The sequence below is a fragment of the Sorex fumeus genome, unplaced genomic scaffold (genome assembly GCF_029834395.1).
Source record: "Sorex fumeus unplaced genomic scaffold, SorFum_2.1 ptg000078l, whole genome shotgun sequence".
Lineage (NCBI taxonomy): Eukaryota > Metazoa > Chordata > Mammalia > Eulipotyphla > Soricidae > Sorex > Sorex fumeus.
Window position 1 is genome coordinate 969,885 of NW_026606135.1, and position 72,089 is coordinate 1,041,973.

Here is a 72,089-nt window from a genome sequence, read left to right on the forward strand (position 1 = left end):
TTGATGTTGAGATCATTTATTTGCTCCCTACCATGAGTCTCATGTCTGTTACAGCCATGGTGGTTTCCTTTCTTCAAATTTGTGATGAGGAGCTTTCATCCCTCTTATATCTCAAACTCAAGTACTGTCATATATCACCACCTTCCCTACAAGACAATGGGCTTAGGACTCTAGAACCCTCAGCACTCTTCTTTGAAGACAGTGTGGTGCAGTGATGTGCAGTTTGAGCATCTAGCTGATCTGGGCCCTGATCCTATCTTTGCTCTCATGAACAACATGATTGTTAACAAGTGACCAGAATACTCCTTGCTGTTCCAGCCTCAACTCTCTCATCTTTAAAATGGGGGAAATAAGTAGCTACCTTGTGCAGTCTTTAGGGACACTTTTATTTGTGTCTGGCAAACCGAAACACCTTCCCTTTCTGCACATTTATATTTAAATGCTGCTATTTGCTGTGAAATCAACAACTAACTGACCTTGAAATCCCCATTCACGTATTTTCTTTCTATATTGGTCAGTGACCTAAAAATATGGGGAAGCTCAAAGAAGAAAATCATCTAGAAACTCTGAATCCACAGAGGAAAATAATACAAATATCTATGCCCCATGTATGCAATATATATTCATAAGGCATATTGCACATTTTAAAAATATATTACCCCACTATATGTTTTAAAGGTCACATAATAGGCTCAATTTTCTGATTTCTCAAATGTATCTTGAAGATTGTCAGGTATATTTTGAAAATGGGTATCTTTTTAATGGCCCATCAGGGATTTCCTTAGCAGAATAGGAGAAAATTCATTACTTTTCCTGGTGGTTAGTGACTTATATATCTAGACATGTTCAGGGAGAGTGAAAAGGAATTTCTTTTCAGTTTCATGCTTAGGAGGGGTTTTGGGAGGTAAGCTGAGCTCCTGGGGCACTATATAAATGGCCTGGATAAAGGAGAAAAAACATGATAAATAATGGGAGGGAAGATGTGGGAGGTTAGGGAGCCTCTATTGAGCCAGATAAATAACTTGAGCAATGAAATACTAACTGGCATGAGCCTGAGATGCTGCTTAAAATTATGAGACTGAGGTACTCTATGGCACCTTCTAGGAAGGAAAGGGAAGGATTTGTTGGCAATGTGGTAGAGATGGGAAGGGAGGACAAAGATGAGAGAGAATCTACATTGGGTATCAACTGTAGGATAGACTCTTTAACTTATCTTATTTAATCCTTCTCAGGTTCCTTTGTGGTGGTGGTGGTGCTAGTGTTGGTGGCATTTTTTTTTAAATCTCTGTCTTGCTGACAAAAAGGTAGGTTCAAATCCAAGTAATAATCTCAAGATCACAAAGCTTGGACTGGAATTCATGTCTGTAGACTCCAAATCTCATCCTACTGGTGATAGCCAGAAGTTGCCTTCGGACAAATTTTCCTGTCCAGGAGCTAGTGCGAGGATGTTCATTAAGGGCTCCTGTGTCTCTCAGTCATTAATCACCAGCTACTGCCACAGCAGAAGCATCTCAGTCAAGTCAGATTTTGCTGTACATAACCAGAGAGAAATGAAAACAGCCACCTCTGTAACTTTTTCTCTTTGGTCAGCTCAATTCTATACATTAGAGTCTAGAATTGTCCATCAGGAAGAAGGGACTAAAAGATAAATGACCTAGACCTCAATAGGGATTCTGCCTGGATGAGACTTTTACCCAACCGCATCCCAAATGGACAGTGTAATACCATCCTGGAAAGAAAGTGGTCAGCTCTGACTCTGTCGGCAGGTGGACACCAAGATAATTCAGCCAGGAAGGGCAGAAACAGTGCCAAGTAGAGTTTGAAGTGTTTTCAAAGCAGGAATCCTTGTGGCAAGCAGTTTCTCAGCAGCTCTTTTCACTGCAAACATTTTTTATTACACAACTGATTGACTGCAAGGAAAAATTTCCCTTAAAGTCCCTTAAAAGAGAAAAGAATGAAAAAGTAAAGAGGGACGTTAAAGACCAGTATGGATTATGATGACTCTCCCACCCCAATCTATGTGTGGATTTATAACCTTACTGCACAGGAACTTCTTTTGTGGCACAAGAAAAAGGAAGAAAAATAAAAGAGTGACGTTTCAAAAGTACATCATGGAATGCCAATAAACTTAGTAAAGAGATAAAATAAGACATACCCTAATATGATTGTGTTGAAAAGCATACAAATGGCTTTAAACTTGTGTGCCCATTTATTTCAGTACTGCACAGAGAACTGATCTCCTTTTGTGGCTTATGCCTAATTCTATTTCTTTCGAGTTTATCAACTGTTTCACAGTATTATGTATATTTTGTATTTTTTGGTGATCCAATTTACTAGGAGTGTGAAATCAAAGAATGTAAAATCAGATCACATACCACTATGCTAGAAAATAACATCTCAATTTGCAAAGAGTTGGTTTCTTATTTTGTCAATGGAGAAAACTGTCAACCAGTTAGTTCTTTTCTCTTTTACAGTGAAATTGCCTTTCGGCCAATTTTGTGTCAAAATATTTGTGGTGAAACTGCTTGTGGAAAAGCTGCTTAAAGCAAAACTACTGGAATTTGGGGGCTTATCCTTGAGCCTCATCTGATGTGGTTCCTAGGTCCAGACCTGCCCAGGACTCTGCTCAGGGTCCTTTTTTTCTGAGCCTCTGTCTTTTCCTTGTTAAAGGTCTTTTATGCTCAAGATATCTCCCTGTTTCTGGTCTTGCCTCCTGCACTGCAGATGTCTCCAAAAAAAAGCCAGAAACCTTTGTGAAACATCTTTCCCAACCTCTCTGTCCAGTTCTTCTCTACAGCTTCTCTCCTTAATCCCAGGTCAGGTCTGTGACTTCAGTATTTATTTTCAGGCTATTAGCAACCGTTAACTTGCTCGAAGTATTTCTCTTCAGAGTTCTCTCCTCCTGTCCTGGACCAGTCAAAAAGTATTTGTAATATTAACTGTCATTCACACTGTTCTGAACCAATCCATTTTTTAAAACAACTCCCATTGTTGAATAATATTATGGGATTCTAGGGGTACAGCTTCATGTGTGTAAAAACCTCTATAGGTGCATAAAACTCACTGTACCCACCACCAAAGTTTTAGTGCCACTCTACCACCTAATTGACCTGCTATCTCCTGTTTTCATCCCCTTCTTCCCTTGTAAGCACCCACAGTGTTACCCAGTTGAGGAGTTAGCTTTGTGTGTCTCTGTGTATTTTTTGTTTGTTTGTTTTCTTTAGTTATTTATATTCCACATATGAATGGGCTGGAGCATAGCGCAGCAAGTAGGGTGTTTCCCTTGCATGTGGCCGACCTGGGTTCGATTCCCAGCATCCCATATGGTCCCCTGAGCACCACCAGAAGTAATTCCTGTGTGCAGAGCCAGCAGTAATCCCTGTGCATTGCCAGCTGTGACCCCAAAAGCAAAAAAAAATTGTCTTTCACTTCTGAAAGGTATGTTTTCATCCTTTCTTTTCTTTTGATGGGGAGGCCACACCAGTATTGGTCAGGGTTGCTCGGGGCCACTCCTGGCAGTGCCCAGATTGGGTGGTGCAATGGACATCACGAGGGTATCACAGCAGTACTGAGGGATATATCATGCTGGGGGTGAGGGTAATTTTTGTCTATGTTGAGTGTGTTCTTTACTATACTGGAGCTGTCTCCCTGGCTCTGATTTCATCGTGTGTGTGTGTGTGTGTGTGTGTGTGTGTGTGTGTAAAGTAAGAAAGTTTTTATTGAAACTTATTTAGAAAGATATGAGAGGAGAGCAAAGAAGACATATATGTTTGAAAAAGAACACGGGCTTCTCCAAGGTGGAAATAGGCAAGTAATGAAATACAGAGATAAGCAAGTGAGATATGTGTTAAAGGGAGAACACAGGTTTGATTTTATCTTTTATATAATAGAATAGTATTCCATTGAGTAGATATCTCTATATAGTCACTAGCTGAGTGAGAGAGATATCATTATATAATCTCTAATTGAGTGACATTCAGGTTTATTTCATGGTTTTACTATTGTGAATAATAAATAATGCCTCTATGAAAATGTGGTGCAAATGTCCTTTTAAACCAGTATTTTTACATCTTTTCAATGAATGCCAAGCTGTAGTATTGCTGGAACATATGGAACTTTTATTAATTTATTTGGGGGGCCTGTGAGACACTAGTTTATGCAAATTCTCCTCTCAATGAGTTCGGACTGAGTTCCTGCTCCTGACTTCCCCATATCCAGAGGAGGGTGACAAGGGCAGGAGTCAGGACTGTGACTGCTCACCTATCTACTTCCCCAAATAGGATGTCCTAGTGACCACGCCGGCCAGCATGTGTCCCTGAGACATCTGTCCAAGACCACCAGGTGTACAAAGCCAGGAGCCCTGGTCTTGTGGCGGTGAGGGCAGCTGCTGCCATCATACAGCTTGAACTGATGTATCAGTGACTCCATCTTTGCTGGCTATGGAGGTGACAGTTGGTACAGTTGACCTTGATCTTCCCAGATAGCATCTTGTTCAGACACTGCTCCATCATCCACAGGGATCAGTGCATCTTCCCCAGCTAGCGCAGGTACTAGTTGTAGCAGTCCCCGTGTGAGCCGACAGACATGTGGAACTGCATGTTTTTCCACATCTCAGGGTTGCTGCAGCTTCCATAGGTTCGACTGGACACGGGAGCATCAGCATTGTACGTCATCCCACGGACCAGAGCTGAGCTGGTCTTCAGTCGTGGTTACTACCCTGATGCCCAGTGCCTTGTTCTGCCATATCCTATTGGAGGTCAGCATCTTCACCACCTTCATGGATGGGAGAAACATTTTTAGGAAACTCTTTGATGCTGTCCAGGAGCCTGAGGAGCAGGTCCTGGTGCACGACTTCCTTACTTCCTTCAGGCCGCAAGAACGCAGTGTGCTTCCATCCACGCCTCCGAAAACCCGCTGGTAGAACTCAACCTCTCCTCCCTCTGCTCAAACACCTGGCAGAAGGGAGTGAGCACGACCCCAGGGCCAAGAGGTCCAGGATCCGGGGGATTGGGGCGGGATGTTGAACTGTGTCTCCATGCCTGACTCCTCGCACACGGTGGACTCCTGGCTCCGCTGGCCAAAGTGCCTGCAGGTAGGTTTTGTATTCACTCAGGAGATTTTCAGGGTGCAGTAGCCCCCAAATGAGGCTCATACTTGAGCACCATCAACCCCCCACATCATCCCTCACATCCATCACCGGCCGCCAGAGCCCCATGTTTCCTTCCATGAGGTGTGGGGGTCATGTTCCTCACCAGCGTGGCCTTCCAGGGTCGACATTGGTCCAAGGTGGGAGATTCCTGTGGGGTGTCTCCCCGGCGGGGAACATAACAGCCCTCCTACTCCTCCCCAAATATGCTGCCTACCGGTTAGGCTGCTGTCGCTGGCCACCTCTGCCAGGACGTGTCTGCAGTCTGAGCCCTGGTGAGCCTGCACAGAGCCATCAGCGCAGCCAGCTGGCCACCACCAAGGAATTTTTATTCTTTTTTAAAAAAAAATATTGAATCACCATGAGATAGTTACAAGCTTTCATGTTTGGGTTACAATCACACAATGATCAAACACCCATCCCTCCACCAGCACACATTCCCCACCACCAATATCTCCAGTATAACCCCCCCCCCCCCCACTTCCCACCCTCCTCCTGCCTCCATGGCAGACATGATTCCCCATAATCTCTCTCTACTTTTGGGCATTATGGTTTGCAATACAGACCCTGAGAGGTTATCATGTTTGGTCTTTTACTTTCTGTGCACATCTCCCATCCCGACCGGTTCCTCCAGCCATCTTTATCTTGATCCCTTCTCTATTCCAGCTGCCTTCCCCCCGTTGCTCGTGAGGCAGTCTTCCAGCCGTGGAGCAATCTATCTGTCCTGTGTATCTATTATCCTTAGGTGTCAGCCTCATGTTATATTGTTTTATACTCCACAAATGGGTGCAGTCCTATGTCTGTCCCTCTCTTTCTGACTCATTTCACTTAGCATGACACTTTTTTTTTTTCCCCTTTATTTTATTTTATTTTTTTTAAAGTTGTAGATTTACAATTTTTTGTGCTTTGGTTTCAATTATACAATGATCAGATACCCATCCCTCCACCAGTGCCCATTTTCCACCACCATGGATAATATCCCTCCCACCCCCATCCCCCCATCCCCCCCGTCTCTGTGGCAGGGCAATCCCCTGTGTTCTCTCTCTCCTTTTGGGTGTTGTGGTCTGCAAAAGAGGCATTGAGTGGCAAACATGTTCAGTCCATAGTCTACTTTCGACATGCATCTCCCCTCCTGGGAGGATCCTCCAAACATCCTTTATTTGGTGCTCCCTTCTCTATCTGAATAGCCCTTTCCTCTAGGATACCCGGCTGGCCTCTAAGTTATGGAGTAATCCTCCTGGTGCTGATCTCAGCTATTCTTGAGTATTAATCTCATACTTTGTTACTTTATATCCCCCAGATGAATGCAATCTTTCTATGTCTATCCCTCTCTTTCTGACTCATTTCGCTTAGCATGATACTTTCCATATTGTACCACTTGTATGTAAATTTCATGACTTCATCTTTTCTAAGAGCTACATAGTACTCCATTGTGTAGATGTACCAAAGTTTCTTTAACCAGTCATCTGTTCTTGGGCATTCAGGTTTCTTCCAGTTTCTGGCTATTGTAAAGAGGGCTGCAATGAACAAACAAGTGCAGATGTCACTTCGACTATACATTTTTGCCTCTCTGGGATATATTCCCAGGAGTGGTATTGCTGGGTCAAATGGGAGCTCAATTTCTAATTTTTTGAGAATCGTCCATACTGTTTTCCAGAAGGGCTGAACCAGTGGACATTCCCACCAACAGTGAAGGAGTGTCCCTTTCTCGCCACATCCACGCCAGCATCGGTTGCTTTTGTTCTTTTGAATGTGGGCCAGTCTCTGAGGTGTGAGATGGTATCTCATTGTGGTTTTGATCTGCATCTCCCTGATGATTAATGATGTAGAGCATTTTCTCATGTGCTTTTTTGCCATTCGGATTTCTTCTTTGAGAAAGTTTCTGTTCATTTCATTGCCCCATTTTTGGATGGGGTTGGATGTTTTCTTCTTGTGGAGTTTAACCAGTATTTTGTATATCCTGGATATCAACCCCTTGTCAGATGTGTATTCGGTGAATATCCTTTCCCATTCTGTAGACTGTCTTTGTACTTTGGTCACTGTTTCTTTGGAGGTGCAGAAGCTTCTTAGTTTAAGATAGTCCCATTTATCTATCTCTGTTTTCACTTGCTCGGCCAGTGGCGTGGCATCTTTGAAGATACCATTAGCTTCAATGAGCATGACACTTTTCATGTCTATCCATTTATAAGCAAACTTCATGACTTCATCTCTCCTGAAAGCTGTGTAGTATTCCATTGTGTAGATGTACCAAGTTTCCTTTAACCAGTCATTTGTTCTAGGACACTTGGGATGTTTCCAGATTTTGGCTATTGTGAACAGTGCTGCAATGAACATATAGGTGCAGATGTCATTTCTACTGTGCTTTTTTGCATCCTCGGGATATATTCCCAAAAGTGGTATTGCGGGGCTTCTGCACTTCAAAAGACCAAAATACAGAACGAGCCCACAGAATGAGAAATAATATTTACCTAATACCCATCTGATAAGGGATTAATATCCAGGATATACAAGACACTAGTAAAATTGTACAAGAAAAAAACCTCCAACCCCATAAAAAAATGGGGAGAAGAAATGAACAGAAGTTTCCTCAAAAAAGAAATGCAAATGACCAAAAGGCACATGAAAAAAATGCTCCACTTTGCTAACCATCAGGGAGATGCAAATCAAAACAACAATGAGATATCATCTCACACCATAGAGACTGGCACACATTCAAAAGAACAAAAGCAACCAGTGCTGGTGTGGATGTGAGGAAAAAGGGACACTCTTTTACTGTTGGTGGGAATGCCCAGTAGTCCAGCCTTTCTGGAAAACAATATGGACAGTCCTTCAAAAACTAGAAATTGAGCTTCTATTAGTTTTTCAAAGGAACCTCTTTACCGATCCACACACAGGGCTGCACCAATTTCCATTCTTGGGTTTTCTTTATGTTCTTGCTGACACTGATGGTTTCCAATTGCCTATACTTGCTGGCATGAGGTGCTAGCTTGTTGTGGTTGGATTTGCACTTCCGTAATGATAAGTCATACTGAGAATTTTTTCACACACTTATGGGTCACCCATATGCCTTTTTTTTTTGTAGACATGACTGTACATTTAGGTATTTTGTCACATTTTTTAAAATTGGGCGGCCGATTTTGTGTTGTTGAGCTATGTGATTTCTTTGTATTTGGGATATGAACTACTTGTTAACTCCTTGTATATAATGTCAGAGAATTCACGCATATATAGACATTTGTACATTGCTCCCAATTTCTAGGTTGTTTTCTGTTTGTTTTGATAATAGTCCAAATCACAGTGTATAATCCTCTCAATTTGATGTAGTTCCATTTCTTTTATATTTGTATTTGTTTCTCTTGACATTGGAGATGAGTCTCTAAGTAAAATCTGAAGTCAATATCCAGTATATCGACTATGTTTTTTATATATCATAAAGGTAAAGGCCCTTCCATTGTTCATCGATTTGTTCAAGCAGGCCCAGTAATGTCTCCATTGGAGATTTTGTTGTTACCGTGTTTGTCATATCGAATACATCACGGGTGGCTTGCCAGGCTCTGCCGTGTGGGCGAGATACTCTCGGTAGCTTGCTGGGCTCTCTGAGAGGGGCGGAGGAATCGAACTTGGGTCAGCCATGTTGGCTGCGTGCAAGGCAAACGCCCTACCACTGTGCTATCACTCCATATCATATTGGGCTGGAGCGATAGCACAGCAGGTTGGGCATTTGCCTTGCACATGACCGACCTGGGTTTGATTCCTCCGTCCCTCTCAGAGAAACTGGCAAGCTACCAAGAGTACCCCGCCTACATGGCAGAGCCTGGCAAGCTCCCTGTGGCGTATTCCATATGCCAAAAACAGTAACAACAAGCCTCACAATGGAGACCTTACTGGTGCCCACTGGAGCAAATCGATGAGCACATACCCAGCTGTGCGTAAGGTTACTCCTGACTCTGTGCTGAGAAATCATTCCTGGTGTGGGGCTTAGGGAACCATATAGAGTGCAGAGAACAGGTGCCTTATCTTATTTTTTTCTTTCTGGCCCCTATTTATGTTTTTTTTCCATGTAGCTATCCAGTTTTCCCAGCACCATTTATGAAGAGACTTCTATTTCTCTGTTGTACGCTTTTGGTTTGCCATGCACATATAGACATGCACATATGTGTGAATTTATATCTGGATTCTCTCTTCCATTTGTCTTTTTTTTGTTCCTATATTTGTGCCTATTTTGGGTCCAACACCATATTGTCTTAAGTTATTGAGTTGTAATGTAGTAAATCTCTCCTGGTAGTAGGTGCTTGAGGGAACCATATGGAATGCTCAGGATTGAACCCAGGTCATCAGTATGCAAGACAAGGGACAGTATTTCTTTTCTTTTCTTATTATTTTTTTTAATTGAATCACTGTGAGATAGACCCTTACAAGGCTGTTCATGATTAGATTTAAGTCATACAATATTCCAAGTGACAGCGTTTCATCTTTTTAGATGTATCTTTTAATGGGAGAATTTATTTGCATTCCCTTCCCTTTACGAGATTGTGTGTGAAACAGACATATTTGTGTTTAATGATTTTAAATCCCAAAAAATATAGATTACACTGCTTACTCTGTAGTCTCTCTTGCCTTGGAAACCTGTTGTTATTCCAACTTCCATTTGTGTAAGGTAATAGTTAAAACTTGAGTTCTACCATTCTCTTCAAATGCTTATTTATCAGTGTATATATGATCTCTGGTATGATTCTTTCCATTTTATTTAGAAATCAAATATAAGAATTATTTTAAGTTATGGTAAGTTGCAGTTTCACTTAATGTATATCCTTTTAAAATTCAGTTCTTAGGTAGAATTTCTTAATTAGGAGGAGTTCCTAAAACTAATCTCTAACTTACTTTTTTCTGCAGAGGAATTCCGTAATGAGTCTCTGGTTAATGTTTCCTGGTATATCGGCTGTCACATAAGGGACTGTTTTTATCTTCTGGAACATTGTTAGAAGACCTGTATTCCCCCACTTTTTGTGTGTGTGAGTGAGATTTTGTTAGTGGGATAATTGAGAACGATCATTTTATTTTTCAAAAAATCCTTCCTATACTCCTTCCCTCTTTATACATATAGCTTTTGAAGTATCAAATAGTTTATGAGAAATTTTGTTTGCCAAAAAGAACCTTATGGCTATTCTGGTTTAATTTTAAATTCATATATATATATGTACTGATCCTGGGCTGGAGCGATGGCACAGTGAGTAAGGCATTTGCCTTGCATGTGGCCAACCCGGGTTCGATTCCTCTGCCCCTCTCGGAGAACCCGGCAAGCTACTGAGAGTATCTTGCCTACATGGCAAAGCCTGGCAAGCTCCCTGCTACATATTTGAAATGCCAAAAACAGTAACAACAAGTCTCACAATTTGTTGTAAGACGTTACTGGTGCCCCCTCGAGCAAATCGATGAACAACAGGAGGACAGTGCTACAGTGCTATAATTTCTAGTAGTTTTTTTTTTTGTGAAGTTTTTAGGGTCTTCTATATGTGTTATGTCACTTTCAAATAGCAATAGTTCTTCCTCTTTTCCAATTTGTATATTTTAAAAATATTTTTTCCTAATTGTTCTGGCCAGTAATTTCAAAGCCATGTTAATAAATAGTGGTAATAACAATCATCATTATCTTTTTCCAGAAAAACTAAAACCTTTTAATTTTTCTCCTTTAGGTATGATCTTGTATATAGGCATGTCATATATTATATTTATTATATTGAATGATGCTTCTTCTATTCCTGATTTATTAATAGTATCATTTGACTTTTATCTTTTTGCTGATATATTAATTGACTTTCATATATTGAGCCTTCTGTGCATCCCTGAAATGAATTCCACTTGTTTGTGATGAGTTATTTTCTTGGTGTGCTATTAAATTTGATTTGCCAAGATTTTGTTGAAGATTTTCTGTAGCAGCAATTTTACTCTGGATCTTTCTATGTCTGTCTATGACCTTGGATTAGATACAATTCTTTTTTCCTTTAGAGAACAGGATGAGTTAGCCAATAAGAATATAACCCTTAATATTTAATAGGTTCTTATTTTTTACAAGTACGTTTTTCTAAGCCCAATCTGTCTTCTAAGTTATTTAAATCCCCAAACAACTTGAGGTAGGATATGCTTTTACGATTATCCTTTTTTTTACAGATGAGAAATAATCAAAATACAGACAGAATTCAAATCATGGCAATCTTAGTCCAAACCCAACATTTTCAATTATATTTTCAATTATACCATTAACCCCTGAACATCATCAGTTCCATATGTAGGCAGGGTATGGGTTGAAATGTCCATTGCTCCTGTGATTTGGGTTGAACCCAGACCCAGAGCAGTCTTTCAGAGGCAAAGAGGTGTTCAATATAAGTTTTGGAGAGTGACACTGAGCATCAGTATGGTAGCATCAGTCCTATACTTTAGGGTTGGTGTACTTTGAACCTTAATTTACCAATATATACATGTGATGAAGAAATGTTATTCTTCAGAGTTGAGTTTGTATATGCTTAAATGAAATAACAGACACTAATTATTGACACTTGGAACATTATCCTGGAAGCCCAGTGAACTATGTTAAGAAAGCCTTGGCAAACATTTGATGAGCCAGGTTTTGTTGCAAATTGTTGGCTTGAGTTGTTTGTGCTCTGATTAGGCCACCCTCGGAAAATACCATGAGGATGTCTTGCCTTGTTAATCATAATAATTACCAATAGCTGTGACAGAGGATCCAGGAAGGTGTTCGTATTTCTTTCCTTTTCTTTTTTTTATCTTTTCTTTCCTTTTATCCTTTTTCTTTTCTTTTCTTCTTTCTTTTCTTTTTCTTTCCTTCTCTCCCAACACCCCACCCCCCACTATTTTGTAGAGGGGAACAGCGGGCAGTGCTCAGGGTTTAAACCAGGCTATGTGCTCAGGGGTCATTCCTTGTGGGGCTCTGGATACCATATGGGATGCTGGGGATCAAATCTTGGTTAGCTGTGTGCAAGGCCAAACATCCTACAGACTGTATTCTACAGACCCCAAAAGACATGATTTCTGAGAGCTTATGTGCAGTCCCTTGGATAGAACTCTGGTTTCTTGCTGTAGCTTAGAAATGTCCCCAGCCACTTAGCTTAGGCATGTCCCCAGCTAAGTGGGGACATGCCTAAGCTAGAAGTTAAGTGTTTGGGGGATAAAAAGGATAAGGCTTGTCCAAAGGGTCATGGGAGAAATAAAATCATGCAATTTCTGATCTGCTGTGGCTTATTCTTGAACCATACCTTTCTGTATCTGTGCACTTCCATACTGACTCTGGACTATGTCACTATCTTGTTTTCCTCAGTGGGGTAAAGATGCATTGTGAATATAGGTTTGATCAGTACCTGTGCAAAGAGGACTTGCTCTCATTGTACCCAGCTTGCAAAGGAGATGAGTCTAGCAACATGGAAGAATATGTGGAGGAGAACTTTAGAGAGTACTTGATAGCCCAGACACATAAGTGATGTAAATCACTACCCAGCTGACCTTCTATGATCACAGATGTATGGTGCTATCCTTCATAAAATTAGAAATGTATGGGGATTTCCCTCAGTGTTCTTTGCAAAGGTCTCGATGTTGAATATTCTTTCATCATTACTTATTTCTTAGAGACAGGAGTACTTTTATTCTACATTTTATATAATGTCTTTGTCATGCATTCTTTGAGAGATTTGAAAACTGGCCACATATATCTATTTATCTTCCCATTTATTTTATCTCTCTCTGTGCAATCGTCTGCTATATTGGATGTGTTACTCTTACAGTGTGTCATCAGATGGTTCTGTATGCCTTCCATTTCCTTGCCCCATTACACATGAAGGTCACATCTACTTGGTCATTATTGCCTCAATACATGAACTAAGTTCTGTGGTTTTACACATACTTTAAAAATATGCACATAAGGTCTTGCCCAGCTCTGCCCTAGCTCATTTTCTATGTACGTCATGGACAGTACTTGCACTTGAAATTCAGTATCCCATTCATTCCTGGTCTGCACACAGGTATACCAATTAAAAATGTGCCAGCTTGACATTCCTTTCTGCAAGGGATATTAAATATTCACAAACTATCACTTCACCAAAATTCAGGGATAAATATGGCATGCATGAAATGGGCCCAAATTACTTTTGATGGCTCTATTCGATAATGTTGGTCTTTTCCTAACAGTGCTATATAACAATAGTCATTTTTTAAATGGGGTGCTGTAGTTGTTTTTAAGGAAGAATTGACAATTTTGACCCGTGGAGTAGTAATTTGCAAAATGTTCTTTTCTTCATTCCATTCCCTGGGAAATGCAGGAAACCCACAAGTGCCAGACTCCGAGGTGAAAACGGCTGTAACTAATGATAGCCCTAAGTATGGGGAGAGAGCATGGCTGTGGTGGTGATGTTCCGGAGTCAGATCTGGGGCCAGCAAGAGGCAGAAATGAAAGCTTCATTACAGACAATTGGGCTCCAAGTCCCTGAATAAACCTTTTTTACTTCACTTTGCTGGAACATTTTACATTGTTGGCTCTGCACTTTACAGCTCCAAAATGGGATTTCACCCAGGGAAGTAACTACATTAGACAAAGGGACCAGTGGCTTCTGGAACCACTTATCAGAGGTACTTGTTAAATGCTCTGAATCCACCAGGACATCTGCTGAGCACTTAGATTCTTAACAAAAATTCACAAGAAACAGCCCAAGTAATTCTGCTTAGATTTGATTGCGGTTGAAAATTATAGGTGCAGATGATCTGTTCTTTTTTTTCTCAGATGCTTGTTTATGTGGCTCCATGAGCTTTATAGATATGAACATTGTGTTTCTGTACTTATATTAGGCATTTCTACCTTGTTTTTCTCTCTTCACTTCAGAGATATTAACATCTGACTTTGTTCTTGTATTTTTCCGTGAAGGTAGGAAGAATGTCTTATTTCTGGTATGATTGGTAGACATTGCAGCAGGGGAGACAGTATCACAGGGTCCAACATGGAAGTGACTTCTAAGGTTCGATCATTTGGGAGACTTGATTTTTCTGAAATGTGAAACATTAAAAAAAACTTTAAAAATTATGTAACATTAAAAATGTGTAACCATTTGGATTAGGCTCACTCAATGTTTTCAATAACTATTTTAAAATAATAATAGCAGAAGGCATATTGTTGCTAACAAAATATGTTTTTTGTTAGAAAACAAAAAAAACCCTCCCCAAACTATGTTTTTGTTATGTGACTTTGGTCTGGCTGATAGTTTTGTGTCCAGTGATGCCTGTTTCCTGTCTATCAATCAGGGTAAATTAACTCTGATAACAACTCAAGGTAAAGGTTGGGGCTGGAGCGATAGCACAGCGGGTAGGGCATTTGCCTTGCACGCGGCCAACATGGCCGACCCGAGTTCGATTCCTCCGCCCCTCTCGGAGAGCCCTGCAAGCTACCGAGAGTATTCGATATGCCAGACACAGTAACAACAAAGTCTCCAATGGAGACGTTACTGGGCCCGCTCGAGCAAATCGACGATCAACGGGAGGGCCTTTACCTTTACCTTTAACAACTCAAATCTCAGTGATAAAAACTCAGATCTCAGCATTTCAAGGTAAAAGCACGTACTTTTCTCTCACATTATATCATTATTGCTGGCTTATTGCTAGGAGGATAGTGCTATGCTCAGTTTTATCCTGATTGAGGTAGGGTGGGAGACTTTTCTATATGTCTCTTTCCAGGGCCCCATGCTTGCCTTGAAATTGTTCTGTCTCATTCTGTGATCATCTCAGGCTAATAGTGCAGCCTAAGTCCATACCTGTCACTGTCAGTGTCACTGTCCTCCCGTTGTTTATCTATTTGCTTGAGCGGGCCCAGTAATGTCTTCATTGTGACACTTCTTCAATTCCTCCACCTCTCTTCAAGAGCCCAGCAAGATACTGAGAGTATCTCACCCGCATGGCAAAGCCTGGCAAGCGACCTGTGATGTATTCGATATGCCAAACACAGTGACAAGTGTCAGTAACAAGTCCATACCTAGTACTCCAAAATCTAGATGCTGGTCTGTAAACTTTAAGCAGTGATTTCCCTGTAAATGGCCTTTCCAAGAAGTGTCCAGGGTCCCCAGGGGCCACTTACTGTGATTTTTTGACAGCAGTGCATATAGTTGAATGCTAAGGTCAAAGGATATGCTACTGTTTGAGTCCTATGAAGTTAGCAGTGATTAGGGCACATTTATGGTGTTTGGGGGTCTCCAGGGATTTGTTTACCAATGATGCTCAGGGAACCATGTTGTGCCAGTGATTGAGTTGGAGTTAAGCACATGTTTGCATATGTATTGACCTCTGAACTATTTTGAAACTTGACATTTGTTTTATTGGATTGTGTAGGACTTGGAGGTGCCAATAATCTGATTTTTGGTGACTCTCATTCATGTTAGTAAGAGTGAAATCATGACTCTGGATGAATAACACATGTGCTTAGACTGTGTGTAAATCTATATGTCATGCTTGTTCCAACTTCAATGCTGTCCCTGAGTACAACTGTGGGGAACAGATGATGACAGAGGTCTCTTATATGACATTTCTCCTCACCCTTGGCTACAAAGTAGTCATTCTGCCACTTTTCAGGATTTATGATAAATGTCTGCTAATACTTGGAGCTGTCTGTGCATATATTTGCTGAAAATTATTACTTTTCATTGCATACAAACCTCTTTATTCATGCTCTTCCTTGATTTTTCTATATAGGGTGATGTTGTGTTTTCCCTGGTGATTGTGCATCGTGTAGAAAAAAGGGTCCAAATTTCTTGTGTATGTAGAATGACTCTTCTATTTTCTCAGGGGGCATTTATGTAAATTCCACTGAAGATAGTGCATGGGAAGGAGGCATATGCTCAACATAGATGGAGAGACTGTTTTAGTAATACAGTGCTCTTGGTTGCAGGAGTTGAAGAGAAGACATGGGAATTCCCTACTTTCATACTATAAAACACTAAATGGGAAATTTAATATAACTAGAGAATAAACTATTGCTAATTTTTTAATGTTCAGACTTGCATTAGTGGTTATATAAAAATTAGGGGCAATTTTGGGTAAAATATGTGATTTCAACAAATCAAATTTCAAAGAGCTGTAATAAAAGGGTTTTTTTTTTGCTTAATAAGAGAACTGCTGATTTTTTTGTGGGTATGTATGTTGTATGTCAGAATATGTGTAGCGCTGTAGCATTGTCCTCCCATTGTTCGTTGATTTGCTTGAGCGGGCACCAGTAACGTCTCCATTTTGATGTTGTCACTGTTTCACTGTTTTTGGCATATCGAATACTCCATGGGGAGCTTGCCAGTCTCTTCCATGCAGGCGGGATACTTTGCCCATAAAGATCATGAAGAAATACTTTCTAGATTTTAAAAAGAAGAGACAGCATACAAATTGTACAATACATTTCAATTGAATTTAACTTTATAAACTACTTACTGTGTTATTTAAAACAATTTTAAATTAGTATCTTTTTATACAGTGTTCTGTTATAGTATGTCTTAACCATAAATATCAAAACTATTGTAAACCATGATACTTGGATAATAATAACAAAATATTTAAATTATAATAAATAGAATTTCCGTTTGTTAGTGACATCAGGTCATTGAAGACTCCTTTGAATAGATTCTATGATTCCTAGCTGCTGAAGGTCTGGGAGTGTGGATTCTTGGATATCTCAAGCTATATGTTTTTAACTTTAATTTTTTTAATTAAAATTTTTTATAAACAAAAGCACACAAAAAAACCCTCCTCTATATTGCGAAGGGAGTTCTGTCTATGTTGCTGCAAAGAAAGGTAAAATTATGCACCAAAGCAATAACTGTCAATTAGCCCATAATTTGTGAGAGGGTCAAAGAGAAAGAATATTGAACTAGAGGGATAGATTGGGGGCGGGTGGTTTTTAAGTATTTTGGTGGTGGGAGTATGCAGTATCTTTGTACGTTGATGCATTAAACTTTAACATTATTATAACCCTATGACCTAAAATCACTTAATCACTTAAGCACTTAACTTCCCATTAGTCGTCGATTTGCTCGAGCGGGCGCCAGTAACGTCTCCATTTGTCCCTGTCGCGTGCTAGTGTAACCCAATGGCATCTGTTCGCTCTGGGAACATGAAGAGCCTCAAAATGATCGTTCATGATCTTGACGAAGAAGTCTGACCATCTGGTAGGTGGGCGGCCACGCGGTCTTTTGACATCCTGTGGAATCCAGTCAGTAACAGCTCTAGTCCAGCGGTCATCTTTAAATCTCATTACGTGACCAGCCCATCTGATTTTTGACACCTTGGCAAATGAGACAGCGTCCCTGATTCTTGATCGTCGACGGATGTCAGAACTCCGGATTCTTTCTCTCATTTGAGTGAAACGTGATATTCCAAGCATAGCTCTTTCTATTCTTCTTTGGGAGACCTGAATAGCGTTCTCATCTTGTTTGCGTAGGGCCCAGGTCTCTGAGGCATATGTTAATGCAGGAAGAACAGTGGAATCAAAGAGATGTGCCCGGAGCCGGAGGTTCTTTGTCCTCTTAACTATTTCTTCGGCGTTCTTGAAGGCGTTCCAAGCCGCTCTCTTCCTCCTGTGCAGCTCGGGTGCCAGGTCATTTGTCATGTTGACTTCTCGACCTAGGTACACATAGCTGTTGCATTCGGAGATGGTCGTTCCATTGAGGGCAAATGGGGCGTCAGGAATGAGGCTGTTATTCATAAACATTGTCTTCGTAAGATTCAGCTGTAGTCCTACCTTTCCACACTCACGGTCAAAGTCAGCCAGCATTTGTGCCGCTTGGCTGATGTTTGGTGTTATTAAAACAATGTCATCAGCAAAGCGGAGGTGGTGTAGTTGCCGACCATCTATCTTCACTCCCATTCCTTCCCATTCCAGTCGTCGCATGATGTTCTCGAGGATGGCACTGAAGAGTTTCGGTGAAATGGTATCACCCTGCCGCACCCTTCTCTTGACATCAACGATCACTTCTTTGTAGAATGGTGAGATCCTGGTAGTGAATCCGCAGTACAGCTCACGGAGGATCCTGATGTATTGGGCTTGAATGCCCTGATTGGCTAGGGCTTTAATTACCACTTCCGTCTCAACAGAATCAAAGGCCTTCTTTAAATCAATGAACGTTAAACAGAGCGGCATCTTGAACTCCCGAGAAACCTCAATGAGCTTGGTTATCGTGTGGATATGGTCGATGGTGCTGAATCCTTTGCAGAACCCGGCTTGCTTGCATGGTTGTCCTTCATCTAGTGTTCTGCCAATCCTATTCAGGATGACTCGAGTGAACAACTTGTAGATGACAGACAATAGGCAGATCGGGCGATAGTTGCCAATGTCATGGATGTCTCCCTTCTTGAACAGTAGTACGGTCCTGCTGGTTTTCCATTGGGACGGAACCTTGCATACAGACAGGTAGCGAGTGAAGAGCCGAGCCAGTATATTGATGAGTACTGACGGCAGGTTCTTCAGGTGTTCAGGTCTGACCTTGTCTGGGCCAGGTGCTGTTTGTTTCTTTACTGATGAAATGGCGTGTCGGATTTTGGAAGGGAGAACGTTGGGAACGACATACCCATCCTGTGGAATTTGGTATGTCGGCAAGTGGACATGGCTATCGAAGAGATTTGAGTAGAAGTCATGGATAATCTTCTCCATTGCCGTTCTGGAGGATGTGATGGATCCATCAGGATGTCGGAGGGCAGTCATCTTGGTCTTGTAGTTGGCGAAGGACAGGCGGGCGTTACGAATACTTTCCCCAGCTTCTGCTGCATCTACCAGTACTTCTGCTCTTCTCTCTTTGAGGTCTTCCTTGATCGCATCTCTGCACTGCTTGTGAGCTCGGATGTTAGCTTGCGGTTGCCTGAGGCATGCGCCAAACCACGCTGGCGAATTAGCTCAAGAGTTTTCGAAGATAGGCGTTTTTTTGTGGCTATCTCTCTCTTGGCGTTCCTCGCACATTCATGGAGGTGCTGAACCAGTCAATCGTATTCTTCGTCAATGTTGTCAACAATGGCATCTTCCCATGTTGCCGCAATAGTGCCAAAGAGTTCCCAGTTGGTGGTCGTTCTGCGAGTTCTCTTTTTGAACTTTGCAGCCCTTTCTCCCCACTCTGTGAAGTAGAATTTTGCACGAAGGAGACGGTGGTCCGATCCCGTTCGAAATTTTGGGACAACAGCGACATCGGTCAGGCAAAACCGTCGATTGAATATGATGTGGTCTATTTCATTGTGGAATCGTCCACCGGGAGACTCCCATGTCCAACGTTTAGATTCTGCCTTCTGGAACTGTGAGTTACCATGGATGGTCCTGGTCGACACGATGAACTCAGAGCCTGGCAAACTATCCGTTGTATATTCAATATGCCAAAACCAGTAACTACAACTGGTCTCATTCGCCTGACCCTGAAGGCTTCACCGACATGACATGGCAGCACTGAGAAGGATGAGAAAGGAGAGGCCAACAAAATCTCAAGGCTGAAGTAGGCTGCCACAACGAAGGAAGACAAAAATGATCATCTGTACTTTCAATGCACGTACGCTAGCATCAGATGCATCCATCGAGGACCTGATGGTACAAGCACGAATGATTAAATACGACATCATTGGTCTGACCGAGACAAGAAGGCACGAATCTCACCATGCCGTTTTCGACACCGGAGAAGAACTCTTCCTTGGAACATGTGATAAAAGAGGCATCGGTGGTTTCGGTATCCTTGTCAACACAAACTTGGCCATGAGCATTGATTCATTTGAATGCCTAACAACCCGAATCGGACGTTTACATTTGAATAGATGTGGCTCACTGCCTGCAGTTTCTATCTTCGTTGTCTACGCACCAACATCTCATTATGATGAAAGAGAAATCGAGAAGTTCTACATGGAGCTGGAGAAGTTCTATAAAGAAGACCACACCTTCTACAAGATCATTGTGGGTGATTTTAATGCCAAGATAGGACCGAGAAGATCAGCTGAAGAACTTCACATCGGGACCCATGGCCTAGAATGGAACGAACAGGGTGAGAGACCTAAAATATAATTTAAAATAAGTTCATTTGCTATGGATGGAGCAATAGCACAGCCAGTAGGGTGTTTGCCTTGCATGCGGCCAATCTGGGTTCGATTCCTTTGCCCCTCTCGGAAAGCCTGGCAAGCTACCGAGAGTATCTCACCCGCACGGCAAAGCCTGGCAAGCTACCCGTGAGGTATTCGATATGCCAAAAACAGTAACAAAAAGTCTCACAATTTGTTGTGAGACGTTACTTGGCCCACTTCAGCAACAACGGGAGGACAGTGCTACAGTACTACAGTGCAAGTTCATTTAAATGCTTAATTTTAAATATTTGCTTTAAAAAAAGAAAAAGAATTTCCCAACATGGTTGGAATAGCCAATGTTCTTCAGGATGTATTTCTACATGGAATCATTTATCTTTTCTTTTTTAATTTTTTTTTTTGTCACACCCAGTAGTTCTCAGGGCTTACTCCTGGCTTTTTTCTCAAAGATCACTCCTGGCAGGTGTAGGAGACCATCTGGGGTGTCAGGGATTGAACCTGGGTTGGCCGTGTGCAAGACAAGCACCCTACCTGCTAATCTATCACTCTATGGGATCATTTATCTTTTACCAGAAACAAATATCTTTAATATTTATTATAGTATTTTTTAGTTTTATTTCAGATTTTCAGATAATGGATTTTTTCATTTTGGTATATCTAACTTTTAATTTTCATTTTTATATTGCCTTTGATGGGCAGTTTTACTGGTTATAAAATTATCATGGTTATTACAGTCCTCCCATTGTTCATCGATTTGCTCGAGTGGGTCCAGTAACGTCTCCATCATGAGACTTGTTGTTACTGTGTTTGGCATATCAAGTATGTCACGGGTAGCTTGCCAGGCTCTGCCATGCTGGCGAGATACTCTCGGTAGCTTGCTGGGCTCTCCGAGAGGGGCGGAGGAATCGAACTCGGGTTGGCCATGTTGGCCGCTTGTAAGGCAAATGCCCTACCGCTGTGCTATCGCTCCGAATTTCCTCATTTAGTCCTTGGTGCCTTAAGGGGATCTCTTGGGATAGGTAGACCAGTGGGTGCTGGTTGAACTCAATGGTTCTGATTTGTTTTATTTTTTCTTTTAACTTATAAAATTATAGGGTGTTGTATTTTTGTTTTTCTTTCAGCCCTGTAGAAAGGTTGTTTCACACTCTTCCAAGTTGCTTTTTCCACTGACTTAGAAGTTCATTTCATATGATTTTTGTTTTTTTTCATGGAGTCTGTCTTTATTTCTCTGGGCCCTTTTTAAATGTTACTTTAACCACTGATTTTTAGTAGTGAGATAATATGATGTAGTTTTATTTTGTGTGTGCTTAGAGTTCGTTGAGATTTTGGGTGTTTAGCGATGTAATTTTTGTCAATTTGAACAACATCCATCATTGTTTTCTTCAATTATTTTTTGTTTACCCATCTGGCTCTTTGCTATGTAGGAAGACTTAAGAACAACTTCAGTTCTGTTCTGGTAGCCTGTGTGAAAGTATCATAAAACTCACTGATACTTTGCTCATTTTATTCAGTAGCTTTTACCTTGGGGTTTCAGTTGAAACATTTTTTGTTGGTAGGTATTCAAATTACAATCTTTCTTTCCTCTGAGAGGTTAACCTGTTAAATACATTTAATAGATTTTTCAACTCACTGATGTTAGTGTTCATCTATAGAAATTTGATTTGGCTTTTTTTATATGTCTATATTTCTACTTACCAAGATCAATATTTCTTCTAGCTATTGAATATATGGAATGCAATTATATTCTTGTTTTAATGTCTTCAAATACTAATTCTATCATCTCTGCCATTTCTCAGCTGGTAAAAAGTTATTTCAGATAATTTTTCTGCTCATTTTGGGTCTTGTTGTTTTGTTTCCTCACATGCTTACAAAGATTTGATTGGATGCCAGGCATTGTGAATTCTATTTAGTGTTGAATATTTTAATATGCCTATAAATGTTCTTGAGCTTTATTCTGGGAAACAGTTAAAATACTTGGAAGCAGTATGATGCTTTGGGTATTTTGGTTTAATCTTTGTGAGGGAGGAGCAGATATATTAGAAATGTTTAGGTTGAATTTCTCCTACTACTAAGGTAAATTTATTATTATTATTATTATTATTATTATTATTATTTTGCTTTTTAGGTCACACCCGGCGATGCTCAGTGGTTACTCCTGGCTCTGCACTCAGGAATTACTCCTGGCGGTGCTCAGGGGACCATATGGGATGCTGGGTTTCGAACCCGGGTCAGCCACGTGCAAGGCAAACACCCTACCCACTGTGCTATCACTCCAGCCCTCAAGGTAAATTTATTTTTGATTTTTTATTACCATTCTGGAGAAGCCCATGTTCTCTCTTGAACACATATTTCTCTCTTTCTCTCCTCTCATATACATATAGATAAATTTCTTTCAATAAAAACTATTTTTCTTCACTAAAAATTTTTTTTTAGTGCTCTACTAATGTCATATGAATTACAAGATTGGTTAATTTTCTTGCTTGAAGGTGGATTATATCCTTCAGTAGTTTGCAAAGAGATTTAAATATTCAAAACATCATGTATCTTATAAAGACCTTTTCCCCTCCTCTTATATTTGACTGATCATTTTTCAAGAGATGAATTCTAATATGAATTGTGAAAAATTATTTCATAATCTGAAGATGTCATCCTGTTGCTCTTAGCTTCTAGTACTGCTGTTGAGAATTTCATATCAATCTGTTTTCTGACCCGTTGAAATGTGACCTGCTGCTTTTATGAAGCGTACAGAATCTTATCTCTGTTCTCATTTTTCTAAATTTTGTTGTTCAGAATCTGGGTTTATAGCTATTTAAATCAATTTTCCTAGGCATCTGGTCAGCTATTTCTATTCTGAAACTCATGTCTTTTTATTCTTTGAAATTGCATATATTATTTGGTTGATAATTTCCTCTTATTTGTTTCATTGGGAATCATATTATTTGGATGGTGGAACTTCTGATAATAATATGTTTAAGATATATTTCATCTCAGGTGGAAGAGGTAGTAGAGTAGGTAAGTAAGGTACTTGCCTTGCTTGTGGCTGAGCCGGGTTTGATCCACAGTAGTTCATAGGGTCCTCTTAGCATAGCTAGGAGTGATCCCTGAGTGCATAACCAGGGATAAGGCCTGAACACAGCCAAATGTGGCCCAACCATAAAAAAAGGAGTAAGAAAGAAAAAGAAAAGAAGAAAAATATATCTGTCTGTTATGTTTTCACTTTCAGTAATTTTTTAAAAATCCTTGCTTCCAAACTTTTTGTTGAGTTTCTTTGTTCCTACTATCATGTTTTCAGTTTCCAAAAGCTTCTATTTGTTTTATAGCATTTACTTTTTTTTCTTTTTGGGTGACACCCGGCGATGCACAGGGGTTACTCCTGGCTCTGCACTCAGGAATTACCCCTGGCAGTGCTCAGGGGACCATGTGGGATGCTGGGATGCTGGGAATCGAAAATGGGTTGGCCGTGTGCAAGGCAAACGCCCTACCCTCTGTGCTATCTCTCCAGCCCCTGTAACATTTCCTTTTTATTTTGTTCTGTTATCTCTTTTTCTTGGAAGTTAGTTATCTGTATTATTTTCTTGGAGGCTAGTTATCTGTATCAGTGTATAGTTATCTGTATTTATGTTACAGGCAGTTCTTCCTTACTTGGTAGTCCTTGGTTTACTCGGGTTTAAGAGTTAAGTGGCTTAAAATCAGTGCCTTTTAAATCTTTTCTGATTAAGTAGCTTAAAATCAGAGGTTTTTCATCTTTTTTTTTCTGATCAGGGACCCCTTATGACCTTGTTTCCTTCCTATGACCTCCGCTACCTGTTGTTTTCTAGTCTTGTGCCACAGCTCCCAATTTATGTGATTTTTACCTATGACTCCTTTGGAATATCATGGGGACCCACAGTGGACCACATGACTCACAGTTGGGAAGTGCTGGTTCAAATAATCACAGGCTTAAACTTGACTGTGGCTTCAGGATCATAAGAATCAGCCCAATATTTATGGGAAGCTTCTAGCACCAATATTGTTACTCCTTTCTTCATAGGACAGACAGGTCTCCAGAAAAGACAGTCTCAGAGTCCTCCTGGAAAGGTATTTACTGCTGTTTTCATGCAGGGACTCTTCTGGAGCCCAAGGAGAAAGAAGATGATCGTTGTTCTGTATACAAGTTTCTGTAATGGCCTTGATTTTTATTTGCTTCTCTGCCCCCAAATATCCATAGACTTCCCTTATTCACAACAAATCCTTTTAACTCAGGATGTTTATCTCATAGCTGAAGTGGAAAGTCAGTTGCTTCTTAGTGATGTAGAATAGGAGTAAGGAGTTATTTTTAGAATTTTTGATGCGCCAGGCATGATATAGGTACTTCACAAATTTTACATTATGAAGAAGGAAAAAATCTTAATATTCCATTTTCAAATGCAGAAACACAAGCACATAATGGCAAAGTAAGTAACTTGCCTACAACTTCTCAGTGAGTAAGTGGCCAAGTGAGTTGTTGCCAGGCAATTGGCTCTTTAATGTGTCTACTTGACAATATTGCACAGTCAGCTCAGGATGTGACAGTTACACAGCTTTCAAATGATCCTCATTTTCTTAGCCATCCTCACTATTCTTCCTCACTTCCAGAGGTGAGATCTGGTGCTGCCAATTCTTAAGTCTTTTGAGGAGTCTACATTCTTACTCAAATGGTATCTTGGCCTTCTCCCCCGTTGACTTACAACTGCCAAGTTGGTTACCACCCATCTGTTTTCCAGTCTTTAAAATTAAGTGAATGTTGTCCTCACTCCTTTTCTTCTAGTCCTTTATGACTTTGTTTTGGAAAATAAAATGCCATTACTGTAGGCTTAGTGGGCTGGTCACAGAGGGGGCTTTAGCTATCTAGAATCAATCTGCCATCTCTATTTTGAGATGGAAATTTCTGTCATCCTGGTGGGCACAAAAAAGCGATAGCACAGCGGGTAGGGCGTTCGCCTTACAAGCGGCCAACATGGCCGACCCGAGTTTGATTCCTCCGCCCCTCTCGGAGAGCCCGGCAAGCTACCGAGAGTATTCGATATGCCAGACACAGTAACAACAAAGTCTCCAATGGAGACGTTACTGGGCCCGCTCGAGCAAATCGACGATCAACGGGAGGGCCTTTACCTTTATAGTTTATAGAGAAATAAAGTTTTTCAGTCCTAAAGTTTGGACTTTTCCCATATTCAAACGCTCTGATGTGTCTGTATTCTTTTTCCTTTGAGGAAGTCACATGGATATTTCTGTGATATGGACCTATGGATGTTTCTTAAGCAGAAAGTGACTTTTTCGACACTCCGTGTACATTCCCCTCTTCTTCCTTCAATTTGTGAGAGATATTAATCTGTATAGCTTCAGCTTTCTCACTGGAAGAACCTTTTTTGCTTTTAACAAGATGGCTAGAATAGGAAGCTGACACCTTGTTTCCAGTAGCATGCATAATAATTTGAGTCTGTGAGATTAGTTGGGATATCGCCCCTTTTCAAAATAGATTCCTCCTTATTGTGGAAATTTCCCATGTGTACCCCTTTTCGCTTTCTGGTCATATGTTCAGGTCCTTGATGCTGCCTAGGTTTCAGCATCCCACTGGTTTATACAGCCGCAGCCTTGGGAGGTCTAGGTCTGATGCAGCCTCAGTACCAGCCCTGTATTGACCTCCTCCTCTGTGACAGGCACTCGGTTATGCGTGGGAGACATAGAGATGAACTAGTCAAGTCCCTGCTGTCTTGGAGCTAGTGATCCAGCAGGGCAGACAAACAGAGCTCACAATCACACTCAGAGATCTGTGCTTTGATAGCAGCAAAAATAAAATGTGCCGGGAGGGGGCATGGGGAAGGAGTGATGAATTTTGCCTGGAGGGTTGAGGGAAAGCTTCGCTCATACTGTGACATAAGCATCAGTTCTCAAGGGAAAGAATAACTGTTTCAGACTATGGAAATCATACCGACAAAGTGGGCGGTGGAGGAGAAAGAAAGAAGAAGAGGGAAAACGACAGTGAGCAGTGTGTGAACAAGAGGTCCTGTGTTCCTGCATGTCAGAAACATGCATTGGATGGGAGTGGGCATAGCGTTGTCCCTGAGAGAAGAGAAGTTGGTAAAGGCCATGACCTGCTTCAAGCCATGCTCGATTTTCTGAGTTCCAAACTTAGTTTAGCGTTGACTGCCTCTGACCCCAAGTGAGCGGCTTAATTTCCCTTCAATTTATTTATCTTGCAAAATAGGAATAATTACATATATTTAACCAATTGATCCATGCAGAGATAATTTTGCATATGATACACAAGATAGGTGCTCAAATGTTAGCTCTAATTTTATCTGCTTGTCTATTTTTCCGTCCTTCTGTACAGCTATTCATTTTTTATGTTCCTCCTTGTTTTACACAAGATTTGGCAGAAAGAAAAGAAGCATTCTCAGAAAGAGTAGGATGAGTTCAATTTTAGACATGATGAGGTTTTTAAAAATTCCAGGGGGACATCCAAGTGGAGATGTCAAGCAGAGATTTCAAAAATTGTTTCTAAATACTCAGAGGAGAGGTCAGAATTGGAGACAGGAATTTATGAGTCACAGTAGAGTTAAATGAGGGAATGAGATTAGAATTGGGGAAGAAAGAGAGGGAGAATAGAGAGGTCTGAGATATTTTTACCTTGAGAAAGTCCTTCCTTTTAAAACAGAAAAAGGATGCAGCCAAAGCATATTAGTATGCTAGAGCTTCGATTGCAAAGTACCCCAGAGCGACTGCAACAAAAGAAGTTAATTTTCTTGCAATCTAGAGTCAGAAAGTTCAAGATCAACCCTCTGTTTGATCTCAGAGTCCTCTTTTTGTGTACAGATGGGCACCTTTGACTGTATCCTTAAACAGTCACTCCTTGTTCTGCATACCCGGTGAAAGTTCTAGTCTCTCTTATCATAAGGACACTAATCTGTCAGATGGGGGTCCTACTTATCTTGTGATCTCAGCTTCATCTCTAATGAGACTCTGTCTCTAATATTGTCGCATTAGGGTCTAGGGGTTCAACATATGAATAGGGAAGGGCAGAGTTTAGTTCAGAGCAGAAGGTAACTTGGAATGACAGAAAGGAGGTGAGTGCGAATTAGGATGGGAAAGAGGGAAAAGAGGAGTTCATGGGCATACAAGGCCAGCAACACCAAGTGATACAACAACAGCAACAACAACAACAACAATTATAGAATGGGTATGGTATATTATATAACTGTTGTGAACTAGGATATTTCCATGTGTCACACCATATTTCCTCATGCTTCTCTATACTCTGTCAGTGTACCATAGAGTTGAGTAACTGTACTCATAAATTGACTAAGCTGATCAAGCTACCCCAGCTTCTGGGAAGAGAGCTAGGCTTCAAATTTGGGGTTCTCTCACTTAAGGGATATGTGTTCTCTCTTTATGATGCTTAGTTACTCTCTAGTAGGAAGTTGATGTTGACTGGAAGTCACTGGCAAGGAAAAGCTTGGCTGGGTTCAGTGCTGGTATGCAGATGAAAAAGGTAGCTTTACTGAAGTCACAAGTTGCCCCCCACCAGTGGCTCTCCGGCACAGCCATAACACCAGACACACAGAAACCAATCTTGTAATTATCTGACTCTTTGCAGAAATCCAAAATCGTGCAGCTGCTATGATTCTCATAACCAGCTATAGAAAACAAAGTATTTCACAATGCCTTTTCAGCAATTCTGATTGTTGGGGGGGGGGGATTCTAAACAATAATGGTGCATCTTTTGTTGAAATAACAAATGTAATTAATGTAGAGATGAGTTAAGTAGAACTTAATTGGGAGGGAGGCATATTGGGGTTCTTGGTGGTGAAAAATGAGTACTGGTGAAGGGAAAGGTGTTTGATCATTGTATGACCGAGACTTACACCTGAAAGCTTTGTAACTTTTCCCACAGTGATTCAATAAATAAATATAAGAAGAAGAAAAAAAGAAAAAGGTGGCTTTAGACTTCAGGTTATGCAAGGAGATATGGCAGTTCAGAGACTGAATGTAATCTGTCTTGTCTAAGACCTTTGTGAGAATGTCGTTCTCCTGGACATGCCAGTGGGATGTTCACAAAATGTCCCATGATCAAATAGCATTGAAAAACCCAGTGTTCTGTGTTTCAAAATAGGAACTTGTGTATATAGCACTTCAGATGTTTCTGCTTCATCTTGCTCATCTTATTCATTACTCATCTCCCTCATTCATCTTACTCATTGCTTTATCTTACTTGTTTGGCTGAATCTCTGGCCAACAGGTTTGCTTTGACTCATTATAGGCAGGTGTAATCCAATAGTGCCTCATTTTAAGCATAATCTGTGCCTTAGCAGCACAGAGAGAGGACAAGAGCACTTCTGTATCCTATCATTTACTATGGACAATCTTGAGACACATTGCATCTGGAACCACCATCTTCTCCATCAGGAGGTAGCCAGCTGGGAGATGTCCTCTATTTTTTCTTCTTTGCTTTTCCTGCCTTGTCCCTATGTCATGCTTCATAGGCTCATACCTACTAATAAAATAATAGCACACAAAACCTCTGCCTCAGGCTCACTTTCTTCTGAAATTTACAAACCAAAATACTCATTCCGTTGGAGATTTATTGTACATATAAACATAATATGGTTTCTGAAAATTCTTCCAGAAACTTCCCTGCATAATCTGGAGATCTCTAAACTCATTACATTTTGAGACTAATAAAAATAAAGTTAGATTAATTCAAATCCCAGAGTAAGAGCATTCCATAGAACACAGACAAGGTTTAGCTTGTGTAATCTATTCAAAAGGGCAGACTCAGCAAACACTTTGCTGCAAAGGGCCACACAGTAAATATTTTAGGCCTTGTACACCATATGGTATTTGCTGCAATTTCCCAACTCTATCATTGCCGTGAAAAAAGCAGGCATAGTAGTGTAGAAATGAATGGAAATGGCTATATTTGAATAAAACTTTATTTATAAAATCAGGGGAAAGGCTTACTTTGACATGTGAACCATAGTTGCAGACCCCAGCTAAAGAAAGCATAACTGTGTTCAGAAATAGAGAAGAGAGGTTTCTGGCAGGAATGGAAGAACAAATACAAGAATTTGAGGATGCTCCCCCATTACCGTTAAATGTGTCTTGCTTTTTTCCTTGAGATTCCTGAATTCCTCAATCTTGGCAACATAGCAAACGTAGAACATATCCTTCATTTTTCCTAAGTAGTGTGTGTGTGTGTGTGTGTGTGTGAGAGAGAGAGAGAGAGAGAGAGAGAGAGAGAGAGAAAGAAAGAGAGAGACAGACAGAGAGAGAGAGATGTGGTAGGGCAGGTGTTCAGAGTTAGTCCATGGCTCTTTTGCCCTTGTTGATGATAGAGGTACAATAGTACATTCTGTCCTAAAACCTCAGGGGTTAATAAATCCTATTATTCTTGCTCATCTCTTCATCCATCTCATGCCTCTGCCACCCTGAGCATGCTGTGTGTCAGTGTAATGAATCTTGGGAAGATCTATGGAAAGATCTTCGGGATAGATGGGGGCGTCGGCAGTTTTGCCTACCTCAAGCTGGAGTTGTGAGGAACTGTAAACAGATTTGTCTAGTGCAGAGCATCAAGTGTCCTGATTCTTAACATTTTTCTTTCCATAGTCAAGATAACAGGAATTTATCATTAGGCTGGTTCCCAGTCAGATATATGAGTACAGAGAAGAGAAGGAAGCACAGCAAAGAGGAAAATTAACAGTCAGCATCTGTGGATAATGGGCCCCTTGGTGTAGTTGCTGTTTGCATGTGATTGCTTGTAACCCTCAAGGTCCTTGAGTAGGTGTCATTGTTGTCATCTTTCCTGAAAAGAGAGGATATGTATCTTGCCCAAATAGCCAGCATAAGAGACGGGCAAAAATAAAAATTCCAGATAGGCAACACTAAAGCCCATGCAGTTCTGAGACATGTCTCCTACTTAGCAGATCTTCCTTTGATCCCAGATGGAGTCCCCAAGGCACCATGATTAATCTCTTCCTTGGGTGAAAGAATGTAAGACACTACTGTCAAGTGCAGAGACACTTATTTGGGTGTGAATCAAATTTCTTTTGATTTTTTTTCACCCTAGAACATGAGAAAACCTATATTTCAATCTCATGACTTGTACAGCATTAGGAGGCAGATGCTTGGAAATGGAGGGTAGACAGAATCTATGAGTTAGTAGTCCCAGTGACTGGTAGTAAGTCCTATGAATTATTTAGCAACCATCAATATTCCTTAAAGCCTGTATTTATGCTAAGATCAGACTACATTAGGGTTCTTTGTGGCTCCACATTCTTCCATTCTGACAGCTGAGTCAACTTATCTGTTTGTTGCATCCACCTTACACCTCAGGACGAGTCATATTGCCAGAGATGACTCTACAGAAGGCAGGCTGGAGTTTCATGAAACCAAATGCTTTCCCGACCCTTACAGAATCATTTATTGTTTTACATAAGTGACCACAAGCAGTTCTCTTCTTTTGTGCTATATGGAACCATTTGAATGATTTATTATAAATCAAATATGTGGATAATGTGGTTCTACCAGGAATTGACCTGTGTAAAGTGGGCACAAAAGGAGCCATGTATGCAGTGTTCACAAAGCTCAGCCCCGCTGAGATAGTGTCTGGATGATCACTCTGATGACTTTGGTGGAGTATAGATGTCAGATCTGATCCATGATCTAGTGCACTCTCTTGGAGAGCATAAATATTAGATAAACCACAAGAAGGAGTTTTATTTGAATTAAAATTCAAATTCTAGTCTTTAAATTTCAAAAACCTTATTTGGTTTTTGTCGGAAGCCAATTTGACAGATAGCAGTGATGGGGAACTGGGCTGGAGGTTGGAGGGGAGGGCTGGCGGGCGCTGTGGATGATCTGGTTATTTCCTGCGCTATTTGTAGCAAGCCTCTAACACTGGGGATGAGTGCATTATGCCTGTTCACTACATATCTGGGGCACATGATAAGATGCTCAGAATCTGGGGGCTTATTCCATTTTGAATCAAAGCCTTTAATTTTGGCTCGGAGCCCTGTTAGGGAATCTGTCTTCTGACCCTGTGAGTCTGCTTCCCTAACTAAGCCCCGAATGTGGACTCTGCCATGATATTCTGGGTCTGGGTCCATGATACCTGCAACCCATTCTCTTTGTTTTGACTGACATGTTGCTAAGCATTTGATCTCTGATTAACTGACCATGTCTGTGGTCTGACTTGAGATCATGGCCTGGTGGAGCTGTCCAGGTGAGTGTCACTGCAAGGTAGGTTGAGAATTATGATTTATGTCTGTCTCTGCATGATTGTGGTCATTGATGACTGCCTTTGCTGACAGGACATTACAACAATGCTTATTGAACTATTTGCCCTGAAGCAGATATAAGTTAACTGAAAATAGTGTAGGGATGAGGTGATTAAACAGTAGCTAACCTCCCTCTAACATTACTAATCTAACAAAGGGAATTCTTACGGATCATTAACTTCGATTCCTCTGTGCATGTCTTAAGGTAGCATGAGCAAATGCCCACAAACAACTTTATTTATTAGAACTCCAAACTGCAACAAGCAAATGTTTATAGATGGATATATGTGTAGGCAGAATATGGTACATTCATGCAGTGGAATACTACTCAGCAATAACAATATATAAATGAATAATCTAGGTAGCTACCTGGATAAATCTCAAACTAATTATGCTGAGTGAAGGAAGCCATATATATATATATATATATATATATATATATTTAAAAGAGTGCATATTATATAATGCAAGCTGATCCATGGGAATAATAGTAGATTGAATTTGTCTGAGATTGGGTTGGGGTGGGAACTGGTGAATGAAGACATTATTATGGGGCAAGAAGACTGGAGGATGTTGACTATGTTCATAGTCTTGGTTGTGATCGTTATGTGGGATTAGCATTTGTTAGATTATAACTGAATAAAGGTGTTCATAGTAAAACAACTTTAGAGAAGATTCTCCCAACTTACTCCTATCTCCATATCTAATTTATAGCTACTTTTCCCCTACCCTCTCCAGTGAACTTGTAGGTGCCAGCACCATAACAAGGCTCGTTGGGTTTCTCACTGAATTCTAACAGTATCTGGCTCTAAGAAATGAATCCGTGTTTGATGCATGTAAAGGCATGGGAATTTGTGTTATTTGTTTTCATGCTGAGATGTGGTTCTCATAACATGTAGTTTCAACACTCCCGCGTGAATTTAGGATCATCATTCTGCACTGTTGGTTATTTATAGATTAGTAATAATATGCTTAACAGTCATTTGAAAATTAAGTGTGAAAAACACAGCATTTTATAGTTATTTCCCACTTCATTCTTTTTTCTTTTTATCGTAGTGATGGCCGATACATTATCAGTAGTACTCTGGGGTCCATGTGGTGCTGGGGATTGAAGCTAGGGCCTCAAAAAGGGAAAGCACATATTCTACCATTTGAATTATCTCCCTGGCTTCAATTCATTCTACTTTACCTGGTGGCTGGGCTGGAGCGATAGCACAGCGGGTAGGGCGTTCGCCTTACAAGCGGCCAACATGGCCGACCCGAGTTCGATTCCTCCGCCCCTCCCGGAGAGCCCAGCAAGCTACCGAGAGTATTCGATATGCCAGACACAGCAACAACAAAGTCTCCAATGGAGACGTTACTGGGCCCGCTCGAGCAAATCGACGATCAACGGGAGGGCCTTTACCTTTACCTTTACCTGGTGGCTAAGGGGCTTCCTAAGGGAGGTTGATTAGCAGACCTGTAGACCAGAGCATGCACTTAATATTTCAGGAACCATAGGGCCTAGTAGACAGTACTGGGGATCAAACCCAAGGCCTCTTATAGGAAGGGCAGCTCCAGCTTTTTTTTGAACTCTATCCCTGGCCCAATATCTTAACACTTTTGCTCCTTAATTATATATAAGATCAATAATAGATGACTACTCCAAATTTAACTTGGGGCAGAGGGGATGTAAAAGTATTCTGAAATAAAATACCTGAGTTTTCTAAAGCCCAGGTAATTACTGGGTTATTCCATTTAACTGACAAGGAAAACTACAGTGATGGACAGTTGGCTTAATCCTGGAGTTCAGACTCAAACAATAAATCCTGAATAATCATGCTAAGTAAAGGGTCAGGGAGGATATCCTTTGGGGCTTCTGTTTGAAAAAGGGCTCAGCAAAAGTTACCACAGAGAGTAATGATTTGGCTAAGAAAAAGCTGGTAGCATTATAAGAGATTGAGAGTCTTATATGTTTAAACCCATCCTGTTTATTTTTTCATACCAGTTGAAAAAAATCGATCCTGAGAAATAGGTGCAAATGCATTCATCAGGGGGAACAAAAAAACATAAAACAGAATGAAAGCAAGACAGCCATACCTGGATTCTGGAAAGCTCTGAGGCCATTACCTGCTCTCTGAATGGAGTGCGCACATAGAAACATCACAGTCTCTTTTTGGCAACTTCCCTTCTCTGTGTGGCTTCTGTTGTGATGTTTTGGGCTTGCACAGTGGATTGTGATGTTAGCTGGGGAAGCACATCTGGTTGTGATGGTCATACATTTGACCATAGTGCTTGCCAGGGAGCTTCACACTTTTAAATTTCATTGTTGGCACATGCCCTCTCTGGGGATTATGCCCACTAGTGCTGGTACTTTGGGTTGGTGGTGCTAACAAACAGACTCTTTGGGGGTTGCATTCCTGCCAGCACAGCTTGCACATCTTTATTTAGGTTGCTGGCCTGGGTTATACACTACCGAGCTAGTGTTCCAACACACCTGCGTGTGGTGTGTTAGAGGTCATATACCGTGTTGGAATTCTAGGGGTTCCAAATAGTTCATGGTCCAGAACTGCATCAGCTGCATGTAGGGAGCATCAGAGATAAAACTCCTGGACTCACAGTAATAGTGCAGGGAGGAGGTGATAAAATGAAGCTAACCTTTCTCTGACCTTATTAATTTAACAAATCTGACAGCTTGTTGTTTTTCCTTGGAGCCATTCCCCTCTGGCTATTTTTCTTTATTTGGTAATAGAACCTCCATTTTCTTTTGGAGAACCGTTCTTTCTCCACTTCTAGCCCAAGGGTTTGGATGAGACTGTTTGAGGATCAATGATAAAAGCTTAGCTAAGAAGTATTCCTGCTTCCTGGTTTGTCTCGAGTTGCTTAAGAGTGTCACCAGCTTGTAGGGGCTGCTTGAGAGAAAGGCTTGCACTGGAAGAAGCAAAAGTATAAAATCACTGACCCAATAGCTGGAAGCCTGCCTCATGAGTGGAGGGGAGAAGGCAGATTGAATAGAGAAGGGATCACTAAAAAAATGATGGCTAGAGGAATCAGTCGGGATGGGAGATGTGTGCCAAAGTAGATAATGGACCAAACACTGACCTCTCAGTGTCTGTATTGCAAACCATAATGCCCCAAAGTAGAGAGAGAGCATGGGGAATATTGTCTGCCATGGAGGTGGGGGGATAGGGAGGGGGGTATACTGAGGAGATTGGTGGTGGGTAATATGCTCTGGTGGAGGGATGGGTGTTTGATCTTTGTGTGATTGTAACCCAAACATGAATGCTTGTAACTTTCTCAAGGTGATTCAATAAAATTAAAAAAAAAGAAAAGAAATCACTGACATGGAAAGAGAGGTGTGTGTGTGTGTGTGTGTGTGTGTGTGTGTGTGTGTGTGTGTGTGTGTGTGTTTAGAGGAGAAGAGTGAGAATAGAGAGATTGAGAGATCAGGACAAGGAGAGAAGAGGGAGGGAGAAAGAAGGGTGTTAGAGGAGAAGGAAGGATTTTTTTTTTATTGATGCCATGTTTAATTTTTGGAATTAGATTCCACTGAATTCATAAAAAGCCTTGGATATAACAGTAAAACTAGGCAGCCCACCCCATTCTTTTGAAAAAAATATTTCTTAAGTATAAGATATATATTATATGTAATATATATGAAATTACAAGCACTTAGCATATAATTTAAAATTTCACAAGCAACAATGACTAGCACAAAAGTTGTTTGGGTTTTATTACATTTCTGTTTTTTTCTTTTTGTTCTTTTAATATAGTTGCATATTGCTTTCTTTGAAATATACTATTCTATTTGCATGTTTAAGTGATTAAGTTAAGTGATTAAGTTAAGTGATTAAGTGATTTGCATGTTTTACAGTTGATGATCAATTGAATAGTCTGCTATCAACATTATGGTACATATCCTTTGGTTACTATCACGGTCACGGTCCTCCCATTGTTCATCGATTAGCTCGAGCGGACCAAGTAATGTCTCCATCATGAGACTTGTTGTTACTGTGTTTGGCATATTGAATACGTCATGGGTAACTTGCCAGGCTTTACAGTGTGGACGAGATACTCTCAGTAGCTTGCCGGGCTCTCTAAGAGGGATAGAGGAATCGAACCCAGGTTGGCTGCGTGCAAGGCAAATGCCCTACCCGCTGTGCTATCGCTCCAACACTGGTTAATATATATGATCAAAAATATTGATAGCAGGACTATATTTACACATGTGTCCCATTAGTAAACACTGGCTACTAAAACTATACCCAGAATTAGAATAGCTATGCCACTGAGTATGCATGTGCTCAGTTTTTCTACTTTTTTCCTAAAGTATTTGTGCCTTGTTACCTCCTTCCAACTGTCTAAGAGTTCTGGCTAATTTATATTCCCGGTAACAACCTTTTTCATTTTAGTTATTCTCATAAATTGTCATATTGCATGTGTATATGTGTGTTTTTCTCCCTCTTAAAAACCTGTGGTATAATTTATATGCAGTAAAGTGCTCAGATCTGAAATGTTCAGTTTGAGGAGCTTTAACAAATATATGGAGCCATGTAATGCACTGTTATTAAAATGTATAGTATTCCCCAGAAAGTTCCCTCTTGTTTCTTTCCCATCAATACCTGTCCTCCACCCGAGAAGCTACCATCTCTTGATTTCTTTCACAAGAGAATTTTTTTCTGTCCAGAAACTTAATGGTGATAAAAGCATACGATGCATACTCTTCTGTGTCTGGATTATTTTGCTTAGCATTGTGTTGTTGAAATCCATCCATGTGGTTGCAGATAACAATAATGTGTTTCTTTTCTTACTAGGTTGTGCTGCGTGGTATGACTAAACTCACCATAATTATCCATTCTAATTTTGATGGACATTTGGATGGTTTCCAGTGTCTAGCTATTGTGAATAAAACTGCTATTAACTACATTCTTATACAAGTCTACATGAGGACATACGTTTTCTTTTCCTGTATAAATGTACCTAGATGCAAAATAGCTGGTTGATAGAGCAGGCATATGACTAAGTTTGAAAGAAATTGCCTCTTTTACAAAGTGCTTGTATCCTTTTACACTCGCTCAACGATGTATAGGAATTTTGTTTGCTTCACATCTTCACCAAGTTTCAATATTCAGTGTTGCTTCACTAAGAAAAAAAATTCAGCTATCTTGACGGGAGGTAAAAGAACTTCATTGTCTTTTATTTGTATTTGTGGTGCTGGGGATCAAACCCAGGGTCTCTCATTTATGTTGTGGTTTTTATTTGTACTTTTTCCTGTTGATTTATATATAGGGTTGAGAACTATTTTTGCTATGATTATTGGTTATCCACATATTTTCCATCATGAAATATTTAGTTATTTTTGCCTATTTTAAATGTTATTTTATATTTAAATACTTTATTATACCATGTCTACATTATTCATCTATTTTACACATATTTTATCACTGTGTAATTTTAAGTTTCATTTCAAGTGACCCTTATTAGGCATATATGTCATAGTATTTCCTCCTTGCCTTAGCTTCTTTTTCTAAAGTTTTTCCACTTTTTAAGGAGAAAAAATTTGTTTTGGTAATTTGGGTCAAATTTATTAGTTATTCAGTTAATATTATTTTTGGGTCCATTAAAGAAATGTTTTTTTTTCCTAAGTTGAAATACATTCTCTTGTGCTTTATAGTTTTTGGATTTTAAGTTTGGGTTTTTGATACATCTCAAAATAATGTTTTTGTCTGATGTGAGGGAGAGATTAAGGTTTATTTTCTTTCGAACAAATACTACTATGTTAACAGGAGTTCCCTTTTGTCTTAGAAATACATACAGTGCTTTTTTAATAGTTCTTTTATTATTTATTATTATTATTATCATTATTATTATTAATCACTTAATCACTTAATCCCCGTTATTCATCGATTTATTCGAGCGGGTGCCAGTAACGTCTCCATTCATCCCTGTTGCGTGCTAGCGTAGCCCAATGGTATCTGTTCGTTTTAGGAACATGTAGAGCCTCAAACCGATCATTTAGGGTCTTGACGAAGAAGTCTGACCATCTTATAGGTGGGCGTCCACGTGATCTTTTGATGTCTCGTGGAATCCAATCAGTAATGGCTCTAGTCCAGCGGTTGTCTGTAAACCTCATTACATGTCCAGCCCATCTGATTTTTGATGTCTTGGCAAATGAGACAGCGTCCCTGATTCTTGAGCGTTGACGAAGATCAGAACTCCGGATTCTATCTCTCATTTGAGTGAATCGTGATATTCCAAGCATAGTTCTTTCGATTCCTCTTTGAGAGACCCGAATAGTGTTCTCATCCTGTTTTCGTAGGGTCCAGGTCTCTGAGGCATATGTTAATGCAGGAAGAATAGTGGAATCAAAGAGATGTGCTCGTAGCTGGAGGTTCTTTGTCCTTTTAGTTATTTCTTCAATGCTCTTGAAGGCATTCCAAGCCGCTCTCTTCCTCCTGCGTAACTCAGGTGCCAGGTCATTCATCATGTTGATTTCTCGACCTAAGTATATATAACTGTTGCATTCGGAGATGGTGGTTCCATTGAGAGTGAATGGAGCGTCAGGAACAAGGCTGTTTCTCATAAACATTGTTTTCGTAAGATTCAGCTGTAGTCCGACCTTTCCACACTCACGGTCAAAGTCCGCAAGCATTTGTGCCGCTTGGCTGATGTTTGGTGTTATTAGAACGATGTCATCAGCAAAGCGGAGGTGGTGAAGTTGCCGACCATCTATCTTCACTCCCATGTTTTCCCATTCTAGTCGTCGCATGATGTTCTCGAGGGTGGCACTGAAGAGTTATGGTGAAATGGTATCACCCTGCCGAACCCCTCTCTTGATATGGATGATTACTTCTTTGTAGAATGGTGAGATCTTGGTAGTGAATCCGCAATAGAGCTCACGAAGGATCCTGATGTATTGAGTTTGTACGCCCTGATTGGCTAGGGCTTCCATGACCGCTTCCGTCTCAACAGAATCAAAGGCCTTCTTTAAATCAATGAACGTTAGACAGAGCGGCATCTTGAACTCCCGAGATACCTCAATGAGCTTGGTTATTGTGTGGATATGGTCAATGGTACTGAATCCTTTTCGGAATCCAGCTTGTTCACATGGTTGTCCTTCATCTAGTGTTCTGCTAATCCTATTCAGGATGACTCGAGTGAATAGTTTGTAGATGACAGACAATAGGCAGATTGGGCGATAGTTGCCAATGTCGTGGATGTCTCCTTTCTTGTATAGTAGTACAGTCTTGCTGGTTTTCCATTATTATTATTATTTACTTTTTGGGTCACACCCGGCGATGCTCAGGAGTTACTCCTGGCTTTGCACTCAGGATTCACTCCTGGCGGTGCTTGGGGGACCATATGGGATGCTCGACATCGAACCTGGGTTGGCGGTGTGCAAGGCAAACACCCTACCTGCTGTGCTGTTGCTCCAGCTCCCCCATACAGTGTTTTTTAAAAAATTAATCAAAAATAAGTAATTTTTCCGTTTGTATCCTATCTTATTTCATTGATCTAATGGCCAATTTTTATTTTTGTACCACACACTCTTCTTTTAGCTTTATTATAGGTCTATAAGATAATCAGTGTTCTAAGTCATCCAGAATTCTTCACAGTTTTTCTTTCGGGGGAGTGGGAAAAGGGGGTGGTGGATATTTTAGGCTGTGATAGACACACAGACACATGATGTTCAGTTGTCCTTAGAAAAGGGGTTCACAGCCTTGCTGGGAGGAATATGAGTGATAAGTAACAGCCTCCAACTAGTCCCTCCAGTTTTTGAATCCAGGTCGCACTTTCTCAGAGGAGCCCTGGCCTCGTAGCTGAAGAGGGAAGTAGCTGAGATCATGTTAATCTTGGGGAAGGTTTCAGTAAGTGACTGAGCAAAGCAGAGACACAGACTGAGAAATCCTGCCCTTGTGCTATGCTCCACTGCACAAGCTGTGCTCTAGCGCCTCAGCTGAGCAGGCGGAGGTTCCTCCCCCCCCCCCCCCCCCCGTTCGCCCCCAATCACTATTGCCATCTGGCTTTTCCCTTCCTTACACCCCTTTTCTTTCTTTTCTTTTCTTTCCCCCACAAAGATTGCTCCCTGAAGTCTCTTTTAAGCTTCTGTCTCCATCGCGGTGTCTGATTCCTAGAGAATTCTTTCTGGTCCCCAGATAGCAACCTGTCGAGTTTTATGACAGACCCAGTGACTCTCTAGCAATGGCACTTCGTCCCAGGTGGTCAGTGGAACAGGGACATTCTGGCAAAAAGTGGAAGCCGAGCCCTAAGCACTGCCAGGTATGTCCCCCTCTACCCTCGACCCCACCACCTCTGAAGGTAGCCCAAATTGTCAAAATTTCAATGTAATAACTTGGGAGAATGTTATTGTATGGATGAAAATACTGATGGATATGAAGATCCTCTGTCTGGCATAAGTTAGGGAAATGAAAAATATTAAGACAATTCGGTTGAGTGGCTATTACTACATTTCACTGATACTATGTAGATAACAAAAGACCATGAAAAATTAACTAGCATTTGAATATTGAATGTCAGAGCCATATAGTCTCATTGGTGACTTGCAATAAAGCATTTGTTCCCGGTAGTGGACAAGGAAAAGGCTAAAGATCAAGTCCAAGATCTCAGAGTGGCTGTATTTCAAAAGGCAGTTAAATTCTCAACCAAGACATGTCTTTTATACTTAAGTCTGAAGACTTCTGACTGGGAAAACATAAGCTTCTGAAACATGAAATGAGGGATAATCTGGATGGATTTCTCAATTCTAGAAGTGCTCTGAGTTTGTAGAGGTACCTAACACTATTGAATGCTAGTACTTGCTACCTCAGTGTGGGATAGATTGACAGACACTACAAGACCATAGTTACCTATCTCCTCAGAAGCTGATCCATTTTCCTCTGCCAGGTGCTAACTTATAAATAGCATTTAATTGTACTTTGTCATATCTGGCTGAGGATTTGCAGATCCTCTGAAAGAAGGAAAGTATCTAAATCTAATGGAATTGAATGAACTAAGAAATGCTTTTGAAATAACTGAATGTGCTCAATCCAAAGCACCAGAACAGGAGAGATCATAGTGGGTAGGGCACTTGCCTTGCATGTGGCTGACCTTGGTTCAATTTGGCACCACAAATGGTCCCTGGAGCCTTGCCAGGAGTATTTCTTGGTAGAGAGAAGAAAGCAACCACAAGCACTGTCAGGTGAGTCCCCCAAACCAAGAACTAAAAAAAAAAGAAATTTAGGTTTTAATATCCTGGAAGGAATGTAGGGGTTGGCATAAAAGTGATTCTTAGAAGTGGGGAAAAAGCAAGGACTCAAATCGAATAATACTGAAATTCTTGAATATCTGTGGCAGATGGTACACGAAAGGGATTAAAAGGATCAGTAAGTGAACATACTGAAATGAATATATTATCCGAGGTTAAAAGATCACCAGAGGATTTAATTCTATCAGAGGGCCTTAGAAACACATATTCACTAAGATCACCGGGACTGCTCTTACAGAGAGGTTCAAAGTAGTCCTGTTTTTTTGCAAAGTTACAAAATGGCACTCTTGTACAGATTGAGACCAATAGGTGGAGAGCTGGTCCAGAGTGAGGCTCATTAATAGCCACCGGTATGAGAGTTATTAAGCTATTACCCAAGTAGTCGAATGTCAGGAGTACAGTTATCCAACATCAATCCCTCCCCTAGTGATATGAGAAGTGTGATGTTTGTAAATATATATAAATCACAGAACCAATACCACTGTAAACACCCAGACTGCAATATTTAAAAATGTAAAAGGTGACTATTAAAGAGTCAAGTGGGGAGTGGAAGGGAACTTGGAGATTTTGGGGAAAGTAGAAAGAGATGGATGGGAGGTAACAGAGGAAGTGTCCGGGGCTTTATACTATTGATTTTTGAGAGTTCTTTCTGTTTTTAACTTCATTTGTTTTTGACCACATATGCGATTTTCGAATAGTTTCTCCCTGTCTTTGGTTTGTCTGTACTTCTTGATTAGTATAAAATAGTTCTGGAGAAATTTCAAGTTTGTGGAACCGTATTCTGATGGTAGAGTTTCTTTATTCCCCTTCCCAATTTCAGTTTCCCTTGTTATTAACGTTTTGCTCATGCAGTTGTTAAAATTGTTGAACACTATACTAATATAATGCTACTAAATGCATCACACTGGTGCATTATTAATAAAGAAAACCCACAGGTTGCATTAGTGTATTATCTTCATGTACATTTTATATATGTTGATATGTTGACATGTTGACAGGTGCACAAGGTCATGTAGCCAGCTGTACGAATATATATGTGTATGCTGAGACTATTCTCTACATGCTCGGATGAGCCTCACACATGAAGGAACTTGCAGAGGATCCCAGGCATGCAGGACCTGGGGCTGAGATCTCCAAGCCTGCTCGGATTGGGACTGGGCCTCCTCCACCCAGATACTCCATCTTCCAGTAGGTAGGCATTACAACCACCAACTGCCCACGGCACTGTGTAATCCCATCAATGGCCAAGACCCAGAGACTATAAAACCCAGCAAATGCAGCCGCGAGACATCTTATTATCTAGTTCTTACTCTGGAGAACCCAGCATGCTACCAAAAGTATCTTGCCCACAGGGCAGAGTCTGGCAAACTACCCGTAGCGTATTCAATATGCCAAAAACCAATAACAATGATGGGCTCATTCCCCTGCCCCTGAAAGAGCCTCCAATGTGGCACTTGCTAAAATCTCAGGGCTAGGACAAAGGAGACGTTACTGGTGCCTGCTTGAGGAAATTGATGGACAACAGGATGACAGTGATATGGTGATACAGTTTTCTTTATACTCCACATGAGTGAAGTCATCTGTGTTTGTCCTTTCACTTTCTGACTTATTTATTTTTTAAAAATTTTTAATTTTTTTAACTTTTTTATTCAATCACTATGAGATAGACCCTTATAAAGCTGTTCATGATTGGACTTCAGTCATACAGTATCCCAATACCTATCCCTCCACCATTTCTACAAGTTCGCTCCTATCAACCCCCACCTCCACCCTCTGCCTGCCTTTATAGCAGGCACTTCTCTCTCTCTCTCTCTCTCTCTCTCTGTCTCTGTCTCTCTCTATTTCTTTCTCTCTCTCTTCTTTTGGGCATTGTGATTTGCAATATTGATACTGAAAGGTTATCAAGAATATCCCTTTATCTACTTTTAATCTTCTTTCTGACTTATTTCTATTGACATAATTATCCTCAAATTCTGTTCACATTGTGGCAAAAAGCAAGCATTTATCTTTCTTAATAGGTGAGTAGTATTCCAATTAGTATCTACTACATCCCATAAATTTTAATTTTTTAAAATTTACTATGGATGGGCATTATTTATATGTTGTGACTAGTGTTGGAGAAAATATAGGGTGCCTATACCTTTTTGAATTGGTATTTTTAGAAATTTAGACATGCTGTCGAGCAGAACTTGCTACATTATATATAATTTCATAAAGACATATCATTAAATATCTTTTTTAGTTTTCAAGGAATCTTACCTCTGCTTTTAAAGGCTACCCTGTTTTTATTCCACACATACCCACACTAATTCATAGTCCTTTTTGTTTTTTTAAATGGAGGCCATTGTTACCCTAATAATAACTGATGTTGACTTTTTTTTCCATGTGTTTGTGGCTATCTGTATGTCATCTTTGAGGAAGCACTTATTCATAACAGTCCATTAAAATTACTTTTTATTGAGGTGGATGGTTTTTAAATTTTGTATAATAACCCCTTGTCAGACTATGATACACAGGTAAAGGCCCTCCCGTTGATCGTCGATTTGCTCGAGCGGGCCCAGTAACGTCTCCATTGGAGACTTTGTTGTTACTGTGTCTGGCATATCGAATACTCTCGGTAGCTTGCTGGGCTCTGGTTTCACGGGCACGAAGGGGGACCGATTGGTGAAGTACCCCCGCATTCGACTGGAGAGGAGCACTTCGTACCCCACCCAGCCGCGAGCCGAGCAGGGGAGCCCCACGGAGGAGTGAGGGTCCCCGGGACACCCCCAGACGCCGCCCCGGGGCCGCAGGGGGGCTCCGGAAATCCACAGAACGAATGATACACAGATGATTGTAAAATAAAAACAGTAATTAAATATAAAGTGTTTGGAGTCTTTGATGATTTTTGGGAGACTTGGAGAAATATAAGTATTACATCTTTACATACTTATAAAAATATAAGTATTACAAGTTTGATAGAATTTACTATTGAAGCCATTTGGTTTTGGACTTTTTTGCAGAGAAACCCTTGTTCATTGTTTGGAGTTCTTTAACTGTTGGGCTGTTCAAGTCCGCCCTTCCCACCTTTGGCCATTTTATTTATGTAAGTTACTTATCTATCCTCTTCTAGAAAGTATGTTTTTTCAGTGATTTATTTTGATGTAGTACCATTTAAAAATTTTTGCTATTGCATTGTTACTAAACTCAAATCTCCAAAGACATCTCTGTCCAGGAGTGTATCACCTATGTTTACTATTACATATTTTATGGTTTCAGTTTTTACATCCAAGTCCTTAATCCATTTTGAGTTATTTTGTATATAGTATTTAATAATTATCTAGATTCATCTTTTTGACTTTTAATTTTACATATAGCTGTTGAGGTTTCCCAGCATCATTTGTTGAATGTGATTTCTATTTTAAATTTTATCATAGGTAATCATTTGTTATATATTAACATTCCATATATTTTCAGATTTACTTCTGGACTCCAAATTTTAGTCTATTTGTCCATATGTCGATTTTACTCCAGTAACACGCTGTTTTTATTATTATCATTTTGTAGTATCGCTTAAATTCAGAGAACACAAGACTACCAATTTTATCCCCTTAGAATGGCATTGGTTATGTTACTTATTATTTAATATTTATTTTTTTAGTCCATGAACACAATCTTATCATATATTTATGTCTCTATTTCTTTAAGCAGTGTCTTATAGTTTTTGGTTTGTTTAGATCTTTCACCTCCTTTGTCACATGTATTCCTAGTTATTGAATCTTTTTGGCATGACTGAAAATTGGTTTGTTTTCTGACTTTCTCATTCTTTATTTGTTGTATACAGAAACACAGTTGATATTTACTTTTAAATTTGTATCACTTTATTTTTATTTTTATTTTTTTTTCAAATACTTTTTGGGCCATATGCAGCAGTCCTCAGGCCTTACTCAGGGATCAGTTTTGTTGTGGCTTGGGGACCACGTTGGATGCCTGGGGATTGATCAGTTTGGCTACATGCAAGGCAAGCTTCCCACCTGCTGTCTATCGTTCTAGCCCCTTTAAGTATGTTTCTTATGGTCAATAGGGTATACTTTGTATACTATTATGTAATATGCAAATAGTGATGAGTTTGCTTCTTTTCTGATTTGGCTTCCTTTTATATTTCTTTTATACTTAATTTTTCTGATTCCAGTTTTCAAAGCTGTTTTGAACAGTGGTTGATTGCCTCTTAAAGTGAAAGTTCTTACCACTAATTATGGAAATGACAGTGGGTTTGTTATATATGGCCTTTATTATGTTTAGGTATTACACTTCTATTCTAATTTTGAGATATTCAAAATCATAATGAATATTGAATCTTGTTGAATGCTTTTCAGCATTGATACACTATGTGATTTTTATCTTTCCTTTTGTTTATATGGAGTATCAAGCTACTTGATTTGCAGATGTTGAACCATTTTGGCATCCCTGGAATAAATCCCACTTTGTAATGGCTTGTGTATTGTTAGGTTTGATTTGCCAAGTGTTGAGCATTTTTGCATTTATGTTCATTAGAGATATTAGGGCTATAATTTTCTTTTTGTGTGTGCTGTTCTTGTCTGGTGTTTTAATTAAAGCAGTGATGGCCTTATAAAAATGTGTTTGGAGAAAGAAAATATGGCACATAGAAACACTGCTCAACCATAAAAATTGGAATCTTGACATTTGCATTAACATGGATGAATATGAAATGAAAACAGTAAATAAATATAATGTATTTGGATGTATTCTCCTTCGATGATTTTTGGGAGAGTTAGAGAAATAGAAGTATTAAATCTTTGAAAGTTTGATGGAATTTACTATTGAAGCATTTGGTCCTGGACTTTTCTTTGCAGAGAAAACTTTGCTTATTGTTTTGAGTTCTTTAATTGTTGTCGGGCTGTTCAAGTCCTCTTTTTCTACCTTTTCGTCATTTTATTTACTTATCTATTTATTTATTTCCTTTTGGGTCATACCAGGTAACACTCAGGGGTTACTCCTGGTTATGCGCTCAGGAATTATTTTTAGGGGTGGTGGGGGAACCATATGTGATGAGAGGGATCAAACCCATGTTGGCCATGTGCAAGGCAAATGCCCTACCCACTGTACTATTCCTCCGGCCCCCCTTTTTATTACCATTTTAAGAGAGAATTTTCTTGGTCAGAAATACTACGTGGATAGGGCACCTACCTTGCATATGGTTTGATTTTGATCTCCAGTATCCCATATTGTCCCCCAAGTCATGCTAGGAGTGTTCCCTTGGCAAAAAAGCTAGAAGTAAGTCCTGAACGATGCTGGTGTGTCTGAAACCCCAAAACAAATAATACAAAGGAACTTTATTTATTATTTAGTTTTATGAAATCTCTGTATATTTCAGCCCTACACCACAAAAAAATACTTTGCAGTCATTCTTTTTTTCCAGTCTATGGCATGTCTTTTCAGTCTTCTAAAAAATTTCTTTGCAAAGTAGAGGTCAATTATTTTAATGAATACATCTTATTATTTTTATCCCCATACGTTGTTATATTATTATTATTATTATTATTATTATTATTATTTTGAACATAGCCACAGTAGTCACAGTGCTTAGGGGTCATTCCTGGCTTTCTGCTCAGAAATGACCCCTGGCGACGGTTGTGGAACCACACGCAGTGCCAGGGTTTTGAAACAGAGTTGGGTGCATGAAAGGCAAGCAGTTTATCACCTGTACTATTTATGGGTTTATGTTTAAAATGAAGTCATAATCAAAGTAAAGTTCACCTATATTGTTTCAGTGTTATTTTCTAAATATTTTAGAATTTTGAAATTTACATTTAGGTCTATGATCTATTTTGATTTAATATATGTGGCAGGTATAAAGTGAGGCCTAAATTAAAATTTCTGTGTGTATATATGATTAGTTGTTTTCTTTTTCTTCATTTTATTTGTCTATTGAAATTTTTCATTTAATTTGCCTTTGCTGCCGTGGTGAATATCACCGTGTGTTGTTTTCTGGACTCTTTAAATGTTAAAAAATTTTTAGTTTGTTTAACCTGTTTAATTTTTACTAATATCACACTCATAACTCTAGAATCACTTAATTAATATTCATAACATAACCTTTTATTGGAATTAATTCCAATGAATCTGTAGTTCATGTGGAGAACTGGCAGCAACTTTGGATCTTTCTATTTATGAATTTGAAATATGTCTTAATTTACTTAATTATTCTTTAATATCTCATCAGAATTTTGTAATATTACTTATAGGAAAACTTAGAAAAAAGTTTATTATTTTGTCCAGACACTTTCCATTTTCTTTCTCTTCTTTATGTTATTATTTTCTTTCTGACATATCCTGCTTCTGTAGTAAAAACATGATTAACAGTGCTTTCTAAAATATGTGTTTTGGCAAAGAGTACTCTGAAGTTTGCTTTATCAAGGATTGCTTTATTTCTGAAGATTATTTTCTCTAGTTATACAAACGTTGAGTCATTATCTGGCCTCTGTGATTTCTGATGAGATTTTCTTGATAATTTGAATCACATAATCCATTTTGTGATTGCCCATCATGCAGTTCTAATCTCTGGCTGCTTTCAGTGTTAATTGATTTTAATTCCCAGTTGTTTGATTACGTTTCTCAGCATTAATTTTTTTGGATTTATTCTGATTAGGATTTGTTAAGTCCTTTAAAAATCTTGGAGTTTGTACCTTTTTCCAAACATAAATTTTTTCATCCATTATTTCTTCAACTATTTTCCCAATATTACATTCTTTCTTTTCTCTTGGAAATTTGATGTTATTATTTCATCTTGGGTGGAGTGATAGCACAGCAGGTAGGGCATTTGCCTTGTACATGGGTTTGATTCCTCTGTCCCTCTTGGAGAACCCGGCAAGCTACCGAGAGTATCCTGCCTACACAGCAGAGCCTGGCAAGCTCCCGGTGGCATATTCGATATGCCAAAAACAGTAACAAGTCTCACAATGGAGATGTTACTGGTGCCCACTTGAGTAAATCAATGAACAATGGGAGGACAGTGCTACAGTGCTACAGATCTTACTTACGATTTCGTTACATTAGTGTGAGGCACTGTCAATTTTTAAAAATATGTCTAGCTATGGGTAACACCAGATAATTTTTATTAGGTTTTTTTCTTCAAATTCAATCCCATCCTGGTGTTAACCCCACCCTATGAATTTTAAAGATTGCAGTCATTATACTTTTAATTTTAGAATTCTCATTCGATATTTTAAAAATATATTCAGTTTACTGTCATTACTTTCTCTTATTTTTATTTGTTGGTGAGTGTTATCAATTGCTTGCTAGAAAATTATCATAATTTATCAGCTTCAGATTATTTGTCATATAATTTTAACGTGTTTTCTATTGCATTAGCATTTTTATTCCCCCCATAAATTGATATTTTTCTTATTTTTTGTGTGCTGAATAATTTGATCCTATCACACAGATTTTGAACATTATGTTATAATGCTGTGAAGAATGTTAAAAATCTTTGCAAATCTAAAATTTTTTAAAAAATCTTTAAAAATTCTATGAAGAATATTAATTTTGTTTAGGCAAGTCATCAACCTTATTGCATTCTGCTGCATTCCATTCCATCTTCAGGGGGCTCTGGTTCCAAAGTCAATTTATTTCTCAGGGGTGTGGAAATAGTAAAGCATATAAGGCACTTGCCTTGCCTGTGTCCAGCAGGGGTTCCATTTCCGGCTCCCTGTATGGTCACCTGAGCACAGTGAAGTGTGACCATAGAATATAAACAAAAAAAATCCAGAGTTAATTGGGTTTTCAAAGCCTCTGCACTACTGTTTGGAGCTCTCACACAGAGGGGTATGTGTCACCCAGGCTTCAGTTTGAGAGCTGGGCCATGTCAGTTCCATTTTTAAGTATGAGACCTGGAATATTACCTGTTAGTTCCATTCTCAAGTTCTTTGTTATATTGAATAAATTGGCTCCAATATATTCATAACATTGGGATGAGCCCAATAACTTGTATAAAATTCATACGCATTCATATAAAAACTATGTGGCATCTCATTTTTGAAATCCTCCTTCTGTGATTCTACTTTCAGATGCCTCCATCTCCTTTAAATCTTTAGGTCAGAAAGTTGGGACATGAGTTTCTCTTCTTTACTGTGTACTTTGACTGCTTCTGGATCAGGAGACAAAACCAGTTAGGGAAGAGAGGGAGAAAATAAAATATTAGAGATTTGGGCTATAGCCCCATGAATTGCAAAGCATGGACTTCTTCCATCAGATTTTTAATTTCTATGGGCTCCTGTTTGTACCATGAAGGGAGCTTGGAGGCTGAGGCACACTCACTGCAAGTAAAAAAGTCAAAATAAAATCAATCCTAGAGGATTTCCACACTTTCTAGGAGCATTGGAAATCCCCTTTTCTGCTCACTGAGCTGTAGGCTGGGCTCTCCTGGAACTGTTCTGCACCCGGATGCCTGAGTCAGGGTCTCAGCTTGTTACTGTTGCTGCTGCTGTTATTACTGTTGTTGTTTTAGGTTGATGGAATGTCAGAGGAAAGAAAAATAAATTTACTGCTGATTTGGTGGCACTTTGAAATCTGGTCTTCTCCAACCTGCCTACTGCCATTTACTTTCCAGATTGCTCGAATACCTGTTCTATGTATTTTGTCATGTTTCATAAATGCAATTAGTGGGAAAGATAGGGTGGAATGTACTTAGTGTATCCTATCCAGAAGTATAATTCCTCCTCCTCCTCCTCTTCCTCCTCCTCCTCCTCCTCTTCCTCCTCCTCCTCCTCCTCCTCCTCCTCCTCCTCCTCCTCCTCCTCCTCCTCCTCCTCCTTCTCTCTTTTTTTAAAACATTAAATCACCACGCGATAGAGTTACAGAGCTGTTCATGGTTGGGTTTCAGTCATGCAGTATCCCAACACCCATCACTCCAGCAGTGTACATTTCCCACCACCAGTGTTCCCAATTTCCTCCCCCACCCCCACCATTCCCCGCAGCGTTCCTCTATGGCTGCTAACTGTTTAAATTCCAAATACATGTCATTTGACACTGTATTACTACACTCGGATCACCTCTCAAATTCCAGTTTCCATCCGTCAATGAAGAATTGACCTCCTTTACCCACTTTATTTGCTCTTCTTTTCTTTTAAGAGTTTATAACATTAATCAGATTCCTCAACCTGCAAGCTGAAAAGTATTCTTTAGGCAACCCGTATATGAAAAGAAAAGCCTGTTATAATTAAAGGAAAGACTTCTAATCTTTTTTTAGTGAAGTAAAGAAATTTTATTGAAAGGGAAGAGAGACAAGCAATACATTTAGACAGAATCTGAGCTTCTCTGGGGGAAAGTTAAGAGCCCCATGAATAAAATAAATGAATGACACATCCTTTGTTTTTTTCTTGAATAGATTGAATACTGTCTTTTTTATTTGTATTATACTATTTACTGGATTTTTAAAAAAATTTTTAAAATCATTACTAACCTATATATGAATGAGGTCATTGTACTAGAAATGGTAAAAACAGCAAAGTTACCTTTGTGCCTATATGGGCAGCTGTATTTGTATCTCACAGATTGTGATTTACAGGTGTTTTTGTTTGTTTATTTTGATTTTTCTGTATGTTGGGAAAAAGCTGTATACTGGAACAAACTCCTGACTTGGTGTTTGTATCTCTTCCTGTGATAACCAGGGTCACAGGTGGTGCCAGAATCAAATTCAGGGCCTCATTGATGCAAAACAAGTCTCTCCCATTGACCTATGGCCCTGGGCCCCAATATACTTTTAACAAATTTTAACTTTTCCAAATGTAAATGATTTCATTCTTCTTACCTCATAAAAAAAGCTTGGTTTCCCGAGCTCTTTCTATGTACTTTTTTCTTCTTTCTTTGTTTCTTTCTCTCCTTTCTTTCTTTCTTTCTTTCTTTCTTTCTTTCTTTCTTTTTTCTTTCTTTCTTTCTGTCCTTTCTTTCTTTCTGTCTTTCTTTCATTCTTAAATATTAATTTTTTATTTTATTGAATCACTGTGAGATAGAGCATTACAAAACTGTTCACGATAGGGTTTTAGTCATGCAACACCCATCCCTTTACCAGTGTAATTTCCCAGCACCAATGTTCCCAGTTTCCCTCCCACCCACCCAAAACACCCCCCTACCCCAGCCTGCCTCGGTGGCAGTCTCCTTTCTTCTCTGTCTCTTTCTCGTTCTCTCTCTCTCTCTCTCTCTCATTTTAAGAACTGTGGTTGGCAATACAGATGCTGAAGTGTTGTCGTATATATCACTTCACCTACTTTCAAAACTCAGTTCTTGTCCAGAGTGATCATTTCCAATTAATGTTGTCATAGTGAACCCTCCTCCATCTTAACTACCCTTCATCCCTCACACTCTTGTGGTAATTTACAGCCATTGATAAGTCCTCCTTGCCCATTTTTCCTGGCATTGGATATTAGTAGATTTTTTTCTTGAATTTTATTAATACACTATGATTTACAAAGTTGTTCATAATAAAATTGCTTCAGGCATACAATGTTCCAACATTAGTCCCAACAACAGTGGTCCTCCACCAATGACCCCCAGTACTCTCCAATGACCCCTCCCCCACCAACATGCCCCTTTGGCAGGCATATAATAATTCTATTTCATATTACTGACTCCAACAAAACTTAAAGGAATTGCAAATAGAATTATCAGAAAACAAATTCTGATGATTGATGGGCTGGAGCGATAATACAGCGCGTAGGGTGCTTGCCTTGCACGCAGCCGACCTGGTCTGACCCAGATTCGATTCCTCCACCACTCTTGGAGAGTCTGGTAAGCTACCGAGACTATCGTGCCTGCATGGCAAAGCCTGGCAAGCTTACCATGACGTATTCGATATGCCAAAAATAGTAACAAGTCTCACAATGGAGACGTCATTGGTATCTGCTTGAGCAAATTGACGAACAACAGGAGGACAGTGGACAGTGCTACAGTGATGATTGATTGCTAAGTGATTTTGATCAACATAAATAAGATGTTAATTCATGATTGAAAATATATAAAATATATTTGCAGACTAGGAGTAAATTTACCTTTTTAATTCTAGTAGAGAACAACCATATGCATCATTTGTGCTACCACCATACTTAATGCCACATGATGGGAAGTTTGTCCTGTCCTTTAGAGAAGTTCTGTTTGAACATTTCTTGCAAAACTGGTTTCAAAGCCAGGAATTCTCTGTCTATGAAGCTCTGTATAGTTCCTTAAAATCTGAATGATAATCTAGCTGGATAGAGTATTCTTGGCGAGGTATTCATTTTGTTGAGTTTTTGTACTAAAACCTTTAGTAACTCTTGCAGAGTCTCATTTGATAGATGTGCTGTGCATCTTTTTTAAAAAAAACATTTATTTATTTATTTATTTATTTATTTTTTGGGCTGGAGCGATAGCACAGCGGTAGGGCGTCTGCCTTACACGCAGCCAACATGGCCGACCCAAGTTCGATTCCTCCGCGCCTCTCGGAGAGCCCGGCAAGCTACCGAGAGTATTCGATATGCCAGACACAGTAACAACAAAGTCTCCAATGGAGACGTTACTGGGCCCGCTCGAGCAAATCGACGATCAACGGGAGGGCCTTTACCTTTATTTTAATGAATCACCATGAGATATAGTTACGGACTTACAAACTTTCATGATTGCATTTCAGTCAAACACTGTTCAAGTACCCATCCCTCCACCAGGGCCCATTCTCCACCACCAATGTTCCCAGTATCCCTCCCCCCACCCCTTCCCATCTCCTGCCTCTGTGGCAGGCACATTCCTTCTTACTCTCTTTCTCCTTTTGGGTGTTATTGTTTTCAATACATGTACTAAGCAGCCATCATGTTTGATCTATAATCTACTTTCAGCATACATCTACCATCCCAAGTGATCCTTCCAACCACCATTTACTTAGTGTTCCCTTCTCCATCCCAGTTGTCTTTTCCCCCAGCACATGAGATCCTCTTCCAAGTCGTGGAGCGATCCTCCTGAGCCTTATCTTAACTCTCCTTAGGTATTAGTCTCATATTATGTTACTTTATATTCCAAAATGAGCGCAGACATTATGTCTGTCTGTCTCTTTCTGACTCATTTCACTCAGCGTGATATTCTCCATGTTGATCCACTTATATGCGTATTTCGTGGTTTCATCTTTCCTAACAGCTGCATAGTATTCTATTGTGTAGATATACCAAAGATTCTTTAACCAGTTATCTGTTCTCAGGCACTCAGGTTTTTTCCAGATTCTGGCTATTGTAAATAGTGCTGCCATGAACATTCCTGAGCAGATGTCATTTTTACTGCACCTTTTTGCATCACTGGGATATATTCCCAGAAGTGGTCACAACACAACAACAATGTGGTATTCTGGATCAAATGGGAACTCAATTTCTAGTTTTTTGAGAAACATTCATATTGTTTTCCAAAAATGCTGGACCAATCAGCATTTCCACCAACAGTGAAGGAGAGTCCCTTTCTCCCCACATCCATGCCAACATTGGTTGATTTTGTTCTTTTGGATGTGTGCCAGTCTCTGTGGCATGAGATGATATCTCATTGTTGTCTTGATCTGCATCTCCCCAGTGATTAGTGATGAAGAGCATTTTTTCATGTGCCTTTGGCCATTTGGATTTCTTCTTTGAGAAAGTTTCTGTTCATTTCATCGCCCAATTTTCTGATGGGATTGAATGTTTTCTTTTAAAGTTCAACCAGTGCCTTGTATATCCTTGACATTAACCACTTATCAGAGGGTTGTTGGGTGAATATCCTTCCCATTCTGTAAATATCCTTTGTATTCTGGTTATTGTTTCTTTTGAGGTACAGAATCTTCTTAATTTAAGATAGTTTCATTTCTTTAAGTAATGTTTACTCGTCACATTTGTCTTTTTGTTCAGGGGTTCCAATGATTCTTTTTTCAATTTAGTTATATGAAATTAAGAAGCTTTTTATGATTGGGTTTTAGTCATATACTGAACACTAATCCCTTCACCAGTGTTCACTTCCCTCAACCAGTGCTCCACAAACCCAATCTGCCTCCTACCCACCAGTCTGTTTCTATGAGAGGTGCTTTTTCTAAAAATATTTTTTTAATTAATTAATTTTTTTATTTACTGTGCTTTACAGTACTGCTGCTAATAGGGTTCCATACATAACACTTCCCTAACTTTCAGCACCACCTCCTCCCGACTGAACACTTTCCTCCACCATAGAGATAGTCCCTCCTTGTTCTATTCCCCAGCCCCCTCAGGTGGCATGTTTCCTATGGAATACTAGTTCTCATCTTTGTTTCCATTGTCTTTGGGTATTCATCATTCCATCATTATGTTTCTTTATATCCCGCATATGGGAGAGATCATTCTATACTGGTGTCTCTCCCTCCACCTTCTGCTGATTCTTATATTGTTCCCCTTGAACTCACCCCATAGTTCTCTGCCATGCTGATCATCTCTATGCAGACAATTTCCAACATTCTGCCATTTTCTAGCAGTTTTATTCTTATCTTGGAGCACCTTGATCTTTTGCTGAGCTTCTGTTATTCTGCTATTCAGATTTTCTGTATATATATATTTTATATATATATATATATATTTTATATATATATCTCACTGTCACTGTTTTCCCGTTGTTCATTGATTTGCTTGAGCAGGCCCAGTAACATCTCCATTGTGAGACTTGTTGTTACTGTTTTTGGCATAGCAAATACGTCATGGGTAGCTTGCCAGGCTTTGCCGTGAGGGTGAGATACTCCCGGTAGCTTGCTGGGCTCTCTGAGAGGGGCAGAGGAATTGAACCTGAGTCGGCTGCATGCAAGGCAAATGCCCTACCTGCTGTGCTGTCTCTCCAGCCTATATATATGTATATATATATGGAGCGATAGCACAGTGGGTAGGGCGTTCACCTTACACGCGGCCAACATGGCCGACCCGAGTTCGATTCCTCCGCCCCTCTCGGAGAGCCCGGCAAGCTACCGAGAGTATTCGATATGCCAGACACAGTAACAACAAAGTCTCCAATGGAGACGTTACTGGGTCCGCTCGAGCAAATCGACGATCAACGGGAGGGCCTTTACCATATATATATATATATATATATATATATATATATATATATATATGTGTGTGTGTGTGTTATATAACACATCTACTATGTTCTTTATTTTTGATTGTAGTAGTTATTTTCATTTGACTAGTACTTTTTTGTGCTTTTCTGTCTGTGCTATTGTTTCTTTCTTTGAACTCATTTAACATCTTCACCATGATGTAACTAGAAATACTGTCAGAATTTGCTGGTGTGGTTTATGTCTTCACTGATACTGTTTTTGCTTATTGAGCTTAGTGGGTTTCTATATGTTTTCCCCAGTGGTTTTCTACTGTTCTTGTTGTGCTGGGCGTGAGTCTTTGTAGTTAGACCCTCTGGAAGATGCTGAGGGATTAGACAGGGATTATTTTTCTCTGTGCATCTTCAACAAGTGACAGGAAGAGTAACTGTGAGCAGCTACATAGTTTGTTAAGTAGATCTGTCCACTTGAGGTGCTCTGATGTGGGCCTCTTTATATGATGAAGGTTGGTTGTGGAGCCTGCTGGAGCTCACCCAACAGGAAGCGATTCTCCCTTCCATTTCAAATTAGGCTGAGTAATGTAAATCCCAAACATGGAGCAGCAAGCAGAAGGTGGTTTCCGGAGTTTTTTATTCGTCAGTGTATCCTGAATAGAATCTATAAAATGTTTAGTTTTTAACATGCATCAGAATTTTCTTTTTGTCCTATTTTATCTTTTATCTTTTGTCTTTCTGTCTTTTATCTGTTATATTGTAAGGAATACAGAATTTTACAATTCTGGAGTTGTACCTCGTATCAGTTAATGATATCTAGATCATTATCTGTTTATTTTCTTTCTTCCAAACTTGAATGTGAACACCTTGGAGACAAAAGCAGTTGTGTTCATTTTATATTCTCAGTATCCAGAAGAGTCAGAAAGAATGTGGACATAAAAATGTATTCATGCTATTTTTATGTTGCTAATTCCTTTGAGATTGTATATGAATTTCAAACGTGTTTACAATTTTATTAATTTTTGCAAACCAAACTGTATACTTATATATAGTTTGTTTGGGGGAGTCTCATCTGGTGAAGCTCAGAGATTATTCCTGACTCAGGGATCATTTCTGGTAGTGCTTAGGGCACCATATGCAATGCCAGGGATAAAATCAGGGTCGGCTACATACAGGGCAAACACCTTGATCTCTAAAATATCCTTCTAGTCCACAAATTGTAGATGTATGCATTTAGAAAGTTTACTTTTATTTGAAACATTAAAATTCACAATACTATTGTTACCGGGTTTCATGCATACAAGGTTCTAACACCCATCCTTCTGTCAGTGTATACTTCCCTCAGGCATTGTCTCAGAATTCTCTTCTACCGACCCCCATCTCCTTCCCTTGTTAAATTCAATTCTGCAGAACCGTTTCTAGGTTGTATTGTCTTTGACCAGTTACTAGTTTCATAGAATGTTTCTTTGTATTCCACATAGGCCAGGGATAATTCTGTATTTGTCCTTTTCCTAACTGACTTCCTTGAGCATGATATCCTCTAGTTCCATTCACATTGTGGCAAACTGCATACTTTCATTTTTCTATAAATGCACATTTGTGCATATATGGCACAATTTTTTTTATCTAATCTATTCTTTGGTATTGGGTTGTTTAAAGATCTTGGTTACTATGAATAGTGCTTTAAAGAACATAGGAACACAAATGTCCTTTCAAAAAATGGTTATTTTGGGCCCTTGGTGTAGATGTCAAGAAGTGGAATTACTGGGTCATATGGAAGCTCTATTCTTTATTATTTGAGGAGCATCCATATTTTTTTTCCATAGAGGTTGAACAGTTTTTTTTCAATAAATGTTTATTGAGACATTGTGATTTACAAAATTGTTCATGATAGAGTTGTTTCAGGCATACAGTGTTCCAATACCAATCCTCCACCAGTGACCCCTTCACTCAACTAATATCCCCAGATCTCTTTCCCCAAAGTTTATCCCCTTGGCAGGTATATATTAAATGTATTCCATGTTACCTGGCCCATTAAAACTGAAAAGAATGGCAAATAGAACTATCATAAAATAAATCAGTAAAAGTCAGTTTTTGGAGATAAATTTCTGTATGTTTTTAGTCTTTCTTAATCTATTAGAGTACAACCACATGCATCAGTAGTGAGTATCAAACATAATGCCACACAATGAGAAATTCCTCCTGTCCTTTGAAATTTCTCCTGTCTTTTGGCTTCAGGAAATTTCTCCTGTTTTTATCTCTTTTTGCAAAGCTGATTTGGATTTCAAGGCTAGGAATTCCCTGAGCTATTGCCTGTCTGTGAAGTTCGTACAGTTCCTTCAAATCTGGATGATAACATAGCTGGAGAGAGTACTTTTTGAGGTGTTTATTTCATAGATTTTCTGTACTGTATTCTTCCATATTCTTCTAGCTCATTGTGTCTCATTTGATAGATCTGTTTTATATCTAATGGGCTTTGTTTTGTACATAAGTTCATTTTTTTCATCTTGTTGCAGTCAATATTCTGTTCCTCTCTTTGGATTTCGTAATTTTTGAGTACAGTGATTCTTGGAGTATTCCTAGTTGAGTTTATTTTTTTGCTGGGAACCTTCTGGTCTCTTAGGTATAAGTATCTGGTATCCTCAACACTGTAAACTTCTTACCCATGATTTCTTATACAATGTTTCTTCATCACATTTACCTTCCAGTTCTTCAAGGACTCTGATGATATTATATTGTTTCTCTTGAACTCATCCCAGAGTTCTCTGATATACTGTACATTTCTCTTAAGGCTATTTTCTACCTTCTGTTTCCTGGTGTTTCTTTCTTCTCCTCTTGGAGCTCCTCCATCTTTCGCTCAGCTTTCTTTAGTCTGCTGTTCAGAACTTTTATTTATTTTTTTTAGTATCATCTACCATTTTCTTCTTTTCAGTCATTTCTGATTATAGTAGTTTTTTTTTCCAACTTTGATGCTTCCTTGAGCTTTGCTGACTACCATTGCTATTGTTTCTTTAAACTCATTGTACATTCTCATGACAGTTTCATTGAAGACTTTCTGAGAATTTATTGGTGTTGTTTGTGTCTTTGATGATACTGTTTTTGATCATTGAGTTTGGTGGGCTTCTTTGTATTTTCTCTACTGGTTTTCTAGTGTTCTTGTGCTGGGCCTGAGTCTTTGTAGTTAATCCCCTTGAAAGATAACTGAGGGATGAAACTGGATATTGCTCTTCGTCTTCTCTGTCCATCCTCACAGAATGACAGAAAGAATAACTTTGTGAAGTATTATTTGATTTGTTGAGTAGATATTTCACTTTGGAAGCTGTGGTGTGGGCACTTAATATGGCTCTAGTCGTGTGTGGAGGCTGCAGGAACTGAACTGGTAGGGAGGAGCTCTGCTTCCACTTCGGAATAAGCCCAGTGATATCTATCAGCAAGAGCAAGTCTCATCCAGGATGGTGAAGTAGCAAGATTAGGCGGTAGAACAGCTGTTGAACCACCAACAATTGATGAGTGTTATTTTTTCCTCACAGGGCACCAGCACTAGTTGTTTTCTCTTGTAGATGTGCCAATCTCACTGGTGCTAAGTGATATCTCACTGTTGTTTTGATTTACATTTCCCTGATGATAAGTGATAGAGAACATTTTTAAATATACCTATTGGCCATCTGTATATATTCTTTATGAAGTCTTTATGTATCTCTCTTCCCCGATTTTTGATTTTTTTTTTGCTTTGTGTTGTTAAGTTTTACAAGTGCTTTATATATCTTGAATATGAACCCTTTGTCAGATGAGTTGTGGGAAAATATTCTCTCCCAGGCTGTGAGGTGTCTTTTTATTCTAGCCATTATTTCTTTTGCATTGCAGAAGCTTCTTAATTTGATGTAGTCCTGTTTGTTTATCTTTGCTTCTGTTTGCTTGGCCAGTGGCACTGAGTTCAAAGTACAAAGAGAATTTTCAAGTAGAATCAACAAACTCTGTCAGTGACCTCTAAAATCTAATGTAAAATGGAAAGTTTCTGATAGACTGGAAATTGATGCATGATACTCTAATTTTCAAGTTGTAAATCACAGAGAGGTGGTTGGCAAAGAGAGGTGCTTGTTATTAAAAACATTAAAGAAGGGGCCATGAAGATGATCATGATTTTATAAAAGAAAAGTATACATTTATCAGCTTTGATCATGTTTCTTTTTTCCACCTTTTAAATGTGATTTTTTTTGTGTGTAGAGTCTGAATTATAGTGCTTAGTGGTCAGAGCCAGTGATTTTCTTAATATAACACTTTGATTAGTTGACTATAAAAATAGATTAACTTATTACACATGTAATTCTTTGTAAGTTTTGAAACAGTTCTAGATTTATTATCCTAATCATTGCCTACTGCATTTTCGTATTTAAAATAGCAGATGGTTATTGAGGTTGGGATTGATCTTTATCCCTTTTTGACTTCTTTGCTTGGCATCTGAACTTAGCACTCACAACTGTCCTTTGTGTCTTGCGCCATGTCAGGTTCTTTAAGTATGATATTACCCAATCATCACGTAATCACTTGGGGGAAAATCATTGTTTTTATGGATGTGACAGATATATGGCAGAGAGATTAGTTACCAGACCGAGAATCCTGACTGTAAATGGTGGGGCCAGGGTTCAGATGCCATTTAGCTAACTCAGAGCCCTGTTCATTGCTAATGAATTCTATCCACTGCATGCACCAAACCTAATTTCAGTGAAAGACTTACTCCACTACTTCTTTTTTTATATATAAATAAATTTTTAAATTATTTTTTCCTCAAATTTTTATTAGTGAAACACCATGAGGTATAGTTGTAGACTTACAAATTTTTGTGCTTGGGTTTCAGTTATACAACGATCGAGTACCCATCCCTTCACCAGTGCCCATTCTCCACCACCACTGATCCCAGTATCCTCCCCGCTCCCCCATCCCCCCACCCCACCCTGCCTCTGTGGCAGGGCATTCCCTTTTGTTCTTTCTCTCTTTTGGGTGCTGTGGTTTGCAAAAGAGACATTGAGTGGCAATCATGTTCGGTCTATAGTCTACTCTTGTCACACATCTCCCATCGTGAGAGGAACCTCCCAACATCCTTTATTTGGTGCTCCCTTCTCTATCTGAGCTGCCTTCTCCCATAGCGTGTGTGACTGGCCTCAAAGCCATGGAGTAATCCTCCTGGTACTTATGTTAGCTATTCTTGGGTATTTGTCTCCTATTTTGTTACTTTATGTTCCCCAGATGAATGCAATCTTTCTATGTCTGTCCCTCTCTTTCTGACTCATTACACTTAGCATGATACTTTCCATGTTGTACCACTTGTATATGAATTTCATGACTTCATCTTTTCTAACAGTTACATAGTACTCCATTGTGTAAATGTACCAGAGTTTCTTTAACCAGTCATCTGTTCTTGGGCACTCAGGTTTTTTCCAGATTCTGGCTATTGTAAACAGTGCTGCAATGAACAAACAAGTGCAGATGTCACTTCGACTAAACTTTTTTGCCTCTCTGGATTATATACCCAGGAGTGGAATTGCTGAGTCAAATGGAAGCTCAATTTATAATTTTTTTGAGTATCATCAATACTGTTTTCCAAAAGGGTTGAACCAGTCAGCATTCCCACCATCAGTGAAGGAGAGTCCCTTTCTCGCCACATCCATGCCAACGCCAGTTGCTTTTGGTCTTTTGGAAGTGGGCCAGTCTCTGTGGTGTGAAATGATATCTCATTGTTGTTTTGATCTGCATCTCCCTGATGATTAATTATATAGAGCATTTTCTCATGTGCCTTTTAGCCATTCGGATTTCTTCTTTGAGAAAGTTTCTGTTCATTTTGTTGCCCCATTTTTTGATGGGGTTGGATGTTTTCTTCTTGTGGAGTTCAACCAGTACTTTGTATATCCTTGATATCAACCCCTTGTCGGATGTGTATTCGGCAAATATCCTTTCCCATTCTGTAGACTGTCTTTGTATTTTGGTCACTGTTTCTTTGAAGGTGCAGAAACTTCTTAGTTTAAGATAGCCCCATTTGTCTATCTCTGTTTTCACTTGCTTGGCCAGTTGCTTGAGATCTTTGAAGATACCATTAGCTTCAATGTCATGTAGGGTTTTGTCAACTTTGTCTTCAATGTACCTTATGGATTCCGGTCTGATGTTGAGGTCTTTAATCCGTTTTGATCTTACTTTTGTACTTGGTGTTAGGGACAGATCTGAGCCCACTTTTTTGCATGTAGCTGTCCAGTTTTGCCAGCACATTTTGTTAAAGAGGCTTTCTTTGCTCCACTTCACATTTCTTGCCCCCTTGTCAAAGATTAAATGATCATATGCTTAGGGGGAAACGTCAGTATATTCGACCCTGTTCCTTTGGTCTGCAGCCCTACCTTTGTTCCAGTACCATGCTGTTTTAGTTATTACTGCTTTGTAGTAGAGTTTGAAGTTATGGAGGTTGATTCCTCCCATTTTCTTTATCCCAAAAATTGCTTTAGGTATTCGTGTGGGCTTATTATTCAGTATAAATTTTAGGAGTGTTTGCTCCATTTCTTTGAAGAATGTCATGGGTATCCTTATAGGGATCGCATTGAATTTGTACAGTGCTTTGGGAAGTATTGCCATTTTGACAATGTTTGTTCTCCCAATTCACGAACAGGGGATATTTTTCCATTTCCTCATGTCCTCTTTTATTTCCTGAAGTGGCCTTTCTTAGTTTTTTTTGTACAGGTCCTTTACTTTATTAGTTAAGATGATTCCTAGCTACTTGATTTTCTGGGGCAAAATTGTGAACGGGATTGTTTTCTTCATGTCACTTTCTTCTCTTTCATTAGTTGCATATAGGAAAGCCATGGACTTTTGGGTATTGATTTTATAGCCTGCAACTTTTCTATACAAGGCTATTGTTTCAAGGAGTTTCTTGGTAGAGGTTTTAGGGTTCTCTAAGTATAGTATCATATCATCTGTGAATAGTGAGAACTTGATTTCTTCCTTTCCTACCTGAATGCCCTTAATATCTTTTTCTTGCCTAATCGCTATTGCAAGTACTTCAAGTACTATATTGAACAGTAGTGGAGAGAGTGGGCATCCTTGTCTCGTCTCTGATCTTAGGGGAAAGCTCTCAGTTTTTCCCCATTGAGGATGATGCTTGCTGCACTACTTCTTTTTTACTAAAAACATTTGTAAGTGCAAACTGTAGCAATTAGAACTTTCTTCCTTCCTAAAATATCATGACATATACTTCTCTTAAATTTCTTAACTCTAATTGCCAATGCTTATTATTTACATTTGAATTCCCACCTCCTCTTTCTCTTATCCTCCCCCTTCTCCTTCTCCCCTTCCCTCTCTTCCTCCTCCTCCTCCTCCTCCTCACCTTCTCCTCCTTCTGCTCCTCCCCTTCTCCTCTTTTTTCTTCTCCTTTTCTCTTCCTCCTCCTCCTATTCCTCCTCCTCCTCCTCCTCACCTTCTCCTCCTTCTGCTCCCCCCTTCTCCTCTTTTTTCTTCTCCTTTTCTCCTCCTCCTCCTCCTTATACCCCCCCTTCTCTTTATCCTTCTTCCTTATTCTCTATCATAAAGTGATAAAGTTTTCTCTAAAATTTCTGTAATTTCTACTTCACTAAGTTTTTCTTTTTGGTGGACAAAAGAAAGTCTAAATCGTTGTGGTTCATCCCTTTACCATCTACCATAGATCTGGAATTCAGCATCTTCTGAATGGGACAATCTTTTCCATCTGATTATTTCCAACCTTCATTCCTTTCTGTTAAAAGAATATTTTCTATACTATTTTCTTTCAACACCTAGTATTTTGTTTGACAGCTTTTGAATAAGTTTTGATAACAACTTAGAACAGTTTTATTTGACAGACATAACTTTTTATAACAACTTCTTTCATGGGTTTATATAAGTTTTTCTTTCTTGGTCCTCGAATAGATTCCTGGAACCAGTTTTAGCCTGAGTGTATATTGAGTCTTCCTCACACCAATAAGCAATTCTCAGAGATACTTGCAGTATTTTCAAGAATTTATCTCATTTCTGATACCACATACCTAAGAATTGTATAAAACTCTATAGGTTAAGGATTAAGTATTACATGACTTCTCTTCTTGATACCAAGGAAGTCACCTGTTTGACTGGCTTGGCTATAAATCAGAGACGCCAAGGATCATTTCCATGGGGTTTCTTTCTAAAATGTCTTAAAGTACTCAGGAAATCTGTTTACTCATTATCTTTATTCCAATGCCATGCTGTTTTAATTACTGTTACCTGTAGTACAGTTTGGAGTGGGAAAAGTGATACCTCCCATCCCCCCCCCCCAAGGATTGCTTTAGTTATTTATGGTGGTTTACTTTTACATATGAACTTTGGGAGTGTTTGATCTATTTCTTTGAAAAATGTCATGGATATCCTTACAGGGACTGCACTGAATCTGTATAATGCTTTGAGAAGTTGACATTTTGATGATATTAATCCTCCCAATCCATGAGCAGGGCATGTTTCCATTTCCTCGTGTCCTCCTTTATTTCTTGAATTAGTGTTTTATGATTTTCTTTATATAGGTCCTTTGTCTCTTTAGTTAAGCTGATTCTGAAGTATTTGATTTTCTGTGGCACAACTGTGAATGGGATTATTTAAAAAATTATCTCTTTTTTCTCTTTCATTACTTGTACATAGGAAAACCATGGGATTTTGGGTATTGATTCTATAAGCTATCTTTGTACTTAAAAATCTATTGTCACAAAGAGCCTTTGATAGAGTCTTTAGGATTTACTAACTATAGTATCTTGTCATCTGCAAATAGTGAAAATTTGAATTTTTCCTTTCCTCTCTGAATGCCCTTGATATCTTTTTCTTGCCTAACTGCTATGACAAGTTCTTCCAGTTCATATATTGAATAGGAACAGTGAGAGTGAGAGCACAGCACAACCCTTTTCTTGTGCTGATCCTAAAGGGAAGGCTTTTTGTTTTCCCCCACTAAAAATAATGCTTGCTAATAAAAAAATTAAAATAAAATAAAATAAAATAAAAATAATGCTTGCTGTGTGCTTGTAGTTGGTAGCTTTGAATATATTGAGAAATGTTTCTTGAACTTCCATTTTTTTGAGAATTTTTTATCACGAACAGATGCTGGATATTGTCAAATGCTTTTCCTGGGAAAGTATCCCAGAGAGGCAAAAATGTATAGTCGAAGTGACATCTGCACTTGTTTGTTCATTGCAGCACTCTTTACAATAGCCAGAAACTGGAAGAAACCTGAATGCCCAAGAACAGATGACTGGTTAAAGAAACTTTGGTACATCTACACAATGGAGTACTATGTAGCTGTTAGAAAAGATGAAGTCATGAAATTTATATACAAGTGGTACAACATGGAAAGTATCATGCTAAGCGAAATGAGTCAGAAAGAGAGGGATAGACATAGAAAGATTGCATTCATCTGGGGGACATAAAGTAACGAAATATGAGATTAATACACAAGAATAGCTGAGATCAGCACCAGGAGGATTACTCCATAGCTTAGTGGCCAGTCCGGCATTCTAGAGGAAAGGGCAGCTCAGATAGATAAGGGAAAACCAAATAAAGGGTGTTTGGAGGATCCTCCCAGGAGGGGAGATGCATGTCGAAAGTGGACTATGGACTGAAAATGTTTGCCACTCAATGCCTCTTTTTCAGACCACAACACCCAAAAGGAGAGAGAGAACACAGGGGATTGCCCTGCCACAGAGGCAGGGGGGGATGGGGGGATGGGGGTGGGGGTGATATTATCCATGGTGGTGGAAAATGGGCACTGGTGGAGGGATGGGTATCTGATCATTGTATAATCAAACCCAAGCACAAAAAATTGTAAATCTACAACCGTACCTCATGGTGTTTCACTAATAAAAAAATTTAAAAAAATAAAATAAAATAAAAATAATGCTTGCTGTGTGCTTGTAGTTGGTAGCTTTGAATATATTGAGAAATGTTTCTTGAACTTCCATTTTTTTGAGAATTTTTTATCACGAACAGATGCTGGATATTGTCAAATGCTTTTCCTAAATATATTGATATGATCATATGGTTTTGATTTTTTCTTTTATTGATATGGTGCATTATGTTGATTGACTTGTGAATGTTTAATCATCCTTCCATCCCTGGGAGCAATCCTACTTGGTCATGGTGTGTGATCTTTTTGATGATTTGTTGAATTCTATTTGCTAGAATTTGTTAAGGATCTTTGCATTTGTGTTAATCAGGTATATTGACTTCTAATTTTCTTTTTTGTGGTGTCTCTGTTCTTCTTTTGTTGGCAGGTTATATTTGCCTCATAGAAACTGTTTGGGAGAGTTTATGTTTCTTCAATTTTGATAGCACAGCGGTAGGGCGTTTGCCTTGCACGCAGCCAACATGGCCGACCCGAGTTCGATTCCTCCACCCCTCTCAGAGAGCCCGGCAAGCTACCGAGAGTATCTCGCCCGCACGGCAGAGCCTGGCAAGCTCCCCGTGACATATTCGATATGCCAAACACAGTAACAACAAGTCTCAAAATGGAGACGTTACTGTGCCTGCTCGAGCAAATCGAAGATCAACGGGAGGGCCTTTACTTACAATTTCCTGTAAAAGCTTGAAATGGAATGGCAGTAGGTTCTCTTTAGAGATTTGAAAGAATTCATTAGTGAATCTATCTGGGCTAGGGATTTTATTTTTGGGAAGATTTTTTATTACCATTTCAATTTTTTTGATGATTCTAGGTCTGTTGAGGTTTTCCAAATCTTCTTGGCTCATAGAAGCAGGCTGAGGGTAGGGTGGTGGCAGGAGGGAAACTGGTATTATTGGTGATGGGAAATGGACACTGGTGGAGGAATTGGATCATTTTATGACTGAAATCTGATCATGAACAGCTTTGTAACTGTGTATCTCTAGGTAGCTCAATATAAACAAACAAACAATTCTTCTTGGTTAAACCTTGGGAGGTTATAGGCATCCAGGAATGTGTCCATATCTTCTAGGTTCACTTGTGGCATAAAGATTCTCAAAGTAATCTCTGATGATCCTTTGAATTTCTGTGGTTCCTGTTGTGATGTCCCTCCTTTTATTTATGATTTGATTTATTAGGGTTCTCTTTCTTTGTATTTCTGTTAGTTTATCCATCTTGTTTATTTTCTCAAAGAACTAGCTCTTGGTTTCATTGATATTTTGAATTTTTTAAATTCCAGCACATAATTTATGCTCTATAAGTTTTATTATTTCCTTTCTTCTTCAAGGTTTGGTCATTTTCCAGGATCCTAAGCTTTGTAGTCATTATTTCTGTGGGCCCTTTCTTTCTTCCTGATGAACACTTGCAGAGCTATACACTTTCCTCTTAACACTGCTTTTGCTGTGTCTCACAAGTTTTGGTATCTCATGTCCTCATTCTTGTTTGTTTCCAGGAGTTTTTTGCTTTCCTGTTTAACTTCCTCTGGTTGTTTGGTAGTGGTCTTTTCAATTTACAGGAGTTTGATATGATTCTCCATTTCATGTATGATTAACTTCTATTTTCAGTGCCTCATATTCTGAAAATATAGTTGATACAATTTCTATCCTCTTAATTTTATAGAGATATATTTTGTGGCCCAGTATATGATCTGTCTTGGAGAATGCCCCATGTGCACTGGAGAAGAATGTGTATTAGGATTTTTGGGGATGGAAAGATGTGTGTGTGTAGTAGTAGTAGTAGTAGTAGTAGTAGTAGTAGTAGTAGTAGTAGCCCCCTCTCTTCTCTTTCATCTTTCAAAGCCAATATATCCTTACTGAGTTTTAGTCTAGCTCATTTTTCAAGGGCTGATAAGGAATTGCTGAAGTTTCCAACTATTGTTGTGTTACTATCAATGTCCTCATTGTAGTGTATTGGCAATTGTTTTAATTATTTTGCTAGTACTTCATTGGGTACATATTCATTTAGGAGTATAATTTCTTCCTGATGTACATATCCCTTCATTACTAAGAAATGACAATCACTGTTTCTTGTAGCCCTTTTCAGCCCGAAATCTATGTTGTTGAATACTATTAAGGCCACCTCAGTCTTTCTGAAGTCTGAAGGAATTGTGTGCTTGATGAATTGTTTACAACCTTTGAATTTGAATCTGTGTTTGTTCCAGCTATTAAAATTTGTTTCTTATAGGCACCAGAATGTTGGATTCAATTTTTAAATCCAGTTTGCCACCTGGCGTCTCTTAATTGGTGCATTTAGACCATTGACCTTGAGACAGATTATTGTTATAGGGTCTTGTGCTGTCTTTCTTCAGAGGATTGTTGTGTTTGTGGAGTTTGCCTTGCCTTAACGTAACCCCTTGAGTTTTTCTTTCAAAATTGGTTTTTAGTGTATAGTCTGAAGTCCCTGAGCTGTTGTTTATCCATGAATTGTTGTATCATTCCTTCAAATATGAATGAAAGTCTAGCTGGGTTATGTATTCTTGGTGAAGCCTCCATTTTGTTAATTTTTAAACTATATTCCACCATTGTCCTCAGGCTTGGACAAACATAGTTTGATAGGTTTGCTGTAAATCTAAGGGATTCTCTGTTACATGTAATTTCCTTTCATATTGCTGCTTTAAGTATTGTATCTCTACCTATCATGTTTGTCTGATTAGGATATGTCTTGGAATCTTTTTTAATTAGGGTGTCTTTTAGCTGGTACCCTGTGAGCTTCTTGGATCAAGGTGCCTACATTCTTCAGCTCCGGGAACTTTTTTTTAGCAAAGATGTCTTTAACTATTACTATCTCATTGGGGTTGTCTTCATGTCTCTCTGGAACTCTGATGATTCTTATGTTGTTCCTCTTAAATATCCCATAGTTCTGTTCTGCCCTTGAGTGATTTTGAGGTTTCTTTTTTCATCTTTTTCTGTTGCTTAGAGGTTTTCTGCATCTCATCCTTAAGATCACTGATTCTGTCTCCAGCTGTTGTTACTCTAGTGGTTGATGACATCTATTAAGTTTTTCATTTAGTCTACCAATTTTTATACTTGAAACTATATATATATTAATGAATCACCATGAGATACAGTTATAGACTTACAAACTTTAGTGCCTACATTTCAGTCATACAACGATCGAGTACCCATTCCTCCACCAGTGCCCATCCTTCACCATCAATGATCCCAGTGTCCCTTCCATCACCCCCACTCCATTCCACCATCCCACCCCACGTCTGTGGCAGGGCATTCCCTTTTGCTCTCTCTATCTCCTTTTGGGTGTTTTGGATTGCAATAGAGGTATTGAGCGGCCATCATGTTCAGTCTATAGTCTACTTTCGGCACACCTATCCCATCCTGAGCAGCTTTCCAAGAACCCTTTACTTGGCGGTCCCTTCTCTATCTGAGCTGCCGTTTCCCCCAGCATGTGAGGCTGCTTCCAAACCATGAGGCAATCCTCCTCTACCAAAATTTTTATTAATGCCATTTCTGTTTATAGTTTTCTTATTTCTGTTTTCACCTCCTCCTGTATTTTATTGACTGTTCATTCTACTGTTTCTTTTGTATACTCCTGTTTTTTATTAAAAAACTATTTATTTCCACTGTTTCTTTGAGCTCATTAAAGATCCTCACTATTTCATCTCTGAATTATGTATCGGAGAGATTATGTCTGTGGATAGTCCTTGTCGAGCCTTCAGGGCTCCTGTCTTCATCCTATCCTTGTGGTGACTTTCTGTGCTATTTCCCCAGGATTTTTGTGGTACTCTGGAGATGTTTTTTCTCATACACTGTCAATATCCAGCTCCCACTTCACTGCCAGGGAGGAATCTTGGGAAGCTGCTTGGTGGGTGGTGGTCTCTTCTTTCACTGAATAGGATAGGTAGGGAAATTAACTGGTGGCCATGTGGATTACTGCTCACTCCGAAAAGCACATCATCCTGTTGGAGTAGCCAGACATTAGGGCTGTGCAGCCTCCATTACATTACAGTAGAATTTGTGTCTGAAACTGCCTCCAGCTTGCTGGCCCCAGGAAAAAACTGTTTATTCATTATTAATTCAGGAGAAACCAGATGGAAGAAATGAATAAAACAATATGGACAGGAATATAGAGCTTCCAGGCCATCTTTAGGCATGCCATTCTCTACAAATCTCTGTGTGTTCACTGATCTGAACACTCCTAGTCTGGTCGTTCTGAGGTTTTTATGGACATTTCATTAGAAGGTGTGATTGTTAGCCAATGGATATTTGTTGTTAATTCAACCTTCTATCCCCTCTCTCTTCTTCAGAGGTGGACAGGGTACTGAAATTTTTAATCATCTAATTACATAATTAATGCTGGAGCAATAGCACAGTGGTAGGGCATTTGTCTTGCACGCAGCAAGCCTGGCTGAGCCGGGTTCGATTCCTCCGCCCTTCTCGGGGAGCTTGGCAAGCTACCGAGAGTGTCTCACCCCTGCGGCAAAGCCTGGCAAGCTACCCGTGACGTATTCAATATGCCAAATACAGTAAAAAAAAGTCTCAAAATGGAGGGGTTACTGGGCCCGCTGGAGCAAATCAATGAACAATGGGAGGACAGTGACAGTGACAGAATTACGTAATTGTATGTTTGGTATCCCTAGAAACCACTGCTTATATCTTGGTTTCCTTATTTGCCTAACAAGAAATATTTTATGACCATTCTTAAAAAATTCAATGTGTGGACATAGAGCAATTATTCATGAGAAAAATATTTATTGTTTGTTGGATACTAAAACTAAGTGTTTTAGTTTTTATCAGTGAATTGCCCCTTTTCCTTCTCCCAGAGAAACTTATAGTGCTATTGCAAGCACCTGTAATCCCCTTTCCCTTGATTTTTACCTCTTCTCATCATAATTCTCCCAGTCAGTCTTGGTTACTTGTAAGTCAAACCTTCTGGTAACTCTGCACTTTATATTAGTAGTGAATTACCTGCTTTTTTATTTCCTCTAGCCTTTTCATATTTAACTATAGAGCAGTGTTCTTTGCTTAAACACAAAAAGACCATTAATGCTATGTTCCTAATATTTGGGAGTTTATTGACTCTGAAACATATCTACTCCTGGGAATCTATCATAATTACTTGACTCAGGTTTTGGTTGTTGTAGCTCCTAACATCCCCCAAATGGTGGTCCCACTGTGGGTCTTGGATGGATCCGGGGTGAGTGGCAAGGCTACCCTGGCATCGAAATGGGACAGTTTAGTAAGATAAAAGCAGAGACTTGATGCAAGCTATTATGACTTGAGAGTCAGGACCCCCTTGGGGAAGGACAAGCTGAACTGGCCTGAGGACCTATTCTGGGATTTATAGTGGAAGCCTGGCAGCCTTGCCTTCAGAACCCAGAAAACTAAGTTTTGGAATCTATGTCTCTTATTGTGTTTATCTAGATAACTTCAAGTATTAATAAGAAGTAAACTTAATTGTTTAATATGTACAACTAAAGGGAAAGAGAAAAGCAATAGAAATGTGCCTGGGAGACTGTATTCTTGTGTTAATCCCCCAAGAGAATTGACTCCATTGAAACACTTTGCCTCTGTAAATGATCAATCACATCTACGTGCAGTCCTATAACTCAATGCCCCCTTAAATGTTCTATAAGTATGCTAACAGCTCTGCATTAAATGGGCCACTTTTACCATCTATTCATGGTCCCTCATCTCTTTGTACTTCTGCTGGGGAAGCATGGGAAGGGGGCTCTCAGGCACTGAACACATCATGCACCCAGATGTTGAACTCACAATTGTAAGCCATATATGGTAGTCCTAGTTCAGTTACTATCTAAACTGACACATAGCACTACTTTGATACTGGATTTTTATGCTAAAATTTTCTTTGATTGCTAAAAAAATTCTTTAACTAAAACAATTCAGAAATTAATTATTAAAGGCTATTTGGAAGATCATCTTTAAATTACAGATGGACACCTGCAAGATGTCTCACTATTAGATGGCAATCCAAATAATTATCACAAAGTTTATTAATTAAGAATTTTTCTGTATATTTACAGAGTTGTGGTTAAAGGAACAGCAAACATCACAAATATATTAAAGTTCTGTTTTGTTAAATTTCTGTTTTGTTTGTTTCTGGGACACACCAAATGGTGTTCTGGGCTTGCTCCTGGCTCACTCTGAGATCACTCCTTACAGGGTTCAGCAGACCATATGAAATGCTGGGCATCAACTCAGGTCAACTGTATGCAGTTGACTATGCACTATATGATCTGTCTGGTCCCTATTGAAGTTTTATATTGGAGTTTAAGTTCTATGTTTTTTTAAAAAATATTTTGAAAATGTCTGTTCTCTGAATTTAGTAGCAGAAATAGTAAGGCTACCAAATTATGTTCTTGAAATAAAAGATTTGGGGTGTGTGTGTGTGTGTGTGTGTGTGTGTGTGTGTGTGTGTGTGTGTCTGTGTGTGTGAACTCACTGTAGCTATTTATCTTCTCTTTTATATTAAAATACTCTGGCTGAGATGAGCTGGTCTTAGAATACAGGCACAAGAGTTAAAGATCATTTTGACTAAAATGTCAACATATTGTTATTTTTGTTTTTTCTCCAGAACTCCAAGTTAATTCATACTCTTCTTCTTTCTCTCTTTCCCAGTTGAAACCTTCCTTGGAAGGATAAATGAAATTGCTATCTGGGTTTCTAAATTATCTCCCTGGCCATTGCATACCCTAATGACTCACAGGTTCTTGCTTTTCTTGGCTTCATTTCTTGTAGATGTGTGTGTGTGTGTGTGTGTGTTTTGTGTTTGTGTTGTGTGTATCTGTGTGTTTCCCCTCACTTTAGGGATCTAGAGCATCAATTCCTTTTTGAAATGTCAAAGTCCAACTCATCTCCATTCCATTCTATTGATAAGTAAAGTAAAGTAAAGGCCCTCCCATTGATCATCGATTTGCTCATCGATTTGCTCGAGCGGGCCCAGTAACATCTCCATTGGAGACTTTGTTGTTACTGTGTTTGGCATATCAAATACGTCACGGGGAGCTTGCCAGGCTCTGCCGGGCGGGCGAGATACTCTCGGTAGCTTGCCGGGCTCTCCGAGAGGGGCGAAGGAATCGAACTCGGGTCGGCCATGTTGGCTGCGTGCAAGGCAAACGTCCTACCGCTGTGCTATTGCTCCAGCCTATTGATGCCAAGTAGAATCTTAAGGGTTACAGAAATAGCTCTGGGATTCCCTTTGTTTGAGCTGGGATTTCAATCCAATGTACATTATAGAGCATTTATCTTCATGGTCCTATTCATCTTTACTGTTGGGAAGTATTACTATTTATACATGGAATGCAAGATGTTTCTGTTTCTCCAGAAAAAGTCGGTTTCCTCTGTCAAAGGCTTTTTCTGACTGCATAGCTCCTGT